Raw genomic sequence first — 72,089 nt, forward strand, 5'->3', positions numbered from 1 at the left:
ATAATTTCTTCCATCTTGGCCAAATTTCCTCATCTGCTTGCATATATCAAGGTGTTTTGGTAAAAACGTTAAGCACTATGCATTCCATGTGCTAACTCTTACTATACCACAGGTCAGTATAGTCTACCAGGCTGCAGGTCTATCCTGCCCGCTATTGACCATTCATAGTGACAATAGTGGCAGGTGGATCGTTTGTCCAGCTCTGGAATAGGCTAACTAGCAATCATCCCACATTTAAAACCATTCAAAGCTAGATCAATTTTCAATATGAATTGACAAGAACAAATAGGAATAACTGATAGGCAGTGGACAGGCCAGGTGCATCATTGCACATGAAAGAACAGTGAAGAGATGAAATGCACATCCCAGAAACATAGGGACAATACAAGTATCCTACCCAGACTATAATAGCCTACAACACCACAAGTAGCCTAGAGTGGTTAGAGCATTGGACTAGTAACTGAAAGGTTGCAAGATCGAATCCCCGAGTTGACAAGGTAAAAATCTGTTGTTCTGCCCCTTAACAACGCAGTTAACCCTCTGTTCCTAGGCTCTCATTGAAAATAAGAATCTGTTCTTAACTGACTTGCCTACTTAAATATAGGTTTGAAAAATGTGCCTCTTTAATTGCATTGTTGTTTTCAAGTGAGTACAAAATTTAAGTGAATAACAACGCGAAAGCCCTGTGACTTTGTTTAATTCGATTTGGATCCGTTGTGGGTCTACTCTCGAAATTTTACAAGGTTTAGTAAGGCACACTATAAGGTAGCAGTCTGGCTGTATTTTTACTAGTGATACAGAAAGCCCTGTCTGTTTCAGATCATCATTCTTCCAAGTCGTTCTATTATAATGTGCTCACATTATGCTATCTCCTATCTCCTCTATCGCCCAGTTATTCAGGAAACGCTTTGCCACCTCTCCAGGCCCAGCGACTATTCCTCATGCACCTAGACCTTAACGCTTCAATATAGCCAAAATATGTATCATTCAACTTTTAAAATGTATTACCTTTTCATATGTGGCATAAAAAAAACAGTCACAATGTTTTCATCTGATTAGGCTACTTCAAAGGTGTGGGCAGAGTGGGCATATTGCTATACCTACACAACATTTTTTATGACAAACAATCAGTAGGCCTAGATTTGAAAAGGTGATGGAAACTCTTTTAACTTGTATTTTTTTATTCAGTACATGGGAATTAACCTCAAAGAGTATTTTTATGTACACTACATATTAATTCACAGACTTTTATCTGCAACAAGTCAATTTGATGGTAACAACTCTGATGGGTTGTTTCCATCAAATACCTTAGCCGGTAATAGCAGCTTTTCGTCAAAAATGTTTTTTTGTTTTTTTTAAAGTCAATAAATAAAGTTAGCAGGCCAAATTGTCCAAGAGAGACTATCAAAGCCTACACCTGAATTCACGCTTCGGCCTAGTGCCGAAGCGAGCCTGCTCCCCATTTTCCCACACCTACAGCGTCATTACCAAAATGGTACACAACATCATCTGGATAAAGTGCAACTGGAAAGTATTCAGATACATTTAATTTTTACACAATTTGTAGCGTAACAGCCTTATTCTAAAATCTATTAAATTATTTTCCCCTCAAATCTACACCCCATACCCCATAACGACAAAGCAAAAACTGTTTTTTAGAAATGTTTGCAAATTTTATGTTTTTTTTTTTTTATAAACCCTTATTTACATACAGTTGAAGTTGGAAGTTTACATACACCTTAGCCAAATACATTTAAACTCACAATTCTTGACATTTAATCCTAGAAAAAAATCATTGTATTATGTCAGTTAGGATCACCACTTTATTTTAAAAATATGAAATGTCAGAATAATAGTAGAGGATGATTTATTTCATATTTTATTTCTTTAATCACATTCCCAGAGGGTCAGAAGTTAACATACACTCAATTAGTATTTGGTAGCATTGTCTTTAAATTGTTTAACTTGGGTCAAAAGTTTATTGTAGCCTTCCACAAGCTTCCCATTATAAGTTGGGTGAATTTTGGCCAATTCCTCCTGACAGAGCTGGTGTAACTGAGACAGATTTGAAGGCCTCCTTGCTAGCAAATACTTTTTTGGTTCTGCCCAGAAATTTTCTATAGGATTGAGGTCAGGGCTTTGTGATGGCCACTCCAATATCTTGACTTTGTTGTCATTTAGCCATTTTGCCACAACTTTGGAAGTATGTTTGTGGTCATTGTCCATTTGGAAGACCCATTTGCGACCAAGCTTTAACTTCCTGACTGATGTCTTGAGATGTTGCTTCAATATATCCACATAATTTTCCATCCTCATGACGACATCTATGTTGTGAAGTGCACCAGTCCTTTCTGCAGCAAAGCACCCCCACAACATGATGCTGCCACCCCTGTGCTTCACGGTTGGGATGGTGTTCTTTGGCTTGTAAACCTCACCCTTTTTCCTCCAAACATAATGATGGTCATCATGGCCAAACAGTTATATTTTTGTTTCATCAGACCAGAGGACATTTCTCCAAAAGTACCATCTTTATCCCCATGTGCAGTTGCAAACCGTAGTCTGGCTTTTTTTATGGCGGTTTTGGAGCAGTGGCTTCTTCCTTGCTGAGCGACCTTTCAGGTTATGTCGATATAGGATTTGTTTTACTGTGGATATAGATACGTTTGTACCGGTTTCCTCCAGCATATTCACAAGGTCCTTTTCTGTTTTTCTGGGATTGATTGCGCTTTTCTCACCAAAGTACGTTCATCGCTAGTAGCCAGAACGTGTCTCCTTCCTGACCAGTATACGTGGTCCCAGCTGCATGGTCCCATGGTGTTTATATTTGCGTACTATTGTTTGTGCAGATGAATGTGGTACCTTCAGGCATTTGGAAATTGCTCCCAAGGCTGAACCAGACTTGTGGAGGTCTGCAATTTTTATCTCTGAGGTATTGGCTGATTTCTTTTGATTTTCCCATGATGTCAAGCAAAGAGGCACTGAGTTTGAAGATAGGCCATTAAATACACCCACAGGTACACCTCCAATTGACTCAAATGATGTCAATTAGCCTATCAGAAGCATCTAAAGCCATGACATCATTTCTGTAATTTTCCAAGCTGCTTAAAGGCACAGTCAAGTTAGTGTTTGTACATTTCTGACCCACTGGAATTGTGACACAGTGAATTATAAGTGAAATAATCTGTCTATAAACATATGTTGGAGAAATGACTTGTGTCATGCACAAAGGACATGTCCCTACCGACTTGCTAAAACTATAGTTTGTTAACAAGACATTTGTGGATGGGTTGAAAAACTCATTTGAATGACTCCAAGTGTATGTAAACTTCTGACTTCAACTGTAAGTATTCAGTGCCTTTGCTATGACACTTGAAATTGAGCTCAGGTGCATACTGTTTCCAATGATCATCCTTGAGATTTATTTACAACTTCATTGGAGTCCATCTGTGGTAAATTCAATTGATTGTACATTATTTGGAAAGAGACACACTTGTTTATATAAGGTCCCACAGTTGACAGAGCATGTCAGAGCAAAAACCAAGCTGTGAGGTTGAAGGAATTGTCCTTAGAACTCTGAGACAGGATTGTGTCGAGGCACAAATCTGGGGAGGGGTTCCAATAAATGTCTGCAGCATTGAAGGTCCCCAAGAACACAGTGGCTTCCATAATTCCTAAATGGAAGAAGTTTATAACCCCCAAGACTCTTCCTAGAGCTGGCCGCGCAGCCAAACTGAGCAATTGGGGGAGAAGGCCCTTGGTCAGGGAGCGGCCCAAGAACCCAATGGTCCCTCTGACAGAGCTCTAGAGTTCCTCTGCGGAGATGAGATAACCTTCCAGAAGGACAACCATCTCTGCAGCACTACACCAATCGGGCCTTTATGGTAGAGTGGCCAGACGGAAGCCAAGCCTCAGTAAAAGGCACATGACAGTCCGCTTGGAGTTTGCCAAAAGGAACCTAAAGGACTTTCAGACCTTGAGAAGCAATTTTCTCTGATCATTTGAAACCAACATTGAACACTTTGGCCTGAATGCCAAGCGTCACATCTGGAGGAAACCTTGCACCATCCCTACGGTGAAGCATGGCAGCATCATGCTGTGGGGAAGTCAGTGGCAGGGACCCGGGAGACTAGTCAGGTTCGAGCGAAAGATTAACGGAGCAATGTACAGAGAGATCCTTGATGAAAACCTGCTCCAGTGTGATCAGGACCTCAGACTGGGGTGAAGGTTTCCTTTTCAACGGGACAATGATCCTAAGGACACAGCCAAGACATTGCAGGAGTGGCTTCGAGACAAGTCTCTGAATGTCATTGAGTGGCCCAGCCAGAGCCCGGACTTGAATCCTATTGAACATCTCTGGAGAGACCTGATAATATCTGTGCAGCGAGGCTCCCCATCCAACCTGACAGCGCTTTAGAGGATCTGCACAGAAGATGTGCCAAAATTGTAGTGTAACACTCAAGGAGACTTGAGGCTGTAATCACTGCCAAAGGTGCTTCTACAATGTACTGAGTAAAGGGTCTGAATACTGTAAATGTGATATTTGAAAACATTTCTAAAAAACCGTTTTTGCTTTGTCATGATGGGGTATTGATGAGGGGGAAAAAACAATTTAATCAATTTCAGAATAAGGCTATAACGTAACAACATGTGGAAAAAGTCAAGGGGTCGGAATACTTTTCCAATGCTCTGTATACATTTTGAACAGGATTATCTAGTTTGGATGCAATTTTAATGGAATTGATAGAGGAAGAGTGCTCACGTGCTTACTGATTTAAACAACAATATTTAAGTGATGTGCCGTTTTAAAACTCCATAGCTGAAAAGCAACTATAAACAAAATAAGGTAACCCCAAAAGCCAGATGGAGATGTATAAATTAGATATGCATTTAGTCCTTATATTATTGTAGCATAGGCTGCAGCAAATATAGGTAATACAATGGAAATACATACCTGCCTTTATTGTGCAATCCTGGTGACTTTAAAGAGGATTTGTGTATATACAGTATGTATTTTCTTTACTGACAAATAAAATCTATCTATCACTAAATCCAACCTGTGCAGCAGCAATTTGATTAATGGAAAGAGACATCTCTTACAAAACACCAGAAAGTTGAATGACATTCACAGATTGTCAAGCCAAGCCAAACCTGGCTGTGACTGCGCACCATGTCTCCAAGCACTCCTGGCCTCCAGTGCGTCTCTTCTGCCCCGGATATCCTGCGCCGGCTCTGCTGTGTCTCTGGTGCGTCTGCACAGCCCAGTGCGTCCTGTGATAGCGCCCTGCATTTGCCGGGCGAAAGTAACCATCCAGCCAGGACGGGTTGTGCCAGCTCTAAGCTTGAGACCTCCAGTGCTCCTCAATGGCCCAGTGTATCCGGTGCCTGCTCCACGCACCAGGCTTCCAGTGCATCTCGCCAGTCCGGTGAGACCTGTTCCGGTTTCCCCAGCCTGGTAAGCCCTGTGGCAGCTCAATCCACTGAAACAAGTGTAAATGACACACGTTGTTTTTTTTTATCTTGCTGTAAGCATTGTTGTGTTAATGCTGAAATGAGAGAGAGAGCTCAATCCACCCTCAATCCAGTGAGATCTGTTCCAGCTCCACGTACGAAGCCTACACTGATAATCCATGGCACTAAGCCTCCAGTGATGATCCATGGACCGAAGCCTCCCGTGATGATCCATGGCTCGAAGCCTCCGGCAACGATCCATGGCACGAAGCCTCCAGTGACAATCCATGGCATGGAGCCTCTGGCGATGGTCCCCGGTCCGCGGCCTCCGGCGACGGTTCCCGGTCCGGAGCAACCAGCAACGGTCCCCGGTCCAGAGCCCCTGGCGGCGGTCCGCGGTCCGTAGCCCCCGGCGACTATCCACGGTCCGGAGGTCTATTTATCCTGGGAGACACCTGGCCCAGGTGTTTCCCATGAAGCTGACGACCCTCCCAACTCCGCCCACCGGCATCCTAATAAGGAAACAAGAACAAAGACAGAATACGGCAGACAGAGTGGGAGGGTCACATTCCCCCCATAAAACCGGGGACCAACAAGGACCCCGGAACAGCATACCAGCCCCTGCAGTCCCAAATTGACACAGCCTCTGCGTCCCAAATTGACACAGCCTCTGCGTCCCAAATTGACACAGCCTCTGCGCCCCAAATTGACACAGCCTCTGCGCCCCAAATTGATGAGGGGTTATGTGTTCACACCTCCACCTGCACCAACCAACCTCCTCCCCAGACCTCAGCAACCTTTGCGCATAGGAAGTAATATTTAAGAGGAAAGAAGAACACAAGACCAGGAGGGAACAGACAGGAAAGATAGAACATGACAACCAACCAATGGTCAATCACGTAAACATTCAGGAACATGGCACAAAAGACCACAACAGCTACAAACTCCAACGAAAAGAACATCACGGTCCTTCTTAATTTTTACAACTCCCAACGATTCATAGTCACTTCCAACGATTCATAGTCACTTCCAACGATTCATAGTCACTTCCAACGATTCATAGTCACTTCCAACGAAATAGAATTTCAATCATTTAACCTTGTAGTGTTCAGCGATCTTCAACAGCTGTTCTTTAGTACCTAATGCTAACAGTTCCTCTGATGGAAAGCGAATGAACTTGTGTACATGAGACACCATAGTCATAAGTAAATAATCTTGCACAACCCCTCTGCTGAGCACATCAGACCACAACCAGAGAATTGACAATCACCCTGAGCACCACAGAAGAGAGATGAGATACGGAGCTTCCCCAAAACCTACAATAACTCAAGGCTAGTCTTCGTGCAGATTTGCGGTGGGTATTTACGCACTGTAGCCCGCTGGCAAGGAAATAGAACTCCCCAGCATGCTGGCAAATTCCACCAAGCCACGGATGTGCCCCCGAGACAACTGCTCAGTCCACAGACACCACACAAAAATAACAAACATTTAACCATGCCCAACATGTCCAAAATTGAAACACGTAGGTGTCTGCATGGAGAGAGTCTCTTCCATGAATGTGGAAGAGGTCTATTTATCCTGGGAGACAACGGGCCCAGGTGTTTCCCATGAAGCTGACGACCCTCTCAACTCCGCCCACCGGCATCCTAATAAGGAAACAAGAACAAAGACAGAATACGGCAGACAGAGTGGGAGGGTCGTCACATTCCCCCCCATAAAACCGGGGACCAACAAGGACCCCGGAACAACATACCAGCCTCCTGCGTCCCAAATTGACACAGCCTCCTGCGTCCCAAATTGACACAGGGTCGTCACACCTGTATCGTACAGGTTATAGTATCTAACCTGTTATTGTAGAGTTGTTTACTTTGCTAAGTGTTTAATGACTTAGTTTGACAAACGGCCTTCAATTTTAAGTGTTTCCTGTCTCCTGGTCTCTGCCACATTATAAATGCTCAGGCGTAGAGCTTTATGGGGGATTAAGATGGCAGCCTGTCTCTGCAAGGGGTATGTTAGAGTTGTTTTGAGCCCTAGAGGCTAGTCAGACTGGTCTTTATAGTCATTTTACTTGTTTTTTATCCGTTTATTATTTAGTTTGAGCCTGGTTCAGTATGGTGTTGGAGGATTTGTATGTATTGTACATACCTGCACCTGCTTCAAGAGCCTTAAAATAAAAACCTTGCACTGCATCTTCTGCTCCCTGCCCCTCTTTGCTCACCAACACCAGCCAGACAGCTTGAACCATCCAGGGCAAGTAAGAGGTAAAGTAAGTAAAATCAACACCCATCAAAATATCTTTCTTCTCTTTCTTGTGATGTAAGTGTTGAGGCGGTGCATTTAATCCTGACCAAGCGTTGTTGTTCTTTTAGCTGCATCTGAAAGCCAATGTGTTCCATTGAGCCTTTTCAGCCATTACTGGAGTGGAGTGTGTCTGTCAGGTCTTTTACAAACGTTTCCGCAGTCATTACGTCAACGGGGCGAAACAAATGGTACAAGCAAGAAAGAGTCGCCAGAGTAAGGTTAAATAAATCAATCAGCGAGATTTTGCACCCATCAAACAGAGGGAAAACATGTCTGAAAAGTTGATATCCTCAGGTGGGAACTGATAGTTTACAGTAGCTACTGCATTTATGGATGGATGCTATGCTGAAAGAAAGTATTACAATGGCATGTATTATCAAATGGTTGAAAGGCCAATGCTGCCAAAGACAAATGAATTGGTGTAACTTTAGAAAGACTCAAATGAGCCGTTGTGTTTGAAATGCCAGGGCCGATTTCTGGTTCCAGTTCGCCCCTGAGAAAGAGACAATGTCATAGACCTTTGGAGAGGAGACATTGACGTTATATACTGTAAAGTGTTGACAATCTCTGTCACCGGTGCTCAAGTCGTTTTCAAGGTGAGATGCCATTGTCTGAGAGTCGGCTGTGTGTGTCTTTGTGTGTGTATGTGCCCGGGTGTCTGTCTGTTTGGGTGAGTGTGATTGTACACTCTTGGAACTAAAAGGGGTGATCTAGAACCTAAAAGGATTATTTGTCTCTTTTTCCAAGAGTGTATGTGCATACGCTCTCAAAGTGTATGACTGAGAGGGTGGTAGTGCATCACGTCCACCTCTACTGATGCGTTAGCGTGTCAGAGACCTCACACTCCCATCAAACTCTCGTCTCTGTGACGAGGCTGAGTCACAGAGGCCATAGCCTGTGTCACATCTCTGTCTCTCTCCTATCACAACACAAGCTGCTTCAACATCAGGCCAGCTGCCAGCCAACGCTGCCACACAAGTCACTGTCAAAGACACAGAAACACATAGAAAGAAAGGCGGGTGGAACTCACACAAAGCATCTTAACTGGAAGTCTCTGTTTTCAAGAAGTAAAAAGAATAGTTTGATCATTTACACATCAAAGAAAAATGTGTAGCTAAACAAAATAGTCTTTAAATGCATAAACGTCTTGACAGCTTTACGAAATGAAATATTAAAGCCACACAATACAGGCTTTCAATCCACACCAAAGACCATAACTATACTGAACAAAAATATAAGCGCAAGATATAAAGTGTTGCTTTCATGAGCTGAAATAAAACATCCTAGACATTTACATATGCACAAAAAGCGTATTTCTCAAAGATTTGGTGCACAAATTTGTTTACATCCCTGTTAGTGTTACGATGCGTGAATGAGGACCCAAAAGCGAATTAACGTAAACAGAGCTTCTTTAATAACAAAACAAAACGTAGGCTCAGATGGACCGGCAGGTTCCGACAGGACAGGACAAGGTTGCAGCAAACATGACGATAGTCTGGTTTCAGGCATGAACAACACAAACAAGAATCCGACAAAGACAGGAGCAGAAACAGAGAGAGATATAGAGGACTAATCAGAGGGAAAAAAGGGAACAGGTGGGAAAAGGGGTGACGAGGTAGTTAGGAGGAGACAAGGCACAGCTGGGGGAAAGAGGGGGAGAAAAGGTAACCTAACAACGACCAGCAGAGGGAGACAGGGTGAAGGGAAAGGACAGAAACAAGACACAACATGACAGTACATGACAGTACCCCCCCACTCACCGAGCGCCTCCTGGCGCACTCGAGGAGGAAACCTGGCGGCAACGGAGGAAATCATCGATCAGCGCACGGTCCAGCACGTCCCGAGAGGGAACCCAACTCCTCTCCTCAGGACCGTACCCCTCCCAATCTACTAGGTACTGATGACCACGGCCCCGAGGACGCATGTCCAAAATCCTACGGACCCTGTAGATGGGTGCGCCCTCGACAAGGATGGGGGGGGGGGGGGGGAAGACGAGCGGGGGCGCGAAGAACGGGCTTGACACAGGAGACATGGAAGACCGGGTGGACGCGACGAAGATATCGCGGAAGAAGAAGTCGAACTGCGACAGGATTAATGATCCGAGAAATACGGAACGGACCAATGAACCGCGGGGTCAACTTGCGAGAAGTGGTCTTAAGGGGAAGGTTCTGAGTGGAGAGCCAAACTCTCTGACCGCGACAATATCTAGGACTCTTAGTTCTACGCTTATTAGCAGCCCTCACAGTCTGCGCCCTATAACGGCAAAGTGCAGACCTGACCCTCTTCCAGGTGCGCTCGCAACGTTGGACAAAAGCCTGAGCGGAGGGGACGCTGGACTCGGCGAACTGAGATGAGAACAGCGGAGGCTGGTACCCGAGGCTACTCTGAAAAGGAGATAGCCCGGTCGCAGACGAAGGAAGCGAGTTGTGGGCGTATTCTGCCCAGGGGAGCTGTTCTGACCAAGACGCAGGGTTGCGAAAAGAAAGACTGCGTAAGATGCGACCGATAGTCTGATTGGCCCGTTCTGCTTGACCGTTAGACTGGGGGTGAAAGCCGGAAGAGAGACTGACGGAAGCCCCAATCAAACGGCAAAACTCCCTCCAAAATTGAGACGTGAATTGCGGACCTCTGTCCGAAACGACGTCTGACGGAAGGCCATGAATTCTGAAAACATTCTCGATGATGATTTGTGCCGTCTCTTTAGCAGAAGGAAGCTTAGCAAGGGGAATAAAATGAGCCGCCTTAGAGAACCTGTCGACAACCGTAAGAATAACAGTCTTCCCCGCTGACGAAGGCAGTCCGGTGACAAAATCTAAGGCGATGTGAGACCACGGTCGAGAGGGAATGGGAAGCGGCCTGAGACGGCCGGCAGGAGGGGAGTTACCGGACTTAGTCTGCGCGCAGACCGAACAAGCAGCCACGAAACGACGCGTGTCATGCTCCCGGGTGGGCCACCAAAAACGCTGGCGAATGGAAGCAAGCGTACCCCGAACGCCAGGGTGGCCGGCTAACTTGGCAGAGTGAGCCCACTGAAGAACGGCCAGACGAGTAGGAACGGGAACGAAAAGAAGGTTCCTAGGACAAGCGCGCGGCGACGGAGTGTGAGTGAGCGCTTGCTTTACCTGCCTCTCAATTCCCCAGACAGTCAACCCGACAACACGCCCCTCAGGGAGAATCCCCTCGGGGTCAGTGGAGGCTACTGAAGAACTGAAGAGACGAGATAAAGCATCAGGCTTGGTGTTCTTAGAGCCCGGACGATAAGAAATCACGAACTCGAAACGAGCGATAAACAGCGCCCAACGCGCCTGACGCGCATTAAGTCGTTTGGCAGAACGGATGTACTCAAGGTTCCTATGGTCAGTCCAAACGACAAAAGGAACGGTCGCCCCCTCCAACCACTGTCGCCATTCGCCTAGGGCTAACCGGATGGCGAGCAGTTCGCGGTTTCCCACATCATAGTTACGTTCCGACGGCGACAGGCGATGAGAAAAATACGCGCATGGGTGGACCTTGTCGTCAGAGAGGGAGCGCTGAGAAAGAATGGCTCCCACGCCCACCTCTGACGCGTCAACCTCGACAACGAACTGTCTAGAGACGTCAGGTGTAACAAGGATAGGAGCGGATGTAAAACGATTCTTGAGGAGATCAAAAGCTCCCTGGGCGGAAACGGACCACTTAAAGCACGTCTTGACAGAAGTAAGGGCTGTGAGAGGAGCTGCCACCTGACCGAAGTTACGGATGAAACGACGATAGAAGTTCGCGAAGCCGAGAAAGCGCTGCAGCTCGACGCGTGACTTAGGGGCGGGCCAATCAATGACAGCTTGGACCTTAGCGGGATCCATCTTAATGCCTTCAGCGGAAATAACAGAACCGAGAAATGTGATGGAGGAGGCATGAAAAGAGCACTTCTCAGCCTTCACAAAAAGACAATTCTCTAAAAGGCGCTGGAGGACACGTCGAACGTTCTGAACATGAATCTGGAGTGACGGTGAAAAAATCAGGATGTCGTCAAGGTAAACGAAAACAAAGATGTTCAGCATGTCTCTCAGGACATCATTGACTAATGCCTGAAAGACAGCTGGAGCGTTAGCGAGGCCGAAAGGAAGAACCCGGTATTCAAAGTGCCCTAACGGAGTGTTAAACGCCGTCTTCCACTCGTCCCCCTCCCTGATGCGCACGAGATGGTAAGCGTTACGAAGGTCCAACTTAGTGAAAAACCTGGCTCCCTGCAGGATCTCGAAGGCTGAAGACATAAGAGGAAGCGGATAACGATTCTTCACTGTTATGTCATTCAGCCCTCGATAATCTATGCAGGGGCGCAGGGACCCGTCCTTCTTCTTAACAAAAAAGAACCCCGCTCCGGCGGGAGAGGAGGAGGGGACTATGGTACCGGCGGCAAGAGCTACAGACAAATAATCTTCGAGAGCCTTACGTTCGGGAGCCGACAGAGAGTATAGTCTACCCCGGGGGGGAGTGGTTCCCGGAAGGAGATCAATACTACAATCATACGACCGGTGTGGAGGAAGAGAGGTGGCCCTGGACCGACTGAACACCGTGCGCAGATCGTGATATTCCTCCGGCACCCCTGTCAAATCACCAGGCTCCTCCTGTGAAGAAGAGACAGAGGAAACAGGAGGGATAGCAGACATTAAACATTTCACATGACAAGAGACGTTCCAGGAGAGGATAGAATTACTAGACCAATTAATGGAAGGATTATGACAAACTAGCCAGGGATGGCCCAAAACAACAGGTGTAAAAGGTGAACGAAAAATTAAAAAAGAAATGGTTTCGCTATGATTACCAGAAACAGTGAGGGTTAAAGGTAGCGTCTCACGCTGAATCCTGGGGAGAGGACTACCATCCAGGGCGAACAAGGCCGTGGACTCCTTTAACTGTCTGAGAGGAATGTCATGTTCCCGAGCCCAGGTCTCGTCCATAAAACAGCCCTCCGCCCCAGAGTCTATTAAGGCACTGCAGGAAGCTGACGAACCAGTCCAGCGTAGATGGACCGACAAGGTAGTGCAGGATCTTGAAGGAGAGACAGGAGTAGTAGCGCTCACCAGTAGCCCTCCGCTTACTGATGAGCTCTGGCTTTTACTGGACATGAAGTGACAAAATGACCAGCAGAACCGCAATAGAGACAGAGGCGGTTGGTGATTCTCCGTTCCCTCTCCTTAGTCGAGATGCGGATACCTCCCAGCTGCATAGGCTCAGCTCCCGAGCCGGCAGAGGAAGATGGTAGTGATGCGGAGAGGGGGGCAACGGAGAACGCGAGCTCCTTTCCACGAGCTCGGTGACGAAGATCAACCCGTCGCTCAATGCGAATAGCGAGTTCAATCAAGGAATCCACGCTGGAAGGAACCTCCCGGGAGAGAATCTCATCCTTTACCTCTGCGCGGAGACCCTCCAGAAAACGAGCGAGCAAAGCCGGCTCGTTCCAGCCACTGGAGGCAGCAAGAGTGCGAAACTCAATAGAGTAGTCTGTTATGGATCGATTACCTTGACATAGGGAAGACAGGGCCCTGGAAGCCTCCTCCCCAAAAACAGATCGATCAAAAACCCGTATCATCTCCTCCTTAAAGTCCTGATACTGGTTAGTACACTCAGCCCTTGCCTCCCAGATTGCCGTGCCCCACTCACGAGCCCGTCCAGTAAGGAGAGATATGACGTAGGCGACACGAGCAGTGCTCCTGGCGTAAGTGTTGGGCTGGAGAGAAAACACAATATCACACTGGGTGAGGAATGAGCGGCATTCAGTGGGCTCCCCAGAGTAACACGGCGGGTTATTGATTCTGGGCTCCGGAGATTCGAAAGCCCTGGAAGTGGCCGGTGGATCGAGGCGGAGATGGTGAACCTGTTCTGTGAGGTTGGAGACTTGGGTGGCCAGGGTCTCAACGGCATGTCGAGCAGCAGACAATTCCTGCTTGTGTCTGCCTAGCATCGCTCCCTGGATCTCGACGGCTGAGTGGAGAGGATCCGAAGTCGCTGGGTCCATTCTTGGTCGGATTCTTCTGTTACGATGCGTGAATGAGGACCCAAAAGCGAATTAACGTAAACAGAGCTTCTTTAATAACAAAACAAAACGTAGGCTCAGATGGACCGGCAGGTTCCGACAGGACAGGACAAGGTTGCAGCAAACATGACGATAGTCTGGTTTCAGGCATGAACAACACAAACAAGAATCCGACAAAGACAGGAGCAGAAACAGAGAGAGATATAGAGGACTAATCAGAGGGAAAAAAGGGAACAGGTGGGAAAAGGGGTGACGAGGTAGTTAGGAGGAGACAAGGCACAGCTGGGGGAAAGAGGGGGAGAAAAGGTAACCTAACAACGACCAGCAGAGGGAGACAGGGTGAAGGGAAAGGACAGAAACAAGACACAACATGACAGTACATGACAGTTAGTGAGCATTTCTCCTTTGCTAAAATAATCCATCTGATTAAACAGCATGATCATTACACAGGTGCACCTTGTGATGGGGACAATAAAAGGCCACTCTTAAACGTGCAGTTTTGTCACAAATGCCTCAAGTTTGGAGGGAGCGTGCAATTGACATGCTGACTGCAGGAATGTCCACCAGCACTGTTGCCAGAGAATAGAATCTTAATTTATCGCACAACTGGCCCAGCGTCGTCTGGGTTTGGCGGAGTAGGCCGTCATTGTAAATAAGAATTTGTTCTTAACTGATTTGCCTAGTTAAATAAAGGTCAAATTAAAAATAGAAACAATTTGGCAGTATGTCCAACCGACCTCACAACCGCAGACCACGTGTAACCACGCCAGCCCAGGACCTCCACATCCGGCTTCTTCACTTGCGGGATCATCTGAGACCAGCCACCCAGACAGCTGAAAAAATGTAGGATTATTTCTGTCTGCAATAAAGCTCTTTTGTGGGGAAAAACGAATTCTGATTGGCTGGGCCTGGCTCCCCACTGGATAAACCTGGTTCCCAAGTGGTTGGGCCTATGTCCTCCCAGGCCAAACCAAGGCCGTACCACTGCCCATTCATGTGAAATCCATAGATTTGGGCCTAATTTATTTATTTAAATTGATTTCTTATTTCCTTATCCTGTCTGGGAACCTTGCCAACAGCCACTGAAATTGCAGGGTGCCAAATACAAATCAACAGAAATCTCATAAATCAAATCTCTCAAACATACAAGTATTAGGCACCATTTTAAAGATAAAATTCTCGTTAATCCAGCCACCGGTTCTGATTTCAAAAATGCTTTACAGCGAAAGCTCCACAAACAATTATGTTAGGTCACCACTAAGTCACAGAAAAACCCGGCCATTTTTCCAGCCAAAGAGAGGAGTCACAAAAAGCACATATAGAGATAAAATGAATCACTAACCTTTGATGATCTTCATCAGATGACACTCATAGGACTTCATGTTACACAATACATGTATGTTTTGTTCAATAAAGTGCATATTTATATCCAAAAATCTCATTTTACATTGACGTGTTAGGTTCAGTAGTTCCAAAACATGCAGTGATTTTGCAGAGAGCCACATCAATTCACAGAAATACTCATCATAAATGTTGATGAAAATACAATTGTTATACATGGAACTTTAGATCAATTTCTCCTTAATGCAACTGCTGTGTCAGATTTCAAAAACATTTTACGGAAAAAGCATAATCTGAGTACGGAGCTCAGAGCCCAAAACAGCCAAAAGAAATATCCACCATGTTGCACAGTCAACATTAGTCAGAAATAGCATTATAAATATTCACTTACCTTTGATGATCTTCATCAGAATTCACTCCCAGGAATCCCAGTTCCAAAATAAATGTTTCATTTGTTCGATAAAGTTCATAATTTATGTCCATACACCTCCTTTTGTTAGGGCGTTTGGTAAACAAATCGAAACGCGCGTGCAAGTCCAACGGAAAGGTCAGACGAAAATTCCCAAAAGTTATATTACTGGTCGTAGAAACATATCAAACTATGCATAGAATCAATCTTTAGGATGTTTTTATCATAAATGTTCAATAATGTTCCAACCGGAGAATTCCATTGTCTGTAGAAAAGCAATGGAACGAGAGCTACCTCTCATGTGAAATGCGCGTGACCAGCGCGTGACTGCTGGCAGAACTCTGACTCATTCCCCTCTCATTCAGCCCCCCTTCATAGTAGAAGCCTCAAACAACGTTCTAAAGGCGGTTGACATCTAGTGGAAGCCTTAGGGAGTGCAACATAACCAATATCACACTGTGTATTTGATAGGGGCTGAGTTCAAAAACTACAAACATCAGATTTCCCACTTCATGTTTGGATTTTTTCTCAGGTTTTTGCTTGCCATATGAGTTATGTTATACTCACAGGCATCATTCAAACAGTTTTAGAAACTTCAGAGTGTTTTCTATCCAATACTAATAATAATATGCATATTCTAGCTTTTAGGCCTGAGTAGGAGGCAGTTTACTCTTGGCACGCTTTTCATCCAAAAGTGAAAATGCTGCCCCCTATCCCAAAGAAGTTATATGAACTGTAACTCAGTAAAACTGTTCATTGTTGCATGTTGCGTTTATATTTTTGTTAAGTATATATTGACAAATTATACATACCCTAACTTTAAAACATGGGCAAGCATCCACTCTGGAGGAAAGTTTATTGTTCTACAGTAGGCCTGCATCTGTCAATCAACTGATGTCCCAAATCAGCTCATAATCTCAGCCAGGGAAGCACAAACAGTAGCCTATTATTAATTTTTACACTTTCCATTATGTCACAATGGATAGGCTAATGGATAGTCTATTAGAATATAATCAAATAAAGGGGCCAATGGCACTAGATTATCACCAGCTGATGTCTCGTTAAACCATCAATAGAGCTAAATTCACCCACACAGGTGATCTCAATTGCAACCATTATTGGTCACCTCATTACCGCTCCCTAAAATATGATGTTGGTGTTAAAGCCGATTCATGGTCATTCTGGAATCTGCATTGGCAGTACAGCATTTACTGTGATGCGGCTTGTGCAAAAGTCAGAGCATTCATACGTCATGCTCTTCGAGGAGCAGAACTGTTGTGAAAGAAGTTGTCAAAGAAATGAGTTTGTGTTTATACAGGACTTACTGCCCCCACCTACAGTCAACCAATCATAAATGGAGCTATATGGAGCCCTCCACATTGTTACAAAATTTCTGAGGCGCACAGCGATGCGGTACAGAGCTTTATTTGGCTTCTGGAGGCTCCGTAATGGTGTCACACCCTCCCTCCAGAGCCTGCGGTCCACATTTCCATATCAAGGATAAAACCAATGTTTACCTTAATGTTAGTCCTGCTTACAACCAAAGTCTTTCAAGATATATTTGCCCTCTGCTTGGTATTGTAATTGGAACAACTTGGTGCGTTTTGAACAGACTAAGGGTGATTTCTATTTGACAAGCACTCTGTACAATATTCCTTCATCTTCCACGATAAATCTACTGTAGAAATTTACCCAACACTTTGTATAAATGTTAACTAATGTTGGTGTAGCCATGGCCCATGGTTGGTTTTATTTGTCCCCAATGTTCTGAGCTCCCTGTTTAAAAAAACAACTTTTGGGGGGGTCAGAAACAGCAGGAAATCAGTTCCGAGTGATTTTAAATTTGGAAATCTGTTCCGAAGTATTCCCACGCATAATAGAGAGACACGTGATCGTATGCAAATGTAAGGAAGGTTTGTTATGTTTTAGTCAAATATATATGTTTCGGCTTCTTTCAGTCACTTGCAGTCTACAAATTATTTGTAATTATGTTCCAGCCACCCGACCATCGACTCAAGAAAGAAATCGGCCAGTGGCTGAATCTAGTTGATGATCCCTGGTGTAGCCTATTGTTATTATTTTATTTGTTTCCTATTTATTTTATCCAAAAGTGTCTGGTACAGTCATTTCTTATCAAGATCAGGGGTAAAATATCCCTGGACTGTCCATATTTTAAATGTGTAAATAAATCAGCTCAATTGGGGTTTTTAATTATTAGTGCCAGTAGGACATATACTGGTATTCAACCCATGCCAACCTGGTAGGCCACTGACCCTAACCACTAGACCACGATTTAACTGAATTCTTACCTTAGGATACACTTGACACTTTTCTGCTGTAACCTAGTGGCTAAAAAAAATGACTGTTGGTCATGTGTATGGCTGCATTTCAGATACATTTTTGTGCATTTTAATTTTTGCGTATTAGGACCTAGGCCTAGCATTTGAGCGAGCGAGAGTGAAAATTATTTTGATGAGAACAAGCAATGATCCCAATGACTCGATAGAAAGAGAACTGCTCATTTTCAGGGACTCATTTGAATTTCCTATGCGGCAGGTAAATTCTCAGCAAAAAAAAGAGTGATCAAGTTAAGATCCGTACTAAGCATAATCAACGAGTTAGCCAGCTAACTTTGATAAACAACCAAAAACATTCAGGAACATTAAGAAAGCAATGTGTTTTTGGTCGTTGAGTCAATTACAATGCTCATTTCAAGCTATCATTTCTAAAAAATAAAAAAATAAAAACATTTCTGAATATTTAGGTAAGTCAGATGGCTAACTCATCCATTCTGCTTTGTGGTATACCCCTCAGATGTTGTGCCTCTATATTTTTGTGTGACTGTTTTATTGTTGTTGTTATACCTGCCAGCTGACCGGGTGTAGAGTGGGGTGAGGGGAGGACGGCGATCCGACTTGGTGCCCTGTGGTGAAGAAGTTCATGGTCTATCATAGACTCGGTGTCAATCAGGGCACCAAAGGATTATTCCCTCTGTGTAACCTTGTTTTACCTCACCTGCTGTCTGCAGTCAAAGATAAAATATACTGTAAGGCCCATGACAGAATGATATATAGGATTATAGTACCTAATAACCCAGAGCTTTTTCTGGTCAGGAAAATCTCTAGTCCCTGATAATAAGAGGTGATATTTGGTGAGAGCTGGTTGTGAATAGAGACACAGTCCTTTTTTTACAAGGACAATATAAAGAGGCCTGGTGTAAAGAGGTCATTCAGGTCGTCTACTGTCACCCAGGGTGTCACACACAGAGCTGGCCCTGTCCTGACTCCACTTCGACAGGAATGCTAAGAATGGACATTTACATTCACAGTTGTGAATGGTGTTTTTTGTTCATTTGTTTGTTTTATCAATTGGACTCAGGCCAGGACCCGCAGAGGGTCTTTGTCATTGGTCAACACCAGTAGGCCTTTGTCATTGGTCAGAGCATGTTCTGTGAACTGTGAAAGAACCTATGAGCATCAGCAACATCATCAGCAGCTCTGCCATTATACTGGGCCAGGGCTACATTTCCTGCAACACGGCAGCTGCATTATCACACTTTACAATACCACAACACAGGGACATGAGCGGGTAAGCCTTCTCTTTCATACCATACAGTGCCATACCTTACTAACCTACCTTCAATAGGTACACTACAGTCTTTCTGTTTCACTGAAAACCATGCTGTTCACCTTTGGTTCACCCGCCAACCCCTGAGTATGTTTCCTGCTACATTGAAAACAGACAGTCCATCTTGTGGGCAGATTTTGTCATCAAACTTTGGCATTAAAGTCCGTCATTCTCTGGATTTATGGTGCTTTCAAGACAACTGTGAACTTGAAAAAAACAAGGTTGAATCATCAGGTCAGAGCTCTAGGAAGTTCCCGACTTGGAATTCCGAGTTGGATGACTGTTCAAAATGGATTTTCCCAGTCAGAGCTTCTTTTTTTTTTTTTAAGTCCCAGATGTCTTGAACTCACTGAAGTCTGCAATTTCCCAGTTCTTTTTTACCTTTATTTAACTTGGCAAGTCAGTTAAGAACAAATTCTTATTTTCAATGACAGCCCAGGAACAGTGAGTTAACTGCCTTGTTCAGGGGTAGAACAACCCCCTTGTCAGCTTGGGGATTTGAACTTGCAACCTTTCAGTTACTAGTCCTACGCTCTAACCACTAGGCTACCCCCACCACCACAGAAGACACTGAGCTAGGCTGAAACACCTGCATTTTGGAGCTGTCTTTTCTCAAGAAAGCAAAAAAGAAACCATGTTTGAATCCGGCTTCATTATTGTATATTTTTTACATTGTTTGCAAACTGATATGTGACACACGTATTAATGCCAAAATAACATGCAAAACAGGCAACAACCGCCCAAAAATAAATAAATATATATATATTATTATAATTTTTTTGCTTAACAGGTGGGGTTCAAAACAGGTGGGGCAGAGCGGGTCGCCACTGCCCCCTGGCTGCAAGCAGATGTGTGTGTGTTTTTGTGGGAGAGCCGCTCAGTTCTCTCTGGTCAAGGTCATCAGGTCTACTCCATGTCTCCACCAGGCATATATCTCTTTATTTATATTTGTGTACTGTATGTGTGTAAGAGTGTCTGTGACCGAGTGAAAGAGAAAATGTAGTATTTTAGGTTTGGGAGGTTTAACCTCAGCTCGTACACTGGCTCTCTCACTTGGCTCTGTGTGTTCAGGCCAGGCAGGCCAGGGGAACAGCCCAGGGAACGGGTCTGGGGCTCTGGGTTTGGAAACTCGGGCCTGGTGCAAGAGAGCAAGGTTGACGCCAGACACTACAGAGAGCCTGTTGTTAGGCACTGGGGATAGCAGGGTTATATCCCAAATGGTCCCTTATTCCCTATATAGTGCACTACTTTTGCACAGGGCTTTTGTCAAAAGTACTGCACAACAGGGAACAGGGTGCAATTTGGGACACAGAGCAGGGAGAGCTGGGGGCATAGCTGTGTGTGGTGGGAGCCACTATATCTGGTTCTAGTTAGGAACTCTTTCAGTGGACCTGGGTTGCATTTCATTGTTGTTACCTATGAATAGTCACTTCACCCCCACTTACATATACAGACTACCTCAACCAGCCTGTACCCCTGCACACTGACTCGGTACCGGTGCCTTGTTATTCTTATTGTGTTACTTTTTATTATTACTTTTTATTTTAGCCTACTTGGTAAATGTTTTGTTCTTCTTGAACTGCACTGTTGGTTAAGGGCTTGTAAGTGAGCATGTCACGGTAAAGTCTACACTTTGTTGTTTTTGAACCATGTGGCAAATAAAGTTTGATTTGATAACAAGCGGCAGGCGTGAACGCAGCACACACACAGGTGCAGGGAGGAATGACGCATATAGGCACACACACATGCACAAGAACACTCTCTTTTCTCTCCCTCTCTCTACCATCTCCCCCCACTAACTACGTATATGGTCACATTCTGCGAGCAGTGTGAGCTACAGGGGAGGCAGAGAGGGGAGGCAGAAAGGGCAGGCAGGGGTAGGTGGGAAAGGGGCAGAAAGCCGGGTCTTTGACTAACTTCCTCTCTCACAAAATTAATTTTGAAAGATACTTTTCTGTCGCCATGCAATTTGCATAAGAAAGTGTTCTCATCCATGCTTTGCCACCAAGTTTTACTCTAACTTTGAAAATTGGCCTGAAATGTTAGTGCTGCTTTGTTACATAATGTCCATTCTGATTCCGAATGCATCCATCTGGGCTCCTGTGTGTGTGTGTGTGTGTGTGTGTGGGTGTGTGTGGTGTGTGTGTGTGTGTGTGTGTGTGTGTGTGTGTGTGTGTGTGTGTGTGTGTGTGTGTGTGTGTGTGTGTGTGTGTGTGTGTGTGTGGGTTCCTTTTGGCTTGGATGCAAGTGTGTGCGCGTGTGTGTGTGTGTGTGTGCGTGTGGGCAAGAGCCGGATGGAGAGAGTGGGAAGTAAAAGAAAGCACCATTCAGTTCCACATTCAGTAACACACAGACAGAGAGCCATAGTGTTCCACCAGCACCGGCTGCAATGACACACTCATTGTTGAATCAATGCAGAGCCAGAAACAAACCAAATCTTGGCCAAGCAAACAAGCACAAATGCCATAAACAATGATATACATATCTATGATCAAGCTGACTGCTTATTGGCCACACAGACATTCCATTCAGGCATTTCTCTACAGACGATTAGAGGTAGTAAAAGTATTATGACCACCATGATGCATGCTGAGGTCAGAGTGCAGGAAAAGGCAAGAGGATGTTGTGAAAACACTCACGCTGTCTCCCCAATATGTTCAACATCTTAGCTATTTCCATTCACCGTCGACCAATCGCTGAGCCCTTTTCCAAGTTGTCAAACGGACCAGTGAGAAGGGTTTAGAGTTTAGGCAATAACATGTAACCACACAAAGGAGAAGAGGGAATGGAGTAGGCATGTGGAAAGGAAAAGCACTTGTTGACCGGACTGGAGGGAGGGGAGAGGGGGAGGGATAGAGGGGGAAGCGGCTGGATGGCTTGTTCTTCTCCGACGAATTAGGCCTGTGTACACAGATAGCAGCGGTAGGTAAGTCTTGTCCTGTCTCTCCTCTGAGGATTGTAGACTCACAGGGCCCACCTCCTCCTCTTCTACCACTTTACTACTGGCTGGACACGATACACAGGCCAGGCACAGAACCGTCCTACTCAGGTCGAGGAGATGAGGATGAAAGGAGGAGAAGGGGAAACAAGAAGGTGAGAGGGGAAGAGGGGGAAATATAGGCATAAAAGAAGAGCAAAGGGGAGAGGAGGATAGGGGGAAATTAAATTAGGAGGGAACAGGGAGGAGAGGAGAGGGTAAGAGGGTAAGAGGAGAGCGAAGGAGGGGAGAGAAGGACAGGAGGAGAGATGTGGGGAGGGGGAAAGAATGTTGGCCCTGGGGGCAAAGATATGGACTGATACAGGTGTCTGAATGGGAGCTCAGCAGGGAGAAAATGAAGGGGTGTTGGTGACACACATCTCCCATTCGATCCTAGACACTGGTCAGTTTAGCATTTTTTTCTCTCTAATGGTTTTGGTTATTATCCTGAGTTATTATCCTGAGGCAAAAATCCCAACATAAAAAAAACTAGTCTGACTAGGAAACGGTCCTTAAAGCGGCAATCAGCAGTTGAAACAATAACAAAGACGTGTTTGATACCACCATTAACTTCATTCCAGCCATTATTATGAGTGGTCCTCCCCTCAGCAGCCTCCACTGGTATGTATCATTCATTTAGAAATGAATACAAATTATGTAATGACTGCAGATTGCCCCTTTAAGACCACTGCGGTCTACGGCTGGTTTTAAATTGTTAATGTGCCCAGATTATATTAGTGACGCTGACGTTTAACTCACTGGGTTACAGTATGTTTGTGTAAACAACTTTTCCACCTAGTGGAGAATAGGCACTTGAACAGGATCAATGCCCGTGTCAAATTAGTCCCATCCACCAGCCGGATACTGTATCTCGCTGTCGAGAGTAATTAGCCTGGGCACAAGGTTAGGATCAAATAGCCTTGGAGAGAGAGAGAGAGAGAGAGCATAAGGATGATACTCAGATTAGCAATAGGATGACATGTTTTAAACAAGTGTGCCCAAAAGAGCTGCTGATATATGCCCCAAATTGCTGACCTGTTAGAAGGCAGCTAGCTGATCCAGCACTGTTCCCTGCCTCCCTCTCTACCCGGGCAGGAATGGGACTGCAGAGTCATCACTGTCTTTCTCTCTCTCTGCCCCCCTATAACCCACCCAACCACACTCTAGTACACACATGCGCATAAACACGTGTACAGTACATGCTCATAAAATGTGATTATTTCGTACATCACTTTCATTACAGCTGTCGATTAATTTGCAATGACAATACACAAACATGCATGGTGACACAGCAGTATGAAAAGTAACTTGAACTCTTGAACTCTCTTCTGAAGGGAGAGGTAAGGCACACATGACATGGTGGAGTGGCTTTCCACTGTACTATGTGACGAACAGCAACACAATACAAACCTACATACTATTTTCACAGGATTTACATGACAGTGAGTTGTCATAAACACAGTCCTTTGAAATCTAATTTGGGGATTTCCATTTCATCTTCTTTAAAAAGATGTAAACAGTCCAACGGTATGTGACCAGAGCCCCAAGTAGTGCACTACTAATGACCCAAGTAAGCAGCTTCCTGTTACCTAACATCCAGTAGTACATCAAGTTGGTCAGAATGACGATTGTGTGTGAATTACTCCGCTAAACCCTCTTATTCTCAATCTCACTCGGGGTCACCGTGGAGATAAAACCGAACCAGATGATATTGATACTGGTCAGGAAATGAAAGAGAAGGGATAACGCAGAAGCAAAAGGCTAAGTCCCAAAAGGCACCATATTCCCTATTGTAGTGCACCCACCAGAGCCTCAATTAATGCACTATATAGGGAATAGGATGCCATTTGGGACACATACACAAGATCTGGATCACTATAAAGCCTGTAATAAGCAGCATAAGAACTGGTACCTGCTTTGAAACTGTTGTGGCAGTGGCTTTCTGTGATGTGGTGGTTGTGGTTATTACAAACAGGCTTTACACAAAAGTCAAGACTAATTTCCCTTCTTTTACAGTCTCAATATTACGAAGTGATGTAATAAAAAATGTCTAAAATAAAAAGGCCTAACACGGTATGATTAAAGAATGTTGTCATGGCATAATTTAGATCATAACATGATAACGCTGATGACTCAATGTTATGATTTGATGGCTTGATGTTATGCTGACTAAACATTACAAGTGCTTTTATATAGAAGGACTGTGCATCCGACACACCATTCCATAAAGTAGAGGTGAAATTTTGCCAAAATGGCTAAAACAGACTGATGGCCAGTCTCGAGAAAATACTTAAAACATTTTGTACAAATAAATGTCTGAAAGATACTCAAGGCCACCAAAAAGCTAATCAAACATCCTCCTATTCTCTCCTAGTGCCTCATTGACTGGACACATCATCTCATCTCACACAGCTTCCTTGTTCCTGCTCCTCCATGTTTGTTTACATCTCCCATCATCAGAAACATGGCCCAGACACCACACCAACACTTCGACCAACCAATGCAGTCGATGTTGACTGACTGCACTGAACTGAGGCTGGCGTGCAGCTCTCGTCTAGAGGTGGAAACCAGACAAAGCCTTCCTGAGAGATCAAAGTCAAAGTCCTTTAATTCCTGATGTGTGTGTGTGTTAGAGATCAGAGGTGACACACACGCAAACATGTAAGGGTGTGTGTACACACACACACACAAACACACACGCTCTGAGATCAGAGAGAGGGGCAACATCAATCCATCTGACCAGTCTGTCCACAGAGTCTCTCAGTAGCGATGCGCAGCAGAAGTGTGTGTGCCAACGCCACTCCCTCCAGTCTCCTGAGAAAAAATGCTGCTGTCTGCCTCTGACTCAGGTCTGGGCTCACATCTGCATCAGACTGCAGCAGACAGCACTGGTTACGTTCAGACTCACTCCTAGGAGCAGAGCACAAGTTTCAAATCACTTTCTATTCCCTGCATAGCGCAATACTTTTCATCAGAGTAATACATCATATAGTGCACTACTAATGACCAAAGTAAGCAGCTGTGAATAAGTGAAAAGATTATGGATATTAATCATAGTTATCACCTTAATTTAACTAGAAGGGAGGGTGAGTGACTCATAATGGGGTCACGATGGAAAGGCAGAAGGGTTGGTAGTCCACTGCAGGCTGTGCTCAGCTGCTCATGGGTGTATATCAGCAGCATTAAAATCATAACACAGAGCTCCTTGTATCTCAACACTAGGGGTCAGCCATGTTACAGAGGTAAGGACATGAATTCAGATAACACAATACAATTTCCCAGCAAGCAGCTCCTCTACTCTGCCTCAGGCCACAAAACAGGCCCCAGCTGGTTTCTCCTCTACTAAGACTCAGGGTCCGTCCCAAAGGCACCCTATTTCCTATGTAGTGCATTACTTTTAACCAGGGCCAATAGGGCAGTAGTGCACTATATAGGGCATAGGGTACAATTTGGGACACTGACTTAGACACATCCAAGGCTTCTGACTGTATCCATTATCCAACTGTGTCTGCAGGGCTTTAAATTTGTCCGGGCTGTCTTGATGGACGGCGGTTTCCAGCTGTGTGTAGAAAAAGCAGACCTGACCACATCAGAAGAGTGCAGAGGAAAGAAGCAAGCCACATCACAGGCAGTAGCCTGAGCGAAAGCACATGGAGCAACTGCTTCACTTCTCTGCAGCGATCCGAACCCCAAACCACAGCTGGAGGAGGGGTGAGAGGAGTGGGAAGGACAGGGCACAGGGTTTGATGCCAAAGAGAGAGAAAAGGGGGGAAACGAGTATCCTGCATTGCACTTCCATGGCCCATCATTGACACTACATCGATGGACACACTGCCCTCAGAGAAGTGAGTTCAGAGTGAGTGACATTAAGGTCTGCCCCATCCAAAACTCCACAACCAGAGTCATCATCATGCCCAACCAGTTGGTCAGCCTACAGTCTCAGAGAATTTAATAAGGGGTGATAACACCAGATGCATGTAAAGGTATCAATGGATGACACCTGTCTTACTTGAACTCATGAATGCATTTCTGAATGAAAATAAACATTTTCAGCATCTCCATCTCATTCTCCCAATTTCATCATACCTTGGGAAGTCAGTCTGTACTCCCTGTCCTTGTGGTCACCCTGAGTAGAACCAGACCATGTGAACCACAGCTGGCCTTTACTGGCAGCACACAACCACAACAGAGAGGTGGAAGAGAGCCTAGCAGCTCTTCAACCAACACACACACACTTGTGGACTTCTGAGGCTATTTGACAGTTCAGGCAGGGATTTACTCCACAAAAGGGTTAGATTGCAGGCTAATAAAAACATCTGAATGGAGTGTACTAGTTCCTTTTGAAGTGCCTTGTTCTGGGAAAGTCAGCTGCAAAGACATCCATGTCAATCTTCACAGTATTGTTGTTTCTGTTTCCGATCTTGAGAGAGAGACAGAGAGAGAAATGCTGGAAGAGCAAAGTTGAAGGACTATACTCATGGCATCACTAAGTATCCACAGCAACCTGTTGTGACACGAATGCATACTTTCCTCACTGACTGCAATACACTGTTGAGTCGGTGGAGTGTTGCAAGTGGAGCTTTCCTTGTATTTCCGAGCAATATTAGGGCATCATCTATACACCACTTATCTATACAATCCTGAATTACATTTATATAGCATATGTAGGGAGATCTTGGCCCATCTAATTTTACAATGCTGACATAACATCTTGCATCTGGGTGCAAAAACCAAAACCATTATGCATACAGATGGGGAATATCATTGAGGTTTCTTGTGAACTAAAATCTCATCTCACTTTTGGCACATTGTGGTTTTGAGCAGATGAAACACTGGAAAAGTACCACAGAGAGGAAATGTGGGCAATAACAGTGTGTGAATGGGGGGGGGGGGGGGGGGGGGGTCTTTTTTTGTGGAAAGCACCAGCCAGGACAGGTTTCAACTGGCTCCTCATCCAGCTCTAAGGCTGCAAAAACAGTCATAACAATTTGTCATTCCTTAGGAGGGTGAGAAGCAGGTTAGTTGGATATGATATGCAGCCTTTGATCAGGAGCAGACAACAGTTGATTTAGGATCAGGTTCATACTAAAACATACACATTTCACTAGTTCAGCCACAAGACATGGTCGTCAATCTTTTCAATTGCCTAACCCTAAAATAATACCACATTTGATCCATTTAATCTCAAACAAAACAGTACGTTTCATTCTGCCGATTCATCCAACTAACAGCTGATTTGAGATTTATTCTATGTGGTTAGGGTGCCACTCTGAGTTCAATTTTGAAAACTACAACAGTATTTGAATTGCATTGACTGCCCCCAAGAGGATGTTTTAGGCACTGCTAATCCAGAAAGATCCATAATCTGACCTATGCACCATCATTTCTGTTCTCAAAAACTTTATTTGAATTACGTTAAAATCCTGCATGAATAAAAAAAACAAGAACCAGAGTACTTGGGGGTTGAACCTTTATTTTGTCAGCCATTCTGTTGGCTGTCCATCCATAATCCACAGGTATAAAAGTCTGAAGAGTGCAGTATGCATGTCAAGTGTTCAATAACTGCCATGTAGTTATTTAAAAGTAGTGGCCTCAGGATATTTTGATGCTGTGAGCTATAGGGGTGTAGTCTCACAGGTCACAACGACCTAATACATTTACTCCAAATGCTCTTCCTGGTTTGTTCCAATTGGTTATTTTCCTGAGGTCAAAGGTCCACGTGCTCTTCTGGACGTTTCACTGTGTCAGCCGCCTCCTCATTCTCCTCTGAAGGTAACAAAGACAAAACCACAAGCACTTGAAAATAACTGACCAACGCTGGAAGTCCCACACCCCTCAACTCATATACTGTACAAGGCAACACAATATCCTTTCCTTGTGGTGTTTATTTTGTCTTTATGTATAGCGTACGCTGCAAAAGGAATGACCTCATTGTGGACATAGAATTTGAGAAAAACGTCAAACACATACTTGCTTGATCATGCACTGATGTCAAATACAGTGTCAACCAAGAGAACCAAGAGTCATCTGATACAACTGCACCTGCAGTATTTCAGAGAGTATACTGTTACTGTAGTAGTAACTACAGTGACCTTAACCTGATTTGGATTTAATTCATGGTTGTGGTCAACATGACTTATTATGCAGAATGCAGTTACATGAAACAATAACACAAGATAACTAACGACACTCAATTAAAGTGTGTTGTCATGTATAAAATGCATTTTAAATTCATAAATCAACTAGTCAAGACTGTTATTATTGATTACCTGGCTCAGGTATTGTGACGCAGACTCCCTCCTGTTCCTCGTACCCGCTGGCACAGATACAGATGTAGCTTCCTTTGTTGTTCACACACTCCTGGTTTCCCGCAGTACACACAGCGTCAGGCTGCTCACACTCGTTCACATCTAAACAGATCAACCATCAAATTGGTTTTCAGCACTGTCTAATGACTTTCTGACAATGATTTTTAAAATGTTGTTACATTTATTAAAATAATTACATTCCCTCAGTGTACTAATTTCATGACTCTATAACCAAGAATGTATTCAAAATAGCTCCTGAAGTTTTATAATTGTATGTTCGGCAATGGGAAAATATGGTCATTTTTTTTCAATTTCCAGAAACATTTGTTTTGGAGATGAGGTTCAGACAGAGGTTTTATAAAGCCCTTTTACATCAGCAGTTGGAAAAGTATTTGTATAGTAACAAACAGCAACATCCTCAGTGAATTTCATAAAAAAGTGAAACATTAAAACAAGTTATCCTTTTTACATAAAACTATACAAAATATAATCACGTCACCAAATAATTGATTAAAACAGACTGTTTTGAAATAAAGGTCTACAGTAGCCCCAACAGCACTCTGTAGGGTAGCACGATGGTGTAGCCGGAGGTCAGCTGGTTTCCGTCCACCTCTGAGTACACGGACTTCAATACAAAACTTAGGAGGCTCATGGTTCTCAACCAATTCCAAAGACTTGCACAGTAATTAAGGCAACTTCCAGAGGACGTCCTCCAACCTATCGGAGCTCTTGCAGCATGAACTGACATGTCCATCCAATCAAAGGATCAGAGAATGAATCTAGTACTGAAAGCATACGCTACAGCTAGCTAGCACTGCAGTGCATAAAAAGTGGTGAGTAGTTGACTCAAAGATAGAAAGACAATAGAAGAACAGTTTTGAACAAATTAATTTCTTGAAAAATTAAGGAGAAACAAGAGCTAGCTATATATAGTTGTATTTCTTTCATTTTCACTTTGCTGGCGAATGCAGCTAGCTAGTATAGCTTACACTGAAACAGAGGGATGCTAGGTTAATTAGCTAGCTATGGCTATCCAACACTGGAACTCTTCCAAGTCAAGGTAAGCTTTAAGTTTTAGTAATTTAATGCCACCAGGACCCGCCGGTGCAACTGCTGAACTGCATGATTGTAGCAGATTTACTAATGTTTTGGAAATGATGTTCGCTAATATGGTGACAATGTAGGCTGTGTGTAGCAGTTATGATATGAAGGTGCTGCTTGGAAAGTTTCTTCCGCCTGGTCACTAACAGCTGATGTGTTTTGCACTGAAGTCCACAAGTGAAAAAGTGAGGAGGAGAGTACGTAGATGCGATACAAAGCACAAAACTATCATGCTGTTCGTATGTGGCTGCTATGAAAGTGCTATGTGCTAAGTGTTATGAAAATATTAATTCCGGCAATTCTGTTGAAAAACATTTAAAACGGAAGCGAACGGAATGGGGATACATATACCTGAAGTTGTCTAAAAGAAAGTCTTGTTTGCTAAATTTGAGTATTATGTAGTAGCCTAAACCTAGCGATGTTACATTGGGCTGGGTGAATAAAATACCAATGACAGTCATCCAATATGCTGTAATAGAAATAAGGCCATGCTCATAAAACAAACAATCGTCCTCCCTCATCTTAAATGTCACAGACTGCCAAGGAGTTATGAGCATGTCAATAAGCATTCAACAACATCCATGTCATTCCCATTTCATTAAAAGATGCAATATGTTACTTTTTGGGTGACCCGACCAAATTCACATAGAAATGTGAGTTACAGATCTGTCACTCTCATTGGAAGCAAGTCTATGAAGCGGTAGATCTGTTCCATGGGTCTTATTTCTATGCTTCCTGTTTTTAAGTATTTTACTTTCGGTTTTGTACACCAGCTTCAAACAGCTGAAAATACAATATTTTTGGTTATGGAAAAGATATTTCACAGCAGTTTAGATGGTACAATGATTCTCTACACTATACTTGCCTGACATGTCACAAACTGAAATTAGGCAAACAAATAGAATTTCAGCAACCAAGAAATGGCGGAGCAATTTCAGCATAGTGCATCTTTAAAGCATAAAAAGTATATTTAAGCAAAGTATCTGACAGTTAAAACATGGATCTAGATTTAGCATGTAGAGAAATGTAGGGAAAGCATTGCGAGTGGTAATGTACTGTATCGTCCTGCCTTTAAGGTAGTGTCCAGACTATGGACAAACCTCCATTGTGGACGAGTTACTCTATGTCCAAGACTATTGCCTCTCTGTTACTGGCCAACAGGGTACACAGGCTGGACAACTGAAGGTGGCAACATCAAGGAGGGAAAGAAGGAAGAAAGGATGAAATAATGAATAAAATTACAAAGAAGTGATGAAGGGAGGGAGAGAGGAAAGGAAGATACTTCAGGGCCATAATGTAAGGTGAGATGTCCTAGCTCCAAGTGTGGGTAACTGCATATGTGGAATGTGACATAGTGGGCATTGCGTGAAAAAAAGCGGTGAGATTGGTCTCAAGACTTTCGCGTGACTGCTTCCTTGTAGCATTTTAGCAAAGCCGGTTAGGTATGTCAGGAAAAGTAACGTGGCACTTTAGGAGAATGAGGTTTAGGTTAGGAAAGGGGTTAGGCTTAGCTAAAATGCTACAAAGAAGCAGCAAGCAAGCGGTTACTTTTTCGATACACTTCGTGTTGATCCTCCCACTTGTTTTGCAAAGCCCACTTTCAGACACACTTCACGAACGCAGTTAACCATGACTCCCTACCTGTGCAGGTGCCCTCTGTGTCCTGGTACCCAGGAGCACAGCTCTGGCACTTATCAGGCCCTGCCTCAGTACAGCCTGAACACACCTTGTCACAGCCTACCAGAGAGGAGAACACAGAGTTCAAATGTTAATACTTGTTTAAAGTTTATTACAAATAGCTTAGTCAGTATACATATTTATATTTTCAGTCCCTAATACAATAGCTGTATGCATCCAACAATATAGTAAATATGGTCCTCTCACTAAGTAGTAAACCAGCTTTACAGTACCTTTACAGGAGAAGGAGCCATCTGTGTTCAGACAGTACTGATCCTCTTTGCAGAGAGGAGGGTCGTTCAAGCACTCGTTCACATCTAGTGTCACACAATGAGAAGCAACAGGAAAAGTGAATTTGATCTTGATGTCAAATTCATAACAGGGAAAGTACTTATGCCACAGAAAAGTATAAAAATGTCTCTCTCACCAAGACAGGCCCCCTCGTCATCCTCCCCCCAGCCAGTCTTGCACTTCTCACAGTCCTCATTGGTTAGACCAGTGCAGGTCTTGCAGGAGGAGTGGCACTCTGTAGTGTATGGGATTGAGTGGGAAAGGTGGTCTGAGATGCATGCACTGCTCCAAATACACCCCTAGCCTGTCCCCTAGGCACATTGCTTAGATCTGAAAGGAATGGATTTGTGTAAACCATTGTTAAAAAATAACATGCAAACATAATAAACCAATTACCTGTGCATAGTGAAAACGTGTCGTTCCTAATTTCATTGAAGTATCCGTCGATGCAATCCAGACAGAACTCCCCCTTGTAACCATGGTCACAGTTGCACCTGCCATTACCCCCTCGTGTTCCATCACCGTCACACACACCGTTGCCATGGCAAGGCCTCTCGGAACCCCCCACACAGGCTGTCAGAAGGAAACAGATGATTCTCATTCACCCATGGCTGGTTGGTATTAGTCAAATAAATGTGGTGTTGGAGGAGTACGTATTTACCATTGCAATCTGGGCCAAATGTTCCATTCAAACAGCACACATTGATGGTATCAATGCAGAACCACTTATACAGATCAGGATGCTTATTTTGCCTGGATTGGAAGAGCGAGATGTCAAATCACAATACACCATTGACTTGTAGCCTGGAAGTTCAGATATTCTACAAGGACAAATATAGTGTGATAAGGAGTCATGAAATCTGATGTCAATGGCCTATGCTCCAGGAGAAGTAAAACGCCTAAGTAAGTAAGTAAGGGGTTTTGCGCTCATGGGACATGTGCTGCCCTCGTGTTTTAGCTGATCACTCAGGTCAAGTACTCACCTCTTGAACCACCAGGTCTCAAAGTGGTCCTCATGCTCCTCTACCATGTGGTTACAGTCAAAGCTGCTGCTCTCACACAGATTCTCCAGAATCTCAACTAGGCGGATCTCACTGAGGAGAGGGGGAGGAGGGAAAGGGAAGAGGAGACAGAGAAATCAGCTTCTATTGTGCCACTGGGTCAACAGAGAATACGTGGTCTTGGTCAGCATGACAAATAGGTTTAGCAATCACTGATCAGAGCAAACAGATGTGTGATAAGCACAGCAACAGTCCAGCATTAGGAGGAATCGTTTGTGTGATGAGTGGTGTATAGGAATCTTACCTCGTCTCATATTTGGAAAGTGCCCTCTCCTCCCAAGCGGTGTTTCCTCCACCAAAGTTCTGCTTTTTTGTTTGGTCCAATCCCTGTTGGTACAAGTAGTGTGAGGATGAAGACTAGCTAACCACAAATATTATGGCAGTCATTTCATCAATGGTGAAAATGTACTACAGCACTGTGTCTGGTAATCTGGGTGTAAAGAGCACACATATGTTAGCTAGTTATTTGGTCTGACTCCCACATTATAAACTGGTCTAATGTTAATTGACTAACGTTAGTTGACTCACTAGTATACTGGTGTTATGATGTTCAGTCATATTACATAGCCTACATCAAGGTCAGAACAGGAGGGCTTAGTTACATTAACGCATTTCAAGCACAATACACCATCATTGGTTGCCCACTGGTAAATAAAAGCACATCAACTGATTGTGGTTTGAATCAGACCAATTGATAGTACTGCCAAGCTAGCCAAGGCAAATTATGCACAGAACAACATTTCAAACTTACCTTAATGAAGTTATCAGCTATCTGTTTGCAGGTATGACATGAGCTTTTTAAGTCTTTTGCATGGGTGCATTGTGATAGTAAAATAAAAGCTAGGTAAAAAAATAGCCACAATAATTGACGGAACGATAGCATTCTGGCTAACTACAGTAACGTTAGATGGATAGCAGTTGAATGACTCGAAGTTTCACATCATAGCTAACGTTATACCTTAGCCACTTGCCAGCAAACTTCCTATCCCTAAAAACATGCAGCACAGCGTCCAGTCACATATAAAACAATTCATTGGAAGTTAGCTAGCGTTATCTATGCAAAGCATTCGAAAGTATTATGTACATGCAGGTAGAAAAAAAATAGCTACTTTTTTCCGGACAGGCTCTTGGTACGAGTGTGGCTTGTCGTGATTTGCCATTTTGCCCGTCAATCACTGTAAGTACCAATGACATTCTGCCACGCGCGGGACACCGGTCTTCATTCTTCCCACGTGGAAAAATAAATTAATATTTCCATATTCTTGCGCATGCGTCAACTTCCTATGTGCGTTCACGTCATGGCAGAGAAGAGGGCTGCGTCTGGGAAATCACTGTTGTTTGTACTCATTTCGGTGGCTCTATTACATTTGTTTATTTGTCCTTTTACAAAAGTTGAAGAGAGTTTCAACTTACAAGCAGTGCATGATATTCTTTATCACAGACTTGATTTTGAAAAGGTAAGACAGACCTACGCATACAACAGCCAACTAACGTTAACGGTAGCTAGCTAAAAGTTAGCTAACATTAATCTTCTTTACACATGCATGGTGCAAATGCTTGTTGACAGTGTTACACTATTTCTTGATAAAGCGTTCTACAACATTAAGTCATTTTGTGCCCCCCTAAACAATGACAAATAGTTTAGGCTCCCGGGTGGTCTAAGACACTGCAGTACCTAGTTCGAATCCAGGCTGCATCACATCCGGCTGTGGTTGGTAGTCTCATAGGGCAGCGCGCAATTGGCACGGCGTCGTCCGGGTTTGGCCGGGGTAGGCCATCATTGTAAATAAGAACTTGTAATTAACTGACTTGCCTAGTTAAAAAAAAATGTAAATGCCAGAACTCCATTGCTTATGTTGACAATATCTTCCTACTGTCTCACCAGTATGACCACCATGAATTCCCTGGTGTGGTGCCACGGACATTCCTTGGTGCTGTGTTCATATCAACGGTATGCTCCCCATTGTTCTACCTGCTGTCACTACTGGATGCTTCTAAATTCTACACACAACTGATGGGTAAGTCCTGCTACTATTATATGATATCCATAACAGCAGTGCAATAGAGAAGACCTGGGTTCAATATATTTTTCTCTTTTGGGACTACTCAATTGTTTCCATAGTGCCAGACAAACTAAATCAAGTACAGCTTGACAGGTCTGACACAAATCAGTCCACTTACTCAAATGTATTGATGTGTACCTTTTTTGCTATCCAGTGCGAGGTTGCCTGGGAGTGTGTGTGACATTAGCTCTATGGAGCATGCAGAGGGAGGTTCGGAGGCAGTTCGGGTCGACAGTTGCGGGACTGTTCTGTCTCACCTGCGCCTCACAGTTCCATCTCATGTTCTACAGCACGAGACCCCTCCCCAATGTATTTGCACTGCCAATAGGTAAGAGACACTGATATATATTAAAGACATGACTATAGTATACAAATTTATTGGATGAACATTTTGATGAAAATACTGTTGGAGAAGCCTCATGTAGGTTAAACTCTTAATTTGTATTATAGATGTCGACCGATTAATCGGAATGGCCGATTTTAATTAGGGCCAATTTCAAGTTTTCATAACAATCGGAAATCTGTATTTTTGGACACTGATTTTTATTTGTATTTTTTTAACACCTTTATTTAACTAGGCAAGTCAGTTAAGAACACATTCTTATTTTCAATGACGGCCTAGGAACGGTGGGTTAACTGCCTTGTTCAGGGGCAGAATGACAGATTTTTACCTTGTCAGCTCGGGGGATTCAATCTTGCAACCTTACAGTTAACTAGTCCAATGCTATAACCACCTGATTACATTGCACTCCACAAGGAGACAGCCTGTTACGCGAATGCAGTAAGCCAAGGTAAGTTGAAAGCTAGCATTAAACTTATCTTATAAAAAGCAATCAATCAATCAATCATAATCACTACACATGGCTGATGATATTACTAGTTTATCTAGCGTGTCCTGCGTTGCATATCATTGATGCGGTGCGTATTATGCTCCAATGTGTACCTAACCATAAACATCAATGCCTTTTTTAAAATCAATACACAGAAGTATATATTTTAAAACCTGCATATTTAGCTAAAAGATATCCGGGTTAGCAGGCAATATTAACCAGGTGAAATTGTGTCACTTCTCTTGCGTTCATTGCACGCAGAGTCAGTGTATATGCAACAGTTTGTGCCGCCTAATTTGCCAGAATTTTACGTTATTATGACATGGCATTGAAGGTTGTGCAATGTAACAGGAATATTTAGACTTATGGATGCCACCCGTTAGATAAAATAGGGAATGGTTCCGTATTTCACTGAAAGAATAAATGTCTTGTTTTCGAGATGATAGTTTCCGGATTTGACAATATTAATGACCCAAGGCTCGTATTTCTGTGTGTTATTATGTTATAATTTAGTCTATGATTTGATAGAGCAGTCTGACTGAGCTGTGGTAGGCAACAGCAGGCTCGTAAGCATTCATTCAAACAGCACTTTCGTGTGTTTTGCCAGCAGCTCTACTGTTTATGACTTCAAGCCTATCAACTCCTGAGATGAGGCTGGTGTAACCAATGTGAAATGGCTAGCTAGTTAGCGGGGAGCGCGCTAATAGCGTTTCAAACATCACTCACTCTGAGACTTGGAGTAGTTATTCCCCTTGCTCTGCTGCTTCGAGGGTGGCTGTTGTCGTTGTGTTCCTGGTTCAAGCCCAGGAGCGAGGAGAGGGACGGAAGCTATACTGTTACACTGACAATACTAAAGTGCCTATAAGATCAAATCAAATCAAATTTTATTTGTCACATACACATGGTTAGCAGATGTTAATGCGAGTGTAGCGAAATGCTTGTGCTTCTAGTTCCGACAATGCAGTAATAACCAACAAGTAATCTAACTAACAATTCTAAAACTACTGTCTTATACACAGTGTAAGGGGATAAAGAATATGTACATAAGGATATATGAATGAGTGATGGTACAGAGCAGCATAGGCAGGATACAGTAGATGGTATCGAGTACAGTATATACATGAGGTGAGTATGTAAACAAAGTGGCATAGTTAAAGTGGCTAGTGATACATGTATTACAAAAGGATGCAGTCGATGATATAGAGTACAGTATATACGTATGCATATGAGATGAATAATGTAGGGTAAGTAACATTATATAAGGTAGCATTGTTTAAAGTGGCTAGTGATATATTTATATAATTTCCCATCAATTCCCATTATTAAAGTGGCTGGAGTTGAGTCAGTGTCAGTGTGTTGGCAGCAGCCACTCAATGTTAGTGGTGGCTGTTTAACAGTCTGATGGCCTTGAGATAGAAGCTGTTTTTCAGTCTCTCGGTCCCAGCTTTGATGCACCTGTACTGACCTCGCCATCTGGATGATAGCGGGGTGAACAGGCAGTGGCTCGGGTGGTTGATGTCCTTGATGATCTTTATGGCCTTCCTGTAACATCGGGTGGTGTAGGTGTCCTGGAGGGCAGGTAGTTTGCCCCCGGTGATGCGTTGTGCAGACCTCACTACCCTCTGGAGAGTCTTACGGTTGTGGGCGGAGCAGTTGCCGTACCAGGCGGTGATACAGCCAGCCAGGATCCAATAGTCAAAGGTTACTTAAATACAAATGGTATAGAGAAAAATAGTCCTATAATAACTACAACCTAAAACTTTTTACTTGGGAATATTGAAGACTCATGTTAAAAGGAACCACCAGCTTTCATATGTTCTCATGTTCTGAGCAAGGAACTTAAACGTTAGCTTTTTTACATGGCACATATTGCACTTTTACCTTCTTCTCCAACACTTTGTTTTTGCATTATTTAAACCAAATTGAACATGTTTCATTATTTATTTGAGGCTAAATTGATTTTATTGATGTATTAAATTAAGTTAAAATAAGTGTTCATTCAGTATTGTTGTAATTGTCATTATTACAAATACATTTTAAAAAATTGCCCGATTAATCGGTATCGGCTTTTTTTGGTCCTCCAATAATCGGTATCGGCGTTGAAAAATCATAATCGGTCGACCTCTAATAAAAATGTCCGCCAATGTGTTAAAGGTGCTACAGAAAGGATTTTTTCCATTGTAATTTCAGATCATGTCCATAATATATCCAGTAATAGTGGAATGATGGTGTTTCACAGTATTACTTACCCGCAGCATTGTGATTGGCTGTGATATTTGCCTATTGCTTTCTCCTGCCGAGTGGCACCTGTTGTCAAAATGGGAGAGCTGTTTTGACTTTGGCTATGTTATGTAGTGGATATTGGATCAAGTGCCAAATGTAAAAATTACTCTGCCATTTCCTGGTTGCTACAATTCTACACTGTTTTCTCAATTTCAGTGAGGAAACAAGCACGGCATATTGTAGGGAATCATTGTACCATTTAAATCAATGTGAAATATATTTTTGATAACAAAAAATACAATTTGTACAGCTGTTTAAAGCTGGAGGACCAAAACTGAAAGTAAGGCTCAATTGCGAGTCTCCCATGTTACATGAAAATGGATTGGGGTGAGGGGGCAGATTTGTTTTGACTGGAGCCTAGTGCTGTTGCAATTAACCTAGCTTACACATGCTATTGGTGAACAATTCTAGGTGCAGCACCTTTAAAATACACTACATGACCAAAAGTATGTGGACAACTGCTCATTGAACACCTTTTTCCAAAATCATGGGTGTTAATAAGGAGTTGGTTCCCCCCTTTGCTGCTTTAACAGCCTCCACTCTTCTGGGAAGGCTTTTCACTAAATGTTGGGACATTGCTGCGGGGACTTCTATTCAGCCATAAGAGCATTAGTGAAGTAGGGGACTGATGTTGTGCGACTAGGCCTGGCTCGCAGTTGGTGTTCCAATTCATCCCAAAGTGTTCGATAGGGTTGAGGTCAGGGCTCTGCAGGCCAGTTAAGTTCTTCCACACCGATCTCGACAAACCATTTCTGTATTGATCCCGCTTTGTGCACAGGGGCATTGTCATGCTGAAACAGAAAAGGACCTTCCCCAAACTGTTGGAAGCCCAGAATCATCTAGAATGTCCTTGTATGCTGTAGTGTTAAGAATTCCCTACATGGGAACAAAGGGCCCAGCCAGAAACATGAATAAGAGCCCCAGTCCATTATTCCTCCTCCATCAAACTTTACAGTTGGCACTATGCATTGGGGCAGGTAGCGTTCTCCTGGCATCCGCCAAACCCAGATTCGTCCGTTGGACTGCCAGATGGTGAAGTATGATTCATCACTCTGAAGATCACATTTCCACTGCTCCAGGGTCCAATGGCGGCAAGCTTTACACCACTCCAGCCGACGCTTGGCATTGCACATGGTGCTCTTAGGCTTGTGTGCGGCTGCTCGGCCAGGGAAACCCATTTCATGAAGCTCCCGACAAAGTTACTGTGCAGACGTTGCCTCCAGAAGCAGTTTGGAACTCTTTAGTGAGGACAGGCCAAATTTTTTTAAAAGTGCTTCAGCACTCGGCGGTCCCGTTCTGTGAGCTAGTGTGGCCTACCACTTCGCTGCTGACCTGTTTGTTGCTCCTAGACGTTTCCACTTCACAATAACAGCACTAACAGTTGACCAGAGCAGCTTTAGCAGGGCATAAGTTGATTAACTAACTTGTTGGAAGCTGGCGTCTTGTGACGGTACCACATTGAAAGTCACTGAGCTCTTCAGTAAGGCAATTCTACTGCCAATGTTTGTCTATGGAAATTGCATGGCTGTGTGCTTGATTTTTATATACCTTTCAGCAATGGATGTGGCTGAAATGGCTGAATCCACTCATTTTAAAGGGGTGTCCACATAATTTTGTGTATATAGTCTGTTTTAAGTCCTTTCTTCCAGCAGTTTCACTGATGATTATCTTATGCAGTTAAATGGTCTGTTCTGTTTTCTTCCTAGTTCTGTTGGCGTTCACTGCATGGATGGGGCAGAGGTATGGGTCCTTCATCTGTCTCTCTGCGCTCGTCATCATAGTGTTTAGATCAGAACTGTGTCTCTACCTGGGTCTTATGCTGCTCATGTCACTACTGAGCAGGAGGCTGGGGATCCTTCAACTGTTCTACTATGCCATTCCTGCAGGTGCTCTGTCACTAGGTAAATCTGTTATCAGCAACACTAATTATGGTCCTGGATAACTACAGAGTGTGCAGGCTTTTGCTCCAGCCCAGCACTAACACAGCTGGCTAGGCTATAGTAGTTAGATGAGTCGGGTGTGCTGTAGCTTGCCTGGAACAAATGCATACATACCCTGTAGTTTTTCAGGATTAGAAGTGTCATAAATATATGTGCTCTTTAGATGAACGTCTAATTTTATCTTCTCTCTTTCAGCTTTGACTGTCTGCATTGACTCATTCTTCTGGAATAAGCTGCTTTGGCCCGAGGGCCAGGTACTCTGGTACAACACCATCCTGAACAAGAGCTCCAACTGGGGAATATCCTTCACTTCACTAAATGCTTGTTATAAACCCCTAACAATAATGCCCACAGTCAACTAATTAAATCATGCAACGCAGCTTGACACCTGCTTCTCCTTGATCGATTCTGAGTCAGTATCAATGTTTGTGATAATATTCCGAAAGTAATGGGGTCATTTTCCACTCATCACGGAGATCCCACTTTTGATCTGAAAACAACTTGCTATCTTTCCTTGACTTTCTCCCCCAGTAAACCTCCCCCTTTCTGTGGTACTTCTACTCTGCTCTACCCCGTGCCCTGGGCTGCGCAGTTCTGTTCATCCCCCTAGGCCTGCTGGACAGACGGACGCGCACCCTGCTGCTGCCGACTGTAGGATTTATCCTGCTCTACTCTTTCCTGCCCCATAAGGAGCTACGCTTTATCCTCTACACCTTCCCTGTGCTGAATATAGTGGCTGCACGGGGCTGCTCCTTCATGTAAGGAGAGAGAGGCTGTTATTGGCATGAGTGTTGTCTGTTTAGGGAGGTTTAGTATAATGTTGAAAAAACATGGTAGAAGCTTATTGACATTTTTGGCCTTCAGGATGGAGTCACAGTTCAATTGTCTTTCGGGGGACATACTTTAAGTGTGGACAGAGAAACCACATTATTTAATAATGTTGAACCTTTTAATTCTCGGTCCTACAGTCTGAACAACTACCACAAATCTTGGATGTATAAACTTGGCTCCTTAATCGTGGTTGGCCAGTTGGTGACAAATGCTGCATACTCCAGCATATCTCTGTACGTGTCCCATCACAACTACCCTGGAGGCAGGGGGGTGCAGGTACTACATAAACTAGTGCCATCTACATCAGGTAAGAGCAGTGATGTAGTGGAGGGTAAACGGTGTTTACACACCTTTCTTATTTTTAGTGAACTTTTCACCACCTTTTACGGAAAAATGTATTATGTATAGTAGGGAGCGTTAATTTACTCGCTGCTATCAGTGTTTACCCACTTTTTAAAAAATATCAGACAGTAAGGGAAGTATCATGGTTGCAGAAACACTGATTAAAGGCTGTATGTAATCAATTGCTTCTCCTCAGATGTCTCTGTTCATATTGATGTATTTGCTGCCCAAACTGGAGTGTCACGTTTCTTAGAACTGAACAGAAACTGGAGGTTAGTTTCACTAGGTATTCTATTCTGGAATATAACTGTTTCCAACCTTCTAAAGGCATTCTAAGGATTCAGCTTTGTGTTCTATTGTCAGGTATGACAAGAGAGAAGACGTTGGCCCTGGACACCCTGATATGAAGACCTACTCCCATGTTCTGATGGAGGCCAATGCCACTCAGATAGCACTACTCAAAGACTCCCACATGCCTTTGGCCTTCATCCAAGGTTACAGCAACATGTTGTTGAATGCCTTTCGGTTTCCTTTCTTCAGTATAAACCTGGAAGACAAACTGGTGTTGCTAGAAAGAGTACCCGACCCTGAGCATCCCAGTTGAACTGACAGGGATGTCGTTTTTCAGGATTTAGTTTTTTCTTATGACCAAATTGTAAATAACCAAAACTAAATTGCAGTGTATTGAAAACAGATCACTCTTTTGGGCTATAAGTTGTTTGGAGCCAGGTATTGGTAGGGTATGCCGAAAGGATCACCTGCTTTATTTTTAATATGGAAATGACTAGAATGTGTCTGGCAAGGCCAACTTAGATAAACATTCACATGCAAAGAAAGTGTGTATATAGGCCTTTCATTACTTCAACTGAAAATGATCCAATACAATATACTTATCCAATTTTACTCCACCAAACCAGGTAACTGGTTTACTGTCTAACACTTCCTTCAAACAAAGTGGTCAGATAACCCCAGTTCAATAACTGCCATCCTTCAAAACTGCATTTATTTTTCTGAAATAAGTTCAAAGATCTCATTATGCTATTGATCCATTTTAATGTGTTTATGGTTTCCTATAAGAACAAAACTGCTTGTTGTGAGCTTTGGAATAAAACTGAAGAGGAAACTTGTCCTGTGTGTTGACTTACAAGGAAGTACTTGAGGCACTATTACATGTTTCTAGAGACCACTGTTTACAGAAAGGTTACATTTAAACATTCCCTGGTGACTGTTCCCCATGACAGTGGGATGTCTGGGTCATGTTTTGTAGGGAGAATACTATGTGAAACTGGCAGGTGGTGCCTGAACTTTTCTAGTAAGAACATTTTTTGCTACAATGTCCACTACCGAACAGGTAAATTCTGTATACAAAACCAGGAACAAAGGATTACATAAGAAACCTTTATTTACAAATGACAATTTGCATGGTTCCATGTTTATCAAATTAAGTTCAGAAATCATTATTTATACATATGTACATTACTTGACAACCCATAATTTAATCCCTTAAATAAGCTTAAAATTGTGCTATAGACATTTTCAAACAAATTGCTTCTGAAATGGCAATATCTTGCGCAATATTAAATATTTCAGCAAGTTAAAGCAATTTCTAAATCAACAGTACCATGAGCCACAAATTCACAATGAAATATTTAAATAACAAACCTTAACATCTTTAAGTCACAGCATTTATTTTTGGGCCATGTTCATTTAGAAAAAAAAACCAGCATTGTTTCTAAAATTAAGCCATTTAAATTGACAGACTTGATTTGCGCAAGTATTTACAGCATTTTGACCTGAATTAGTTTTGGATAAGGCACAAGGAGAGAGAAGACAACTTTGACATTGAAAAAAAGACACAGGAACAAATATTCACAACCCCTACTGCTAAATACACCCCTCCCTCCCTGACACGTCACTGAGTTGCTGACTGATGCAAGTTCTAAAGTGTTTCAACAGTAGTAGTACACAATTAACAATTCCAAATGCACTCATGTTTTGAAAATGAACCTCGGTATATCTATTCTCCTTTAGTTACCCCTGAATCTAAAAGGGTCATTTCACAGTTCTATGAATTGGACCTTGATAAGGAGCTCCTCATAAGCAATGGTTTTAATCAGTGCTGATAATAAATTAACGGTAGGTTGACCTTTAGAAAGAGCAGCCCCTCCATGTTTTCTAGTAATGGCATGGGCTGATTCAGAGTGCAGTTCACACTGGCTGTGCTGAACAGAATCTCTGCTGGGACAATGCTGGGAGGGCAGCCCACGTAGCGGACAGCAACTTTGGCAAGGTCAGGCCACAGTAACTTCTTCAGGTTCCAATAGTCCAGTGGATCACAGCTTTGATCAAGTATGTCCTCCTCCAAGTATTCCAGCACTGCCAGCTCTGATGATTTTGGCTTGTCCTCCTGTTTTATCTTGTGTCTGATGTCATCCATGAGTGCCCAGAGGTTGTCCTTGTTGTTTGAGGGAGAGCCATTTGATGACGCTGGGACCTCTCCACCACAGCCGTTGGATAGTGAAGGCTTTGTCTCAATTGAGGTAGAAAGGGACACCTGAAGTTCACTGATGAGGTCTTGTTTGCATTGCTCCGCCTCTTCCTCCGTGAACAAGGAAGCCTTGTACCGCGGGTCCAACATTGTCGCCCAAGTGTACCTGGGGTTGCGTAGGGTTGATGACATCCTACTCACCATCGCTTCCTTCAGAGACTTGAGCATGTTGTCGATGCCCATCGTCTCGTCGAAGAGCATGTCTATCTTTCGGTTGAGGATATGTATCAGTGGTATGACTTGACCCAGAGTAGCAGTGCGATTGCTCATCTCCCTGCAGGCCACTTCGAAGGGCTTCAACGCATTGCACACCGACTGCATCACTTCCCATTGGTCGCAACTGATCATTTCCCTGAAGTTGCACTCTATCGACATCTCGTCGACCGCTTTCTTTTGTTCCACCAGACGTTCAAGCATGAAGAAGGATGTCCTCCATTTTGAGGGAACGTCCTGGATGAGGCAATTTTCAGGTAACTGGTAAACCTTCTGCAGTTCAGCCAACTTTTCCTTTGCTTTGTCTGAGCGATACACTCGCTCACAGATCTTCCGAGCGATGCTGAGAAGGTTCTGAACCATCCTCTGACTCTTTATGGCTTCGCTCACAATTAGGTCTATGGTGTGTCCAAAGCATTGCACGATGACATGGTCGTTGTCCTCCAGGACGTTTGCAATGGCATTGTTGTCGGTTACAGTAAATCCTTTCTTCAGCCCTAAGGAGCTGATCCAGGTGTCCCAGAAGTATTCGAGCTGCTTCTGTATATTGAGCATGTCATGGTCACAGTCTATCTGTGACACACTGAGGAGAGCAGAGCAGTGAAAGTCCTCGCCCTGAGGTCTAACACATGATTCGTATGAAACCCAGTGGGCAGTAAGAGTCAGAAATTCCCGAGTCTGGCTAGTGACCCAGATGCTTGTTGTGAAATGGACGATACCACTCTCAGCCTCTTTCAGGTGTGTGAGAACAACCTCCTTCACCCTCTCATACATGTCTGGTATGGCAATGCTGGTGAAATATGAAGAGGAGGGTAGAGAATATTGAGGTTGAAGGTACTCCAGTAGTCGGTTCAAACCAGTGTTCTCTACTAGGGCTGATGGCTGAAGATCCAGTGCAAGCATTTCGGCAACGAGTTTGGTGATTTTTTTGGCAACCGGATGGTAGTCATCAAATCTTTCACAGTTTTCGTCATACACAGAAGTGTCCATGAGTTCGTGTTTAACGTGAATTTCAGCAGACGGCACATCACCTGAGATAGTACTGTTACTTTCAAGAACATTTCCATGAAATCTCTGCATGTGCCTAAATAAACAACTAGTTCCGAGGTTTGTCGTCTTTTTGCCCCGACTTATTGTGCGGCTACAGTGCAAACAAACCACCTTAGTGGGATCGGAAGGGGAAATAGAAAAATGATTCCACAACTTTGATGTCTTTTTACTGAACACAGAGTTATGTGGCTTTTTCTCTTTAGCGGGGCTGTTAGTCAGTTTGGCTGGAACAGCCTCAGCGGCAGAAAGAATAGCGTAGGGATGAGGTGAGGAGTCCTTATCATTTGTACTTTTTTGGTTTTTGAGGACATCAGGGTGCCTTCTCATTAGATGCCTCATCAAACAGCTGGTTCCGAAGTCGCCCCGTTTCCCCCGGCTGATGACACAGGGGCAGTATCGACAGAGGGCTTTAAGCTGATCCCCTGGAGAGACGATGAAATGGTGCCACACTTCGGATTTCACCCGTTTCATTATTTTTTTGTTTTGTTGGAAGATTGAACTTGCCGGATCCTCTTTCAGGCCTGAGCCCTCAAGGGACAGATCGCACGGTGAGGAAGGTAAAGGAACATCCTCATCTCGAAGTCCAAAGTACAGATTGAGGGAGGAATCCTGTTCCAATTGGTTTATTGTGTTAGACTCCTTCACATCCATGCTTTCATCTTCGTTATGGGGCACTTCGTCAGATATTGTTTCTGGGGAGAATGGAGCGAAGAGGGATTCTTTTTTAATGTCCACTACTGAGTCCTGATGCAGCTGAGAGCGAGACAATAGCGTTGGTGGGTTTGTATATGGTGGTGGGATGTTGGAGCCCTGTCCATTTTCTTCAATGACAATTTCTCTGTGGGCTCTCCACATATGGCGAATCAGACAGCTAGTGCCCAAGTCCTTTCCATTTTTACCCCTGCTAAATTCATTCATGCAGTGTATACACACTGCTTTGGAACTGTCAGCAGGTGACAGGTAGAAATGCTTCCACACAGCTGATCTTCTACGAGAACTTGAGTTTTTAGGAGTTGCAGCGAGGCGCTCAGACCCACCTCCATCCATCGCTTCTTCATGGTTGTTGTTGGAATGTGAGGATGAGACTGTGCCAGTGTCGTTTTTGGCACCCTGTTCTAGTTTTGGTTCGAGTTTTGGTAACACTTCTTTGGATGATGATATATCAGAGCCCTCTGCTGAAGAGGTGGACGGTGAGGAGTTCTTTCGTGCGGCGGGAGTAGTAATGCTAGCTGCCAGGCTTCCGTTATTTGAGGGGGATATTACCGATGAGGCAGCAGAAGCAGTCAGAGTATTTGAGGAGAGGTCGCCATCTTGTAAAAGCACAGTGGGGTGAGCCCTTCGTACGTGCCGCATTAAACAACTTGTACTGAGGTCCTTCTCGTTCTTACCTCGACTGAACTCTTTCATACAGTACATACAGATTGCTTTGGTACTATCACGTGGAGATATGCAGAAATGGTTCCAGGCAGGGGATTTCTTCCTGGGATTAGCATTAGCGGGACTTCTCATGGATGACAATAGGCTTTGAGTGACAGCATCCATCGCAACATCATAAAGAGTGCTTGTGTACCCACTAAGCATACTACTGTAATCATCTGTATTGTCTCTAGTAACAAAGGGGCCTACAGAACTATCATATGATAACCTTTCATCCTCTTGGGTCCCCTCCTCCATACTATTTGGATCCTCTTCCTCAATATGTTCAGATGTGTCATTTTCTATCTTGACCTCAGTGTTTAGATTTCGGCTTTTGTTTGAAATGGCTGGAGAAGTAGGCCTAAGAGAATTAGGTTTGTCACACGCCTCACCTGTTTCATTGACAGACCCATTCATTTTAAATTGTCCATCAACCTGAGAAATAGATAAATTGTCTGGTTCCTCCTCGTGAATTGAAGCCACAGGGGAAGAGTCTTTAGCCAGTGTTTTAGATGGACAGGAGGCCTTTGCATCTGCAGTGTCATGGGGGGCAATGCTGTATGATTTAAACACGTAGCCATCTTGCCCCTCAATTTTTAGACATGTTCCTTTCGCCTCTCTTTTCTTGTTTTCTATGCCATTAGTTTCTGAATCTACTACATCTTCTTCACTCTTAAGAGAGAGGTCTTCCTCTCCATCCATGTTAGCTGACCAAAGTTCTGCGAAAAAATGAAATTCTGATGCAGCTTGACAAAAGTTAATGAGTCATGGGTGTAAGAGCATTTCTCACACCAACGTTTCAGTCTGTTTGTCCAGTTCAGAAGGAGCAAGCTTGTAGTCCATTTTCTCCATTTACAAATGTGTCAAAGTTTCCACCTTTTTTAGTAGGATCTGGAATGAGAGAGAAATTCAATAAACATCAATATTTCAGCAAATAGCAGATAAAAACAAGTTGACAGACTAGAAACTGTTTAACAAGTCAGGCGGCAACCCAACGGACCTCACATTACCCTTAACAGATGTGTTAGGTTATATTATATATTAGACATGCTTAGCAGTACGCCAGTGTAGAGCAGGGGTATTCAACTCTTACCCTACGAGCTCCGAAGCCTACTGGTTCTGTTCTACCTGATAATTAATTGCACCCACCTGGTGTCCCAAGTCTAAAACAGTCCCTGATTAGAGAGGAACAACAAAAATGCAGTGGAATGGGCTTTGAGGTCCAGAGTTGAGTTTGAGGAATGTAGAGTGATACTAGCCTACCATTATTTAGGTGGTACCCCACCTAAAACATTTTAATTTAAATGGGTTTCAATGTTGGTGCGCATTGCTTCCAGCAATGATTTTAACTTTGGGGTCGTTTAAGCCCCCTCTATGACAAAATGTATAATCTGACATTAAATTGTGACATTTTATTCATATTCAAAGTAGGTATGATGATAATTTAATGTAATTATTTCACGAGTATAATTTCCCAATGTATGATTGAAATATAGCCTAGATCACAATACATTGTTATTGGTTATCAAATTAATAATCAGTTTCATGGTTGCCACAGTAAGTAAACTTTATTTTATTAGCAACAATGCCTTTATAATTAGCCTACAAATAAAACTGCTTATTGCACATTGAGTGTTCATTAAAATTAACTAACCCAGAACAAGAAACAAATGGGGAATTAATCGTTATTCATTCAGCCACCAGCAAACCACAACAAATGTTCCACCAAGATTGTAGCAACTAGACATAATTCGATTTTACAGGTGATCGGACCATATTTATGTCTGGAATCTAGACAAAATAGCTACCGCAGTATCATACTCGTTTTCTAGCTTGAACGTTATCCAGTTGGATAGCTAACTAGCTGGTTAGCGTGAAAGCTAGCTAGCTAGAGTAGCCTTATTTCCTGATCCAACGTTAGCAAGCTGGCTACTACTTTTCCGGGTAGTTAGCTAACGAGCAACATCCAGGATTAAGGTGACACATTGATTTGCCTTAAAATAGTAGCTATTTCAAACTCTACTCATAATTTGGAGCCCATTTAGGTAATGCCAAATGCTAACTAACCTAGCTAGCCAGCCAAGTTAATAACAATGTTAGTGTCAAGAGGCTAACTAGGTATCACATTAAACCTAGCTACACAAAAACAAACAATATACCACACACACGGGTTTCTAAAACAGAAATCTGAAACCATAATTTCACAAACCGACTAGCCTTTCAACTACATACATGAAGCAGCCTATTTATTAATTGGCGACAGTGTCCGATACAGTACAGACCCTGGTCGTGCCAGCAAGCTAAACCACACAGGGCATAACCTGCCTGGTGAGACAGAACCAGATCGTGCCCTGGTAATGGAACAGACGGACCAACCGAATCAGCCCAGAACATTACTCACGACGTTATTTGGAGAGAGAAAAAAATAGACTCCTGGAAATCATATTAGACCAAGATAGCATACATACCTTGAAATCGTGGTTTATGTTTCAGTTACTAAACAGTTAAATACGACACATTTGATTGATCCGGGGGGGGGATTACTTCATTGCTTTGTCTCCTAGCAGTTCACATTCAGTTGAATCAGGTCCACACAGCATCGGACGGAAGGAACACGCTTTATGATGTCACTGGGTGGAAGGGTTTTCCAATATGGCGGCAGGGACAATAAAATACGAAACATTCGTCGGTATAACAACACTTCTTAATAGATCAAAACGTGAATTACTTCTTGACAGACGTCATTGTGCATTATTAACATTGTGTGCATATGCCGTCGCCAATACACAGACACTAATCAATTTTACCAACGGTGTTGTTTGTTTTCCTCCTGTTATCACTGCTCTTACATTTTAACCTTAACAACGGGGTTTCTTGACCTGAAGGGTCTCTCACAGGGGCACTAAAACCATCACGTTGGGCAAATGATTTACACAACAAAACTCGACACTTATGCATATGAACACTTAACTTCTATAAGCACAGGCAAAACAAATTGTTATAAAAGGCTTGCTGTCTGAGAACAATGTGAAATCTAAATGTTACTATGTGTGGAGTGAGTCTAAATTTAGACACTGTCTCAGCCAGCATGAAACTCAAATCAAATGTGAATTTTAACACAGACCAAACTTTGAACAAATTACTAGGCTACATGTATGTAAATCCTCATGCTTGCTTTGAGGCTTCACATGAAGGGGAAGATGGGGTAAAGGATGGTGGCTAGTTTACTAAACTTGATCTGCATAACATTCCAATACCAATAGACATACCTTTGTATGCCTCCTCATCTGTATACCTACAGACAAAGGTGAGCAGTTCAGTCATCTGCACTCAATACAGCTAGCCTTCAACATATTCTTATAGCCTACATATTCTTACCTCTGTTGATTGATATCCATTGAATTGTGTCCATTTTCTGTTTTAGAAAGATTTGCACAAATATGAAAAGATAGAGGGTATCATCATAAAACAATAGGAATTTAGATACCAGGGACAAACCTTAAATTGAGGAGATCTTTACATTTTTCAGTTAAGTGCCTGCACCTGCTGTCCTTTCAAATCTAAATGTTTCAGTTGGGCAGTTAGGTTCCTGCGAGAACTAATGAGGTTCCTCAATGAACCCCAACAACAATGGGTTCTTGGAATAACCTGTTCCTATGGGTTCTTGGAAGAACCTTTTGGGGACAAATTTAAGTGCCAAGAACCCTATGGTTCTGAAGAACCCTTGTTGAACCCCTCATTTTTAGAGTGTGGCCGTTTGTTAACCATTGAACATTTTTGAAAGTTTCCTGTCTGTGTAAGTGGGCATTCCCTCTCTCGCGTGAGCATGCTTTCCCACGTGAGCTCATGGTTCCTCCATAATATCTCACACAAGAGAGGCAACAGCTGGCTCAGAAGTATTTTTGTTTTTATTATGATCCCCATTAGCTGTTGCGAAGGCAGCAGCTACTTTTCCTGGGGTTCACACAAAACAATAAACATGACATATTACAGAACATTAATAGACAAAAACAGCTCAAGGACAGAACTACATACATTTAAAAACGAAACACAGCCTACATATTAATACGTACACACAAAATATCTAGGTAAAATAGGGAAGAGGCGTTGTGAGGTGTTGCCTCACTTTTTTAAAACCAGGTTTGCTGTTCATTTGAGCAATATGAGATGGGAGTTCCATGCAATAATGGCTCTATATAATACTTTACACTATCTTGAATTTGTTCTGGATTTGGGGACTGTGAAAAGACCCCTGGGGGCATGTCTGGTGGGGTAAGTGTGTGCATCAGAGCTGTGTGTAAGTTCACTATGCAAACAATTTGGAATTTTCAATACATTAATGTTTCTTATAAAAATAAGAAGTGATGCAGTCAGTCTCTCAACAACTCTTAAAAACTTCTTATGGGTGCAATCCCGTTAACGGGATCAATATGACAACAGCCAGTGAAAGTGCAGGGCGCCAAATTCAAAACAACAGAAATGTCATAATTAAAATTCCTCAAACATACATGTATTTTATACTGTTTTAAAGGTAATCTTTTTGTTAATCCCTCCACAGTGTCCGATTTCAAATAGGCTTTACAGCGAAAGCACCACAAACGATTATGTTAGGTCACCACCAACTCACAGAAAAACACAGCCATTTTTCCAGCCAAAGAGAGGAGTCACAAAAAGCACAAATAGAGATACAATTAATCACTGACAGATGACATTAATAGGACTTAATGTTACACAATACATGTATGTTTTGTTTGATAAAGTTCATATTTATATAAAAAAATCTGAGTTTACATTGGCGCGTTACGTTCACTAGTTCCAAAAACATCCAGTGATTTTGCATAGCCACATTGATTCAACAGAAATACTCATCATAAATGTAGATGAAAATACAAGTTATACACATGGAATTATAGATATACCTCTCCTTAATGCAACCGCTGTGTCTGATTTTTTTTTTAAACTTCCGGAAAAAGCAAACCATGCAATAATCTGAGAACGGCGCTCAGAAAACAAATAAAATTATCCCCCATGTTAGAGTCAACAGAAATCAGAAATAACATTATAACTATTCCCTTACCTTTGATGATCTTCATCAGAATGCACTCCCAGGAATCCTAGTTCCACAATAAATGTTTGATTTGTTCGATAATGTCCATTATTTATGTCCAAGTAGCTACTTTTGTTAGGGCGTTAGGTACACAAATCCAAACGCTCGTGCAGTTCCAGCATAACGTCGGACAAAAACTTTAAAAAGTTATATTACAGGTCTTAGAAACATTTCAAACTACGTATAGAATCAATCGTTAGGATGTTTTTATCATAAATCTTCAATAACGTTCCAACCGGAGAATTCCTTTGTCTGTAGAGAAGCCATGGAACGCAGGTCGTAAAAAAAAAAAATCCCTGATGCTTCCTTTACTGGTGTCAACATTCTGTAAGGATCATCGCTGGAGACGAGAAGCAGGTACAGGGAGTGAATATGTAATGAAACATGGACATGAAATAGAACAGGACCAGCGTATGGACAGAGTGTGTGATGTCAAAAAAGCAGAACATCTTTTTAGTATGGACAGACCTCTTCAGACATCTTTACAATAATTTAATCTACATTGCCCTCTGTAATTATTGGAACAGTAATGCATTTTTTCTTATTTTGGCTCTATACTCCAAAAGTTTGGATTTGAAATCAAACAATGACTATGAGGTTAAAGTGCAGACTGTCAGATTTAATTTGAGGGTATTTTCATAGCATGCAATGACTACATCAAGCTTGTGACTCTACAAATTTGTTGTATACAAATATCATACCCCCCAAAATGCTAACCTCCCCTGTTGTTGTAATGCTGAGAGGTTAGCATGTCTTGGGGGTATGATATTTGTGCATCTGTCTCACTCATCATTATTCACAACTCATTCAGGATTATCCTTAATCATGGTAGCATCCACATTAATGTAGAAGTGTTAAGAAACATATTTGATTCTTATTTAAAAAATAAGTGGCTTGAAAATGACACAATACATTATTTACCATTAATTTCTATTGGGAACAAAATAATCGGAAACATAACCAAAACAAACAGCAAATGCATCCAACACATGTGCAGAGTCACATGCTTGATGTAGTCATTGTGTGCTATGAATATGGGTCCAAATACTTACATTTTTACTACTTGAATACACATATAAGTGAATTTGTCCCAATACTTTTGGTACCTTAAAATGGGGGAACCATGTACAAAAAGTGCAATAAATTCTTAACAGTTTACCCGATATGGATGAAAAATACCCACAAATTAAAGCTGACAGTCTGCACTTTTACCTCATAGTCATTGTTTGATTTCAAATCCAAACTTTTGGAGTATAGAGACAAAATGCAAAATAAAGGGCGCTGTATATGTTTTGACCATGACAGTTTACAATCTAAGGTAACACCAAGTCATTTAGTCTACTCAACATGTTTAACAGCCACACCATTCATTACCAGATTCAGCTGATGTCTAGGGCTTAGGGAATTATTGTTCCAAATACAATGCTCTTAGTTTTAGAGATGACCAGGACCCGTTTATTACTGGCCACCCATTCCAAAACTGACTGCAACTCATTGTTAAGGGTTTCAGTGACTTCATTAGCTGTGGTTGCTGACACGTATACGGTTGAATCATCAGCAAACATGGGCACACAGGCTTTGTTTAACAATGCCAGTGGCAGGTCATTGGTAAAAATAGAAAAGAGTAGTGGGTCTATAGAGCTGCCCTGCGGTACTCCACACCATATATGTTTGACATTAGAGAAGCTTGCATTAAACAAAACCCTCTGAGTTCTATTAGATAGATAGCTCTGAATCAACAACATGGCAAGGGTTGAAAAACCATAACACATAAGTTTTTTCAACGACAGGATATGATCAATAATATCGAAGGCTGCACTGAAATCTTACAGTACAGCTCCCATAATCTTCTCATTATTAATTTTTTCAACCAATCATCAGCCATGTGTGTCAGTGCAGTACATGTTGAGTGCCCTTCTCTATTAGCATGCTGAAAGTCTGTTGTCAATTTGTTTACAGAGAAATAGCATTGTATTTTGTCAAACACAATGGTATCCAACAGTTTGCTTAGAGCTGCCAGCAAGCTGAAAGGTCTGCTGTTATAACCAGTTAAGGCTGCTTTACCACTCTTGGGTAGTGGAATTACTTTGGCTTCCCTCCAGGTCTGAAGACAAACACCTAGACTCAGATTAAATACATGACAGATAGGAGTGGCAATAGAGTCAGCTACCATCCTCAGTAGCTTTCAATCTGCAGTAAATTGTCTATGCCAGGACGTTTGTCACTATTGATGGATTACAATATTTTTTCCACCTCTTCCACACTAACACAATTCAAATTTACAATGCTTTTATTTCATTATTAGTTATTTTTATGCATGAACATGATGGCTCACTGTTCATTGGTGGCATTTCCTTCCTAAATTTGCCCACTTTGCCAGTGAAGTATTCATAAAAATAGTGAACATCAAATGGTTTTGTGATGAATGAGCCCTCTGTTACACAATACATGTATGTTTTGTTCAATTAAGTTCATATTTATATAAAAAAGTCTCAGTATACATTGGCACGTTATGTTCAGTAGTTCCAAAACATCTGATGATTTTGCAGAAAGCCACATCAATTTACATAAATACTCATGATAAACATTGCTAAAAGATACAACTGTTATGCATGGAACTTCAGATACACTTTTCCGCAATGCAACCGCTGTGTCAGATTTCAAAAAAGCTTTACCGAAAAAGCACACCATGCAATAATCTGAGTACAGCGCTCAGAGACCAAAACAACCCAAACAGATATCCGCCATGTTGTGTAGTCAACAAAAGTCAGAAATAGCATCATGAATATTCACTTACCTCTGATGATCTTCATCAGAATGCACTCCCAGGAATCCCAGTTCCACAATAAATGTTTGTTTTGTTCGATAATGTCCATCATTTATGTCCATCATTTATGTCATTTATGTCCTTTCTTTCGTGAGTTTAGCCCAGTAATCCAAATTCATGATGCACAAGAAGACGAAAAGTCAAAAAGTTCCGTTACAGTCCGTAGAAACATGTCAAACGATATATAGAATCAATCTTTAGGATGTTTTTAACATAAATCTTCAATAATGTTCCAACCGGAGAATTCCTTTGTCTGTAGAAATGCAATGGAAAGCACGTGAACGTTTGATCTATTCTGTCACGTGAACGCGCGTGGTCAGCTCATGCCTCTCTGGCAGATCTCTGACTCATTCCCCTCTCATTCGCCCCCACTTCACAGGAGAAGCTTCAAACAAGGTTCTAAAGACTGTTGACATCTAGTGGAAGCCTTAGGAAGTGCAATATGACCCAATAGACACTGTGTATTCAATAGGCAATGAGTTGAAAAACTACAAACCTCAGATTTCCCACTTCCTGGTTGGATTTTCTTCTCAGGTTTTTGCCTGCCATATGAGTTATGTTATACTCACAGACATAATTCAAACAGTTTTAGAAAAGTCAAAAGTTTTAGAAAAGTTTAGAAATGTTTTCTATCCAAATATACTAATAACATGCATCTCTTAGCTTCTAGGACTGATTAGCAGGCAGTTTACTCTGGGCACCTTATTCAGCCAAGCTACTCAATACTGCCCCCAGCCATAAGAAGTTAAGATACGGCTAGCGCTATGTCAGATCGAAAACGCCCTGAGTGGTACATCCCTGCCCGGCTACGTGTTGGAAGAGGAGGTGTGCGATGATTTGAAAGCCATAAGAATCTCTTCAATGGTGCATAGCCCCTACTCCAAATTGACAATTATAGCCTGTGAACAATTTGATAGTTCAAATGCTACAAAATCAGTTAGTTCATATGTATTTTCCAAAGCCTGCAAGGATGTGAACAATTTTTTGCCCGTCTTTAGCTTTAAGTGGGGAGATTATCATATATTCCTGGCCATGATGAAAAAGCTGGACAATCTTTTCCAAAATCGTGAACAATTACGCCGCTGGGCGCGTCTATCCTTAAGACATACCCAGGGTCTACAGGCACAACGTTTGATCTATCCATGGAATGAAAACTTACAGAACGTGGAATGTGCGTGACATCTAGCGAGCCAGAAAGCCTGTCTTGACGACGGTGAATTGGAAACGGATGGATGTCAGGACTAACCCTATAGCCAGCCCCTTTATCTGTAAGAAAGGAATAGTAAAATTGTTTGTACTAATTATAGCATGTTTTAAAAGATCTGTACTAAAAATTAAGAATTAAATAAAAGGTTACAGCGGACAGCCCCCCACAACAAGGATACCTGAAGCATTATGGACTCTAACTATGAACGACTTCGGTAAATATATATATATATATATATATATACAGTGCCTTGCGAAAGTATTCGGCCCCCTTGAACTTTGCGACCTTTTGCCACATTTCAGGCTTCAAACGTAAAGATATAAAACTGTATTTTTTTGTGAAGAATCAACAACAAGTGGGACACAATCATGAAGTGGAACGACATTTATTGGATATTTCAAACTTTTTTAACAAATCAAAAACTGAAAAATTGAGATTTTTATATTCACCTTACCGGATGGTGACCCCAGCTAGGAACAAAAGAGCAGCAAGGTTTCCCAGATCTCACCCTCCCTTTGTCCTTCTTCCAAGCCAAGTCATTCACCCGGATGTCAAAGCACTTGGTCCCATTCCTGATTCTCCTCCGGTGGCTCTCCTTCTGTTTCTCCTGCACCTTGTCCATGTTCAGTCCCACCTTGATTGATAATAAATGCAATTAGATTTCATATTCTTACTAATACATCTCTTACATATCTCTTGGAGGGCCATAAAATAAATTAACAGAGGACAATCATTTTTTGCCAGGTCAATAACCTCAACATGCTTCTCAGCTCATGCCTGAAGATGATACTCGAAGGCGTTCTGATCTGGTTTGACAACTTCCACCACATAAGGTGGGGTTTCAGTGATCTCAGTGATTTCAGTAATACTAAATAGCAATAGACAGACAATCCTAAGTTAATCACAAATTCTAATACTACAGTATATGCAGAAATTGTATAGACAATTTTGTTGTTTACCTCAGTAAGAAGCTGCGGCTCCCGTCCGTACACCAGGCGATAGAGTGAATACTCTGGAGGCCTGGCCACTGCTGTTGTGTGCAAAGACAATTACCTTCAGGTTGTCCTCCCACCATTCCTGCCCTTCAAGGGACTTGCCCATGGTTGGTCCATTCATCCAAATCTGGAGTCACCATAGATCTCCACATTCACATTACATATAACTCACTGTACTAGCAGTGTCAATTTTGAAAAATATATACATTACTGGAGGCCTATGCAAAACAATGCTACAACCATTACATTATTAACCACTAACATGTAAGCTAAGATTGACAGAAACATTGCCTGGAGCTAGCTAGCGCTTAGCCAAGATGCATTTGGTTAACATCAAGGTAGGAAACTGCTAAATGCTATTTTCATACAAATATTAACACCTTAATACATTTTATTGTGACATCACATATTTACATATATTACCTGAACTAAACTGAGCCTTCGTTCATAGAAAATAAAACAAATAGGATCTAAAACGTTGAAAACTACAGAAAGTTTGGATGTACAGAAACCTCCATTAAAATGGGGAAAATTCCAACCAGTTTTTCCACTCAGTTAAAACTCCCTTCAGTTGCCTTCAAACATCACCAAACTCATGGACTATGTAGTTAACCATGTCACCTCAATATTTTGAAAGTCTAATTGAACCTTTGCACATTACATACCTGAATGTAAAATGATGAGAAGGAGAAACGTTAGTTAGTCATTTTTAGTAGTAGGCAATATCCAAGATTAAAAAAGAAACCTCTAAGGCCTCACAATCTCACTAAAGCTCCCCATTGACGTCACAGCACCACCTAGGGGCAGTAATCATATACATTACTTTAAATGCAAATAGTTGGGAGGCCTACAAAATGGTACAACGGATGGCTTGATAAAATAACAAACAAAATTAAACATAAAAAATAGCCATACATATTTGTGTGTGTCACATATACACATGGCATATGCTTGGGTATCACCTTGACATCTCTAATCTGCTTGCCTCAATAAATAAATGCAAGAACATTGGAAGCCAGGATTAGCTATTTATGTCACGTCTCTTAATAATTGCATAACGGTGCAAGTCAGACACATGTTACCTTTTGTTTGCATGTGAGCATGTATTTTTCTGTTGAGTGATCACACATGCCTCAGCACGCATAGAAGTTACTTTCCCTGCTTGAAAATGTGTGCTAAAAGTGGGGATGTTTCATAATATTTCTGATTATCTTAACTCCCCACCACCAATTAACCATTTAGAAAAAAATTGAAAACCACGGAAACATCACTGCAATATAGGCCTGCACTCAGAAAAAAAGGTGCTATCTACAACCTAAAAGGATTATTCCGCTGTCCTCATAGCAGAACCTTTTTGGGTTTCAGGTAGAACCAATTCTGTGCCAAGATAGAACCTCTGCTCAGACTATAATATGTAAACTGGAAACCACATATGCTCTTTTGCACACCAATATCTCTCTACCTGTTCATGACCATCTGATCATTTATCACTCCAGTGTTAATCTGCAAAATTTTAATTATTCGCCTACCTCCTCATGCCTTTTGCACACAATGTATATAGACTCTCTTTTTTTTCTTTTTTTTTCCCTACTCTGTTATTGACTTGTTAATTGTTTACTCCATGTGTAACTCTGTGTTGTTGTCTGTTCACACTGCTATGCTTTATCTTGGCCAGGTCGCAGTTGCAAATGAGAACTTGTTCTCAACTAGCCTACCTAGTTAAAGAAAGGTAAAATATATATATATTTTTTAAATATCCTTTGGCTGCATTTATTGTAGATGGGTATTTTAACAAAGCTAATCTGAAAACAAGGCTCCCTAAATTGTATTTGTTGAACAGGAGAAGAGGATGTGGTTGCTTGTGGAGGGACAGCAGTGGGGGTGGCTGGTAGAACAGCTGTAGTGACGCTGATAGGTTGCTCTGGCTCATTACTTCTTGACTAAAAGAAAGATAGATTTAGAAATTACTTTGACATTGCCATAGATCAACAGCTGAAAAGCCTTCATTAACAACATACTCCCAGAGATAGCAAAGCATTCCATATTCACTAATTGAAGTAGCCTACCCACCGTTTACAATTGAATTAATCAATTAAATAAATTATACTATAGCACATTCAATTACGTTATTGTTGTAGATTATAGGCTACTCCTGTACCTACCTTGTCCAATACTAGAATCATTGAATAAAATAGAGTACCTATCCACATATACAATTGTTGAAGGAATTTAATTCCTCTGTTTTAATACCCAATTAAAATTAAACACTCTGTCAATTCATAAGAATTTGTAAGACCCTTATTTTATAGGAATGGACAGAGCCCCGGTCTTAAAGTCAAGTAACAGCCTTTAATCAAGAGAGTACTGAGTACATACACATTTTACCACAGGTTATAAACTGAAAATGACGTCAGTGTTTTCTAAATGTTCCGTCTCTTCTTGACACTGGTAGAAAGGTCCTATAGCTCTCAAGCCTTCCCTCCTCGCCTAGAACCAAGGTCAGTCAGTGTAGATAAGCATTCTAGACAGTCTGGAGATAAGTTCATTAATTTGTACCAAGGAACAGACCGTCATTGTTCTAAACTCTTGACTACATTCACTACATTATATTTAATACTGGGATCAAGAGAGACAATTCATACATGTACAGTAGCATAATAGTATTCTGATTAGTACATCCTGATTGAAATGTATACATAATTAGTCATTATAGATAAAAATTCCCTTAACAACAATTTAATTTATCAATTTAAATAAATAATACTAGCACATGCAGTGCTTTTTGAAAGTATTCCCCTTGACTTTTTCCACATTGTCTTATGTTACAACCTTATTATAAAATGTATTCAATTATTTATCATCAATCTAGACACAATACCACAATACCTTTTTATAAATGTATACAAAATTCTAAAACTGAAATGTAACATTTACCTAAGTATTCAGACCCTTTACTCAATACTTTGTTGAAGTACCATTGGCAGCGATTACAGCCTTGAGTCTTCTTGGGTATGACGCTACATGCTTGGCACACCTGTATTTGAGGAGTTTCTCCCATTCTTCTCTGAATATCCTCTCAAACTCTGTCAGGTTGGATTGGTAGTGTCACTCCCCAGCTATTTTCAGGCCTCTCCAGAGATGTTCGATTGGGTTCAAGTCCGGGCTTTGGCTGGGCCACTCAAGGACATTCAGAGGCTTGTGCCGAAGCCACTCCTGAGTCATCTTGGCTGTGTGCTTCAAGGCTTTGTCCTGTTGGAAGGTGAACCTTCGCCCCAGTCTGAGGTCCTGAGCACTGGAGCAGGTTTTCAACAAGGATCTCTCTATACTTTGCTCCATTCATCTTTTCCTTGATCCAGACTAGTCTCCCAGTCCCTGCCGCTGAAAAACATCCCCACAGCATGATACTTCCACCACCATGCTTCATCGTAGGGATGGTGCCAGGTTTCCTCCAGACGTGGTGCTTGGCATTCAGGTCAAAGAGTTCAACCTTGGTTTCATCAGACCAGAGAATCTTGTTTCTCATGGTCTGAGAGTCTTTAGGTGCCTTTTGGCAAACTCCAAGCGTGCTGTCATGTGCCTTTTACTGTCACGTCCTGATCTGTTTCTTCTGTCCTTGTGCTCTTCTCCACCCCCTCCAGGTGTCGCTCATCATCCCTGGTGTATTTATCCCTGTGTTTGCTATCTCTCTGTGCCAGTTCGTCTTGTTTGCCAATTCAACCGACGTTTATCTCCCAGCTCCTATTTTTCCCAGTCTTTGTTTTTCCTAGCCATCCTGGTGTTGGCCCTTGCCTGTCCTGACACCGAACCCACCTGCCTGACTATTCTTCCTGCCCTGACCTCGAGCCTGCCTAATGCCCTGTACTGTTTGGACTCTGACCTGGTTGATGAACTCTCGCCTGTACCCGACCTGCTTTTGTCTACCCCTTGTGTTATAATAAATATCGGAGCTCAACCATCTGCCTCCTGTGTATGCATATGGGTCTCGCCTTGTGCCCTTCTATTTTCTGAGGAGTGGCTCTACCATAAATGCCTGATTGGTGGAGTGCTGCTGAGATGGTTGTCCTTCTGGAAGGTTCTTCAATCTCCACATAGGAAATATGTATGTATCTTAAAGTATCTCAATGGCATGTAGCATTGCAATATAAATTATGTACTGTATATATCCTATAGCACCACGTGTGTATATTTTCATTTACAATTGATTTAATCCATTAAATAAATAATAGTAGCAGATCAAATTATGTTATTATTGTATACTAGCCTTCTTCTCTATCGACACAGGAAATAATATTGCCAATGTGTTTTCAAAAGTACTTTATCAAAAAACTTGTTATCATAAAAAGTTATTATTTTAAATGAAACCAGATTTCATTTAATACAGACATTAGTAAGGCGCTGTTATGATGACATGTTAGTTACACGTTCAATGGTAAGCGACAGCCACACGGTGGTACTGTTCCCTAGTGTTTATTAACACGCAGGCATCACACAGACGTTGGGCGTTGGGATCATGTGCTGTCAGTCAGTCAGACGTTCAATGCTAGGTGACAGCCACACGATGGTACTGTTGCCTAATGCTGAATTTAGGCCTTTATCACCCCCCATAAGTGTGTGTGTTGACAGAGCACTGTAGTGTATCCACTATTGGTTGAGTCACATGAGTGAGAGGAGACAGAGCAGCACATGCGCACATCATGATAACTTTTTACCAGTCATTATGAGCAAGTGAATATTTTAATTGGAATTTATGGCACTCCCTCGTGTGCGTTTTGTTATGGGGAAAAGTACTCAATGAAACTGACAATAAATGTGGAGAATGATACATTTGCATCTTTTGGCCATCAAGTAGCCTACTTATTTATATGCCATTGTAGGCTACTTTAGGCTATACACACACACATATATATATATATATATATACACACACACACACACATTGTTTTTAACCTTTATTTAACTAGGCAAGTCAGTTAAGAACACATTTTTCTTTTTCAATGACGACCTAAGAACAGGCCATATATATCACTGGAGTCAGTGCAAATCAATTTGTGTCACTTGTGTAGCCTACCTGGAGCTAGCAAACGGATTTAATAAATAACCCATAACATCAGTGTATTGTTGTTGTAGCCTTGTGTTATTATGCAATTATTAAAAGCATGTTAGTAAAATTGGAAGTTGGTGTCTTTTTTGCTTTCTTGAGTAAGGCTGTTCCAAAATATAGGTGTTTCAGCCTAGCTCAGTGCTTTCTGTGGTGGTGGGGCAAGCCAGCAGAAAATAGGAGTGTTGTGCCGTGATTGGCTCAGGGTTCTGTCACTCATGGGAAAACTATGTCAACAGTCCTTAGTAAGGGTAGACATCGAAAGTTCTATCCCTCTGCACCCTGCCATATATATTTACATTAGTAGTGCCCTTCCAAGAAGGCTCAAGGTCATTGGCCACAGATAAAATTACTTCAAATCACATTATATGTACAGTAACTTTGATTGGACTGATCATGTCAACATCTTACATTCAAAATCTTAGCTAGCAGTCATCATCATGAATCAAGTCGACAATCTACTGGCAAATCCTTTTAATCCTTGTCATATGAAGACAAATAATTAAGATAAACATATCAGTGCTCATTGGCCATTGGACATAAACATTACACAAGTTGGAAATCATAAATTCAACAATGAGTGGTGTGGAAGGAATTGGTGACAGTGGCTTAACCGCAAGCATTGCAACTGGGAAGTTGGGAATAAATGATCAAGCTGAGAAAATACATTTTGAGCAGTCATTCAACTAGTAATTGTAAAAACATATATATATATTTGGTGACAAAATTGCCCACCAAGGACCACCACGCCACCTTCCTGTTCAAGTGAGCACATCACAACAAGACGAGTCCATGATGTAATATGTCAGGGAGATATGTATACTGTACCTAAGAAAGTAATACTAACTGTATGTTGTGTAGTAAGCTGTTACTAGCCCATGTGCCTCATCATAATATTTTGGTTTATTTTCACCTCTTCATTTCCAGCTAATTTTACTGTTCTGACTCGGTGGTGCACATGTAGCCTATAACTTGTTTTTGAGAAATGTCATCATTGTTACACCCTGATCTGTTTCACCTGTCTTTGTGATTGTCTCCACCCTCCTCCAGGTGTCACCCATCTTCCCCATTATCCCCTGTGTATTTATACCTCTGTTCTCTATTTGTCTGTTGCCAGTTCGTTTTGTTTCATCAAACCTGTCAGCGGTTTTCCCCTCTGCTCCTGTCTCTCGATTTGTTCCTGTTTCCTAGTTTTCCCGGTGTTGAAAAAGTGCTGAACACATACTTACATTGACTACGTCCGTCTTAGCTCGCTCATTAATGTCTTAATCAAAATTATGGAATGCCTCTTATCCGCTCATCATTTCCTTATGCCATAGTTTGTACATTTCAATTGTCAGTAGGAACCACATTTGTTTAAGCAAGTCAGCCATTTCAGCTATGTTTTAAAAAAAAGGCATCAATGAATTGTTTTGCTGCCAGACAAGGCTCTGCTGATAGCCGGGTGTAGCAGTGGTAAGGATTCACTCCATTGTGCTGGAAAGAAAGCTCTGCTGTTGGGACATCTTTATGTAGGCCCTAAAGGTTTGTGGGCACCGCTTGTCACTGTTATAGTGCAATTAATGTATTGTTTAGTGTTGTGTTATGTAGTGGCTTTGCATCCCGCCAAAAATTGCGGAGTTTGCCCAATCAAGATTTTTTTTTAACATTGTTTGAAAACTGATATTTGACTCGTATTAATGCCAAAATAACATGCAAAACAGTATACACTGTATACAAATATACACTACCGTTCAAAAATTTCCATGAAAACATACATGAAATAAGTTGTAAAATGAATAGGAAATCTAGTCAAGACAATGTTGACAAGGTTATAAATAATGATTTTTAATTGAAATAATGATTGTGTCCTTCAAACTTTGCTTTCGTCAAAGAATCCTCCATTTGCAGCAATTACAGCCTTGCAGACCTTTGGCATTCTAGTTCACAATTTGTTGAGGTAATCTGAAGAGATTTCACCCCATGCTTCCTGAAGTACCTCCCACAAATTGGAATGACTTGACAGGCACTTCTTACATACCATATGGTAAAGCTGCTCCCACAACAGCTCAATAGCATTGAGATCCGGTGACTGTGCTGGCCACTCCATTATAGACAGAATTCCAGCTGACTGCTTCTTCCCTAAATTGTTATTGCATAGTTTGAAGTTGTCCTGTTGTAGGAGGAAATTATCACCAATTAATTAAGCACCGTTTACAGGGTATGGCATGGCGTTGCAAAATGGAGTGATAGCCTTCCTTCTTCAAGATCCCTTTTACCCTGTACAAATCTCCCACTTTACCTCCACCAAAGCACCCCCAGACCATCACATTGTCTCCACCATGCTTGACAGATGGCGTCAAGCACTCCTCCGGCATCTTTTCATTTTTTCTGCCTCTAACGAATGTTATTTTTTTTGTGATTCAAACACCTCAAACTTAGATTTGTCTGTCCATTTAACTTTTTTCCAATCTTCCTCTGTCCAGTGTCTGTGTTCCTTTGCCCATCTTAATCTTTTATTTTTATTGGCCAGTCTGAGATATGGCTTTTTCTTTTTCACCTCTTCACTGTTGATGTTGAGACTGGTGTTTTGCGGGTACTATTTAATGAAGCTGCCAGTTGAGGACTTGTGAGGCGTCTGTTTGTCAAACTAGACACTCTAATGTACTGTTCCTCTTGCTCAGTTGTGCACCGGGGCCTCCCACTCCTCTTTCTATTCTGGTTAGAGCCAGTTTGCACTGTTCTGTGAAGGGAGTAGGGAGCAGAATTATACAGGATCTTATAGACTGACGGATAGACTGACGAGTTTCAGAAGAAAGTGCTTTGTTTCTGGCCATTTTGAGCCTGATGCCTCAAATGTTGATGCTCTAGATACTCAACTAGTCTACCGAAGGCCAGTTTTATTGCTTCTTTAATGAGCACAACTGTTTTCAGCTGTGCTAATGTAACAGGGTTATGTTGATGATTCCCATTGCCACCTTATTGTTAAGCCAATGGGTTTTTGGTTTTTAGTTTTGTCTTGCCTTCACCTACTCAACATGGCATCTTATTGGCTGGTTTGCGTAGCTTGCTTACAAGGGAGGATGTTTCAGTTAGAATTGTTCCAGTGAACAAGCACCAAACCAGCGGTACGTTGTTGGTTGCAAAAAAAAAAGTTGTTGGTTGTACGTCGAAAGTGATTTTTATACTCCCGAGTGATGATTTGAATGTACAATTTATATAAATTTGTTTGTAAATGTTATTAGAACACCACACATAAGATGCAGCGTTTTTTGGTGCATGTTTGATGTGCATTTAGTTTAGAGATTTTTTTGTGATTTCATTTAGAGAATTCCAGCTAATACTAGCTAGCAACTTACTGTGTCTGGTGGAGGGATTTAAATATTTTGTACAGTGCATGAGTGCAGAGTTGGGTGTGAGCCGTGCATTGCATGACGTGCAATTTTGTGCTGTTTCTATCAGCTACATGTTCAAAATATTATATTGTAATTGCTGTGTTATTTTTGTAACTACATTGCCTAGTGAACAAGCGTGCGTGAGTGCAGAGTTGGATGGTGAGCCGATGGTGAGACTGGTGCTACAAGTTGGAGTTCGTGTTGATGATTGATTGTACACAACGCAAGAAGAGTACTGTTACACTAACATAATTACAAAATGGTTCTCATAATCAATTAGCCTTTTAAAATTATAAACTTGGATTAACTAACACAATGTGCCATTGGAACACAGGAGTGATGGTTGCTGATAATGGGCCTCTGTACGCGTATGTAGATATTCCATTAAAAATCAGGCATTTCCAGCTACAATAGTCATTTACAACATTAACAATGTTTACACTGTATCTCTGATCAATTTAATGTTATTTTAGTGGTCAAAAAATGTGCTTTTCTTTCAAAAACAGGGAGATTTCAATGTGACCCCAAACTTTTAAACGGTATTGTGTATATATATTATTTTTTATTTGTAATCATTTTTTAAAATGTGGGTCTCAAAACAGGTGTGGCTGTACACAGTGACCAAATTTTCACAAACACCTTAGTTAAGTGATTGTTTAACAATTAGATGAAAACATTATGACTGGTTGTGTTTCTGCCACATTAAAAGGCATAAGGCTTCCCTGAAGTAAATTATATTAAATTGCCAAAATTATACAGGTCTAGTCTTATTAGCTTACTCCAGTCTATAGAGATGTAACAGTATAGACTTTATGTCCGTCTCCTCGCCCCAACCTGGGCGCAAACCAGGGACGCTCTGCACACGTCAACAGTCACCCTCGAAGCATCGTTACCCATCGCTCCACAGAAGCTGTGGCCCTTGCAGAGCAAGGGGAACCACTACTTCAAGGTCTCAGAGCAAGTGACGTCACCAATTGAAACGCCACTAGCGCGCACCACCGCTAACTAGCTAGCAATTTCACATCGGCCACACTCACCCCCCTTTTGACCTCCTCCTCTTTCCACAGCAACCAGTGATCCGGGTCACGGCACCAATGTAATAGTAAAGACTTTACGTCCGTCCCCTTGCCCCGACCTGGGCGCAAACCAGGGACACTCTGCACACGTCAACAGTCACCCTCGAAGCATCGTTACCCATCGCTCCACAAAAGCCGCGGCCCTTGCAGAGCAAGGGGAACCACGCACCACCGCTAACTAGCTAGCAATTTCACATCGGCTACAGATAAATAAATAAAATAATTTAAAAAATAGGCTATTACACCATAAAGCACGATTTAGCCACAGAGGATCATTAGCTTTTTTTTAAGTCGGAAGGGCTAGCAATTTGGGCAGCACGCACTGCAAATACCAAATAGATGTTTGAGTTGCGACTTCCAGTGTAAAGCAGAGAGACCGAGTATCTCAATATGTTAAAATACAAACTTGCTTTGGGACACCCCCTCCACGGGGCGGGGGCAATAAATAGACCAGAGTGGCCCCGATCAGAAAAAAATGAGGGGCCAAGTGTCTCGCTGAATTTTCTGATCCACTAGTTACCATAGCCACAAAGTCAGAAGGCCCGCCTAATCGACCAATCAGATGACCGATCACACTCCATTTGATTGGTCGACTATTCGGGCCTTCTGACTTTGAGAATGCAGTAACTGGTGACGACCATCTTTTCTGACATGGATAACAAAGATTTTTATAACTAACCAAAGATCGTCCAGAGCCTGTCGTTGCCAAAGGGAGCAAATTACTCATAGTGGGCAGAACAAGCAAGGAGTTGGGCAGAACCAAGTACAAGCTAGTGAAATCCTATTGGCTCGTTCTAGCATTTATTTGCATATTTCCATTAGGGAACGCCTATTCTGAAGTGCGCGAGTATAAACAATGCAATTCTTTGTACATTTTGCAAAGGCGGAAGTCTACAAAGCGCAGTCTACTATGTTTGTTACAGATTCTTGGAAACAGACAACTGTATGGAGATCAAATGTTTCATCGATGAGCAAATTTGCAGAATGTCGCTCCATCTTCTCCCACTGCCGGCCACTGGGCTTCCTCTCATCACCATATTTGGTAGTGTTAAACTCCAACCGGATGCGTCACAGTTTACATCCGATGAAATATCGGGCTCATTGTTCTATCTGTGTGTATAATCTGTGTATCTACGCTACAACATGACCTATAGTGTACGTCGTTGCGTCGTGCGTAGCGGGTGGGACAACGCTCGTGCACTGCATTGTTGTGGGGGGAGAGCTCGAGCTTGCAGTTGCAGCCTCGAAATGGTTCCAGGCTATAGGGAAGAAGCCAATTCAGATCCTTGAGAAAATGCTTTTATGCTCATGATTAGAACCCAGTTTAGTATTTAACAAGACCCAGAGGGCTCCCAACTGCATTCTTCTTCTTTATTACTGAAAAAGCCTAAGCATCTCCCGCTGGATGAGAACATTGTGTACGGAATTACAGCCACTGAGCAGGCCACATCGCCATTGCTTTCAAAGGCTGTTGACAAGCTACTATCTACAACCAGCAAAGCTGTTTCTAGTTCTAAGGTATGTGTTTTTTTTTTGTGTTATTTTTCCGATGCATTTTATCATGGATTATATAGAGCATAGTCGGCCAGTAACTGATTAATGCTGCATGTGTTGTAGGAAGCGCAATACACGTTTAAAGGGCTCCGTTGCCCTGTTTTGTTTGACGCCATTTGCTAACGTTAGGTTGTTAGCTAACTGTAACTAGCATTAGTAGCTACAGTAATGTTATTGTTAGCTACTAGCCCACACTGGCTTCATCTTTTTTTCGCTCTTCGTTTGTGTCGCTGTTCTCTCTCTTCGGCCAGCTGCTAGTTTGCTAGAAAGAACCATGACATCCTCGGAAGGCTGTTAAATTAAATGGTGCAATTTATCATGGTGGGGGGGGGGGGGGGGGGGGGGGGGGGGGGCTCAGTTGCCTGCCACTCCTAGGCGCAACAAAGTTAGCACAATTTTAAAAGGCTAAAGTTAACACCCCCCTTACTTTACGCAGGCTGTGTGAACAAGTTGTCTTCTCTGGCATAGCAAACGTTTTTTATTAGACGTTTTAGATTGTCTCTAGCAACCCAAAACATTTCATGTGTCTGTTGTGTTGTAATGTTTAGGCTCAGTATGATTTACTGTGGAATCTTGCAGTCTCAAATCTTGAATGATTCTTAAGAATAACCAGACAGTTTTTCTACATCTATCCATCCACTCCAAAACGGACCACATTCTCCATACAAACCCATGCAGAGATTTTTCTTGTTCAAACTTTTAATTGAACTCTTATCTTGTCATCAGATGCCTGCACTGCAGCTGTGGTGATAACATTAGCAGTTATCTCATACTTTTGCTGGCATGGGAAACCTGAGTTTCTTTTGAGCACAAGCCATTCTTTTGCCCCCCCCCCCCCCCCATATCACTACTATCCCCTTGTCCCTCACGCTTTTTAGTGACACACTTTCTTATTCATATGTCTTAGCAGATGCTCTACTCACCGAGTCCCCATTTCCACTCAGGAGTATACATTATAGTTTCTAATGTAAACAAATTCAACAATGCTATGGAAATTGAAATCCTCAAACTGATATCGCACATTGTCGATCAACAAATAGGCCAGCTTCCAGCTATCTATTCAAATACCTTCACCAATTGATGCTTGTTTACATTGTCCTGGTGTTTGTCTCCGTTACCACACCCTTAGGTAAAACCAGTCAAAAATCAACTATTTGTTAATTTTTTTTAAACTTAATGTATTGTGATGGTAATCTATGTCTGCTTCTGTTGTCATCCACATGCTTGTTTAATTTATTGTGTTGTGGTATAGACTCCTCTATGTACCTGCTTCTCTTCTCCTTGCAGCTGTTCAGGTGTCGAGGATGAGGAAGAAGGCTCGGCACCACAGGGTCCCTGAGCCCCAGCGGCCGCCCTCCCCCATCCAGCCGTCCCCCAACAAACAGACTCTGACCTATGCCCAGGCCCAGCGCATGGTGGACATGGAGATTGATGGCCGGATGCACCGGATCAGCATCTACGACAAGCTGGACGTGATCTCGGATGATGACCCTACGGCTCAGGAGATTATGGAGTGCACCAGCAACAAGGAGAACACGGAGAAGCCTCAGCAGACGCCAATGCGCTCCGTCCGGTTAAAAAACAACCAGGAGAAGAGAAGTGCAGCTGCGGTCGCACAGAACCACACAACACGTGGAGCTGCAGCAGCACCAGTACAGACACTTCCAGAGGCCAAGGTCCGGACGGTGGAGTATAACCTACCAGCGGTCCCCAGGAGGCCCCCGGTGTACTATAAGTATGTGGAGAAGACGTCAGAGGAGTTGGATGAGGAGGTGGAGTATGATATGGATGAGGAGGACTACGCCTGGCTGGAAGTAGTTAACGACAAGAGGAGGAGTGAGGGCGTCAGTCAGGTAGGCCTTGTCTTTTTAAATGACGCCTTTTCATAATTACAGAACTTCATGGTGAGGCTTCTCTCCTGTAGCCTGGGTGCCAGTCAATCATTTTTTTCCATGGGGTTTTGTACTGTGTATTTAAATACTGTATTCTCGACAGCATATTATTATATTCTACTGCTGTACATTGCATTTTAGTTACTCTTTACACACTGCATATTTATTTTTATACTGGATTCTTGACATATCTCACTCTGATACTCAGTGCACAAAACATTAGGAACACCTGCTCTTTCCATGAGACTGACCAGGTGAATGCTATGATCCCTTATTGATGTCACTTGTTAAATCCACTTCAATCAGTGTAGATTAAGGGGAGGAGACAGGTTAAATAAGGATTTTTTTAAGCCTTGATTGTGTATGTATGTGTGCCATTGAGGGTGAATGGGCAAGACAAAATAATCAAGTGCTTTTGAACTGGTTATGGTAGTAGGTTCCAGGCGCACTGGTTTGTGTGACAAGAACTGCAACGCTGCTGGATGTTTCACGATCAACAGTTTCCTGTGTGTATCACCAATAGTCCACTACCCAAAGGACATCCAGCCAACTTAACACAACGGTGGGAAGCATTGGAGTCAACATAGGCCAGCATCCCTGTGGAACGCTTTCTACACCTTGTGGAGTCCATTCCTCAATGAATTGAGGCTGTTCTGAGGGCAAAAGGGGGTGCAACTCAATATTAGAAAATATGTTCCTGATGTTTTTACACTCAGTGTATAGCTACCGCTGTACATATACTAAGAATGCTATCTTGTGTACATTTCATCTGGTGTGTATAAGCATAGATTGCATTTGGATTACTGTTAGTGGTATTAGGGTTAATTGGACTAATTCTGGTATTTCTTGATTTCTTATTTTTTTATTTATTCATTCATTTTTGATTATTTGTGGACTTTGACATTGTACTGCATTGTTAGGAGCTAGTAGCATAAGTGTTTCACTGCAGCCACTTTAACATCTGCTAAACTGTGTACGCCACTAATAAACTTGGATTTGATTTCAGTCTGTTTTTTACTCTTTTGCCAACTAGACGAGAGTAGAAACACTGACACTCAGGCTAGCTCCCCCCTCCCCCCAAAGAAACAAAAACAAATGGATCACAGGCTAAGACAAGAATACAACACAACAGTAGTCATTAAAACTACAATACATGTGTAAATGTTTACTGTTCTCCCTCCAACCACCAGGTGTCCCACAACGTGTTTGAGTTCCTGGTGGACCGCTTTGAGAAAGAGACACAGATGGAGAAGGTGAGCCAGGGCCAGGACAAGCTGACCATAGACGAGGACGCTGTCTGCTGCATCTGCATGGACGGAGACGGCCAGGACAGCAACGTCATCCTCTTCTGTGACATGTGTAACCTGGCCGTGCACCAAGAGTGTTACGGTGTCCCTTACATCCCAGAGGGACAGTGGCTATGCCGGCACTGCCTCCAGTCGCCCACCCAGCCTGCAGGCTGCATACTGTGTCCTAACAAAGGCGGAGCAGTGAAAAAGACTGACGATGACCGCTGGGGTCATGTGGTGTGCGCCCTGTGGGTGCCGGAGGTAGGGTTTTCCAACACAGTCTTCATCGAGCCCATCGACGGAGTCAGCAACATACCGTCCGCTCGCTGGAAGCTCACCTGCTACCTCTGTAAGGAGAAGGGGGTGGGGGCCTGTATCCAGTGTCACAAGGCTAACTGCTATACAGCCTTCCATGTCAGCTGTGCTCAGAAAGCAGGACTCTTTATGAAGATGGAACCAATCAAGGAGTTTACAGAGACCGGCGAACCAACGTTTTCGGTGAAGAAGACTGCTTACTGTGGGGCTCACACCCCCAACAGCTCGGTCAGACGACCTCTCACCATCTACGAGGACGCCAAACCCCAAAATGGATTGTGTTCCCCTCTGAAAGGGGAGAAGATGAGGGGCGCCAATGCACTGACGAAAGGCAGGAAGAGGAAGAGCAAGAAGGTGGAGCCAGAGGAAGAGGTCCCACCCGTGGCCGTGCCTAGCTTTCCTCCCCAAAGGTAGATTCACTCACCATTCATCTAAGCATCATTTTCATAATTTGCAGATGATCAGACGTATCAGTAAATGTGACAATACACAACATACAGTGACGTGAAAAGTATTTGCCCCATTCTTATTTTCTGTCATTTTTTTTTTTACAGTGAATGCTATTAGATTTAACCAAAACCTAATATGAAATGACAAAATGTTGATAATTATTTCATTTATTTAATTAACAAAATTATGCAATACCCAATGTCCCTGTTTGAAAAATGTATTGCCTTCTTCCACTCAACGGGTTGTGCCACCTTTAGCTGCAATGACTGCAACCAAATGCGTGCTGTTGATATTAATATTAGGTTTTGGTTGAAGATCTGATAATTCAGTGTAAAAAAAAATTGCAAAAATAGAGAATCAGACAGGGGGCAAACTCGCGGTTGGCAGGGCTCCCCGCTTGTGCCATCAAACCCCTGCAACTTATCTGGACAGAGTCCCTGCCCATCTTCCTGAAAACATCTGAAGCCCTACCTCTTCAAACAGTATCTTATATAATCTTCCTCCCCACCTTGTTCACAAGTTAAGTTAAGTTTTTCAATGTTTGAGTTTGTTTCAACTGCTAGCAAAGACGCATCAGCTACTAGTCAGATTCTCTCACAGGCACACTGAACTCAAATGGTGTTCTTGTTGCCATGGTAACCTACCACCCTTAAAGGGATAGATTAACATTTTTGTCTCATCTGCGATATTTTGGTTAAAAGACTCAGGTCACAAATAATGAAATAACACTGAGCAATATACCACATCACCTCTTACTAGTAAGAAATGTATGATTTTAGAAACATTACAAAGCATGCTCATTGCTTTTTGTGTAATTATGTAAAAAACAATC

The 72,089-nt window shown here is 42.4% G+C and overlaps 4 protein-coding genes across 7 annotated transcripts in view; 2 read left to right on the top strand and 2 right to left on the bottom strand.

Annotated features, from left to right (window-relative positions):
* Window positions 1-27,572: 27,572 nt before the first annotated feature.
* Window positions 27,573-33,726, bottom strand: creld2 (cysteine-rich with EGF-like domains 2). Of its 2 annotated transcripts, XM_021563368.2 has the most exons (11): window positions 33,309-33,726; window positions 32,802-32,884; window positions 32,480-32,590; window positions 32,158-32,249; window positions 31,893-32,069; window positions 31,633-31,731; window positions 31,439-31,522; window positions 31,170-31,265; window positions 28,389-28,529; window positions 28,090-28,161; window positions 27,573-27,885 (listed from the first exon to the last, which is right to left on the bottom strand). In XM_021563368.2, the coding sequence occupies exons 1-11, from the start codon at window positions 33,438-33,440 to the stop codon at window positions 27,827-27,829; spliced, it is 1,146 nt and encodes a 381-aa protein (XP_021419043.2). In that variant the 5' UTR covers window positions 33,441-33,726; the 3' UTR covers window positions 27,573-27,826. The 2 variants fall into 2 exon arrangements, with proteins under 2 accessions (XP_021419043.2, XP_021419044.2); XM_021563369.2 differs by lacking the exon at window positions 28,090-28,161.
* Window positions 33,727-33,828: 102 nt separating this feature from the next.
* alg12 (ALG12 alpha-1,6-mannosyltransferase) lies at window positions 33,829-41,969 on the top strand. Of its 2 annotated transcripts, XM_021563367.2 has the most exons (9): window positions 33,829-34,014; window positions 34,443-34,575; window positions 34,775-34,948; window positions 39,440-39,634; window positions 39,869-39,972; window positions 40,208-40,431; window positions 40,642-40,811; window positions 41,043-41,118; window positions 41,210-41,969. In XM_021563367.2, the coding sequence occupies exons 1-9, from the start codon at window positions 33,841-33,843 to the stop codon at window positions 41,448-41,450; spliced, it is 1,491 nt and encodes a 496-aa protein (XP_021419042.2). In that variant the 5' UTR covers window positions 33,829-33,840; the 3' UTR covers window positions 41,451-41,969. The 2 variants fall into 2 exon arrangements, with proteins under 2 accessions (XP_021419042.2, XP_036800342.1); XM_036944447.1 differs by lacking the exon at window positions 34,775-34,948.
* Window positions 41,970-42,225: 256 nt separating this feature from the next.
* Window positions 42,226-48,898, bottom strand: zbed4 (zinc finger, BED-type containing 4). The gene is made up of 2 exons (XM_021563366.2): window positions 48,542-48,898; window positions 42,226-46,964 (listed from the first exon to the last, which is right to left on the bottom strand). Exon 2 carries the CDS (start codon window positions 46,773-46,775, stop codon window positions 42,960-42,962), a length of 3,816 nt encoding a protein of 1,271 aa, XP_021419041.2. The 5' UTR covers window positions 46,776-46,964; window positions 48,542-48,898; the 3' UTR covers window positions 42,226-42,959.
* A 17,919-nt stretch (window positions 48,899-66,817) lies between these two features.
* Window positions 66,818-72,089, top strand: part of brd1a (bromodomain containing 1a) — a 22,494-nt gene continuing 17,222 nt past the window's right edge. The window contains exons 1-3 of one of the 2 annotated variants that reach the window (XM_021563371.2): window positions 66,818-67,275; window positions 68,599-69,164; window positions 70,394-71,217. In XM_021563371.2, the coding sequence (XP_021419046.2) occupies window positions 68,616-69,164; window positions 70,394-71,217 (1,373 nt within the window). In that variant the 5' untranslated portion in view covers window positions 66,818-67,275; window positions 68,599-68,615. The remainder of the gene's footprint in view (window positions 67,276-68,598; window positions 69,165-70,393; window positions 71,218-72,089) is intronic. The other variant, XM_021563370.2, reaches the window with a different exon arrangement.

Source organism: Oncorhynchus mykiss, chromosome 15 (assembly GCF_013265735.2).
Source record: "Oncorhynchus mykiss isolate Arlee chromosome 15, USDA_OmykA_1.1, whole genome shotgun sequence".
NCBI classification, from domain to species: domain Eukaryota; kingdom Metazoa; phylum Chordata; class Actinopteri; order Salmoniformes; family Salmonidae; genus Oncorhynchus; species Oncorhynchus mykiss.

Bases quoted from the DNA above. Each gene is read 5' to 3' on its own strand.
- alg12 (XM_021563367.2), top strand. From the start codon at position 33,841: ATGTGCGTTCACGTCATGGCAGAGAAGAGGGCTGCGTCTGGGAAATCA. The intron at 34,015-34,442 runs GTAAGACAGACC...CTGTCTCACCAG, and splicing joins ACAGACTTGATTTTGAAAAG to TATGACCACCATGAATTCCC. The intron at 40,812-41,042 runs GTAAGAGCAGTG...GCTTCTCCTCAG, and splicing joins ACTAGTGCCATCTACATCAG to ATGTCTCTGTTCATATTGAT.
- zbed4 (XM_021563366.2), bottom strand. From the start codon at position 46,775: ATGGATGGAGAGGAAGACCTCTCTCTTAAGAGTGAAGAAGATGTAGTA.
- creld2 (XM_021563368.2), bottom strand. From the start codon at position 33,440: ATGCTATCGTTCCGTCAATTATTGTGGCTATTTTTTTACCTAGCTTTT. The intron at 31,732-31,892 runs GTAATTGGTTTA...CATACACTACAG, and splicing joins CACGTTTTCACTATGCACAG to AGTGCCACTCCTCCTGCAAG. The intron at 27,886-28,089 runs GTATGTGTTTGA...TGTTACCTTCAG, and splicing joins ATCAGTGCATGATCAAGCAA to AGGAGAATGAGGAGGCGGCT.